Here is a 72,089-nt window from a genome sequence, read left to right as displayed (position 1 = left end):
TGATCAGGTGATGCTCGGAAATCAACAAACAAGGCGTATCTTTCTGTGAAGAACTGCCCAATTGTCACCTTTGAATCGTGGCTACCGAATAAGTTTACAATCTGCTCGAGGTGATCTTTCGGGAGCATCGCGTGCGTGTAGAGCTCATTAGGCTGACCCTCGACAGTGATCGAGATTTTTTCGATCTTTGGGTTATAGAAGACCTCGTTAGCACCCGAGTAAGCCTTCACTTTCCCCGGATCTACGAACAATAATAAGACGCCTTTTAAACTTTTTGCTGGAGTATCAATTTGTAAATTGTAGCTGGTATCAGCCTTTTTTATCGTGACAACCTTGCTACGGAGAACCCTAGCGCGCTAGCGCCAGATCGCCTGGCGGCTCTGCAAGAGCATCTGGAGCAAGATCAGGGTCAATCCGGCTCAGCACGAGACACCACGACAAGGCAGAGGGAAGAGCTACTAAAATCAAAAGTCGACGATCTTTACGAACACCTTGGTGAGGAGCTGGGGCAGCCAATTGCGAGATATTACAACGAGTTTGAGGCACGGGGAAACCAGCTTCTTTTCGATGGCATAGAGATCACGAAAAGGCATGGTGAATTAAGGAGCGTTGCCGAGATACGGAGGAGGTTAGGTACAAATCGCTTGCGAACCATGGGGTTTACCGACTATACTACACCAAACAAAGGTAGTAAAGCGATGGCTCAGAAACTCCTTAACGAGATTGTTCATGTTGATCGCCTAGCGGCTCAGCAGGAGCAAGAGAAGGCCGATGATATCGAAATGATGCCGCTGCTCGAGAACATCCTTGATGAAACGGAGAGCCTGATCGATCGCCTACCGGCTCAGCAAGAGCAAGAGACTCCTTTTGGCGCCAGCTTCACAGAGCGTGAAAGAAGAGGGCTCAACCTCGAGCTTCAAACGCTAAAGGGTAACCTGAAGCACCTGAAAAACAAGATGATCTTCTACGACAGCGAGATCGCTAAAGCAGAAGCCAAGGTGAAAAGGCTTGAGACGAAGAAGGCTACACCTGGGGCATCCGAGGAGCAGCTAGCTATCTGGAACGAGGATATCGCGAGGGCCAGTGAAGAGCTAGAACGACTCCAAGATCAAAAGGAGGCAGTACGAGAAGCACACGGTTTACTATCATCTGACACTCAGAGCCAACTGAAAGCAATTAAGGAGACGCTGATGAAAATCACAGAAGACGATAAATCTCTAGCTGAAAAGCTTAGAATCTTGTTCAAGGAGCAGGGGGTTACTATAGCTAGCATCGTGGCGGCTGTTGGTCTACTGATTTCCACCATCGTACTCGCAGTTACAGGTGGTGGAGGAGCGGGTGCTGCAGCTGGAGGAAGTGCCGCAGGGAAGGGTTTCATACAAAAACAGCTGGAAAGGCTTGGAAAATTTTTGAAATACCTGGCAGGTAAGGCAGGTGCGGCGCTACCAGGGATTATTGGCACGGTTGTCTCGTTCTTTTTTAGAGTAGCAGCAAAAGTTGTCGAATATGTAGCCAAGCATCTATACATGGTGATCGCTGCCGCTGCTGCTCTTGTTGTGGCCTACGCTGGAAAGAGGGGCAAGAAGTCGTAGATGATCTAGTATGTTGACAAAAAAAAACATATTAGATCGCCATGCGGCTCAGCATGAGCACCTTTATTTAAGCCATAGATATGCTAAGATGAGACCTACTCCCGCAGTAACCAAGGTGGCCTTGGTGTCCTCGTGAGGGTTTCCATCTCCTAGACCTGACTGAGGTATCTTTTCAGACCCCGGTTTTTCTAGACCTGACTGAGGTATCTTTTCAGACCCCGGTTTTAAGCCACCCCCCTTCGATAGCCCAGGTGGTGACCTGACTCGTTTTAAACCCCGAGGCTGTGTGGTAATGGGTTTGTTGTTTAGGTCTAGCCTTATGCCAATCATCGCACTCGCCGGCGCGATCAAGATGTTGTTGTTATACCCCACAATTTTACCAATACGCAGGTTCATATCGGATGGTAGCATGTACACGTGGTGCATCACGGCAAAATTCACTGGGGTCCTGGCATATTGAAGCACCTTTTGAAACTCGGTGATATCGTGGCCTACGTTCTCCTTACGTTGTACCATGGCTTCGAATTTCTGTAGTAGTATCTGTCTCGCTGTAAAATTGTCAGCATCCGAACCTATAAGGGATGCCTTGGCATCAGCTTGGGATCCTAGTAGTAAAATCACGTAAACACGAATACTCTCGCTAAGCTTCGACAGACCTTCCGATGTCAGGCCTTGGCTCGTAGGCATGATAAACTTGGCCCAATCACCATCTACTTGCGGCCACCATCTACCATTTGTGAGCGAGGACATGAGAGCTTTAAACTTGTATTGGGCATTGGGGTCGGCACCATATTCACGACAAATCTGGGCATATCCAGATGTAGAGTAGGGGTTCTCGTATTGGGAAAAGCCGTCATCGTATGGCATGGGTACCTTCATTCTCGCTAGGATACGCCGCATGTGGTAATAGACGTGGAATTTAAAGATACTGTTGATGAGAGGCACGGAGCCATTCAAGTGTTTGGCGGATATACCCAAGGCGGTGCTAGCGCAATGACAAGCGAAATTAACTTGTATATTCCAGTAGCCAAGGGCTTGACCGGTCCAATTTACACTTACGGGGTCGTTCAACAGGTTAGTGGGGACTTTTATGGGGTATTTCGTGAACATCGAGAAGGTTACGGGAATGTGCGATTCTGTAGAAACGTAGAGGTCTTGATGTTCTAGATTAATTACACCGAGAGGCCATTCGCCTCTATTGGACTTGTATTTTGCCTTGTGGTTATAGCTATAAATGTTCATGTTTCTTTAAAGAAACATGAGACAGCTGTATGTCACGGATATAGAGAAGCCTACGATTTTTGAAGATTACCTAGGGCAGGACACGAGAATTGCCCTGAAATCAATAAGTATCAGGCCCGTATGGCTGAACCTTTACAGCGACAATGATTTTGTCATTCGTAGGACAGGGCCTGATCAGTCAGAAACTAGAATTGAAATTATGAACGGTCTATACAGGATAGAGGATTTGGCAACCATCGTCAACAGTCAGGCAGGGGACAAGATTAAGCTGTTTCTCCTGAAAAATGGACTCTGTAGGCTTAGGGTTAGTGACGGGTATACTGTGGTAATCAATAGACAACTGCAGGAGCTTATGGGGCTACCCTACGACCCTGCAAAAAAGTATTTTACCAAAGGCGACTATGACAGCTACTACAAAACTGACGTGTACCAAAGATTAAGACTCGTTTGCCCCCAGCTGGATGAAGACGATTGCCTACTCGATGGGAAGAAATCAAAAATTCTTCCTTTGCTTCCCACCAAAGAGTTAAACGCATGGGGAGACATGCTTACATGGAGTTTTGACACTCCAATCTACCTTCCTTTGAAAGGCTCAACAGACAGACTGGAGTTCATGCTGACGGACGAGTATCATCATGAAAAAAAATGTTTCGTTCGTCGGAATTACGATGCACTTACTCATAGAATAAATGGCTGATAAGCTTTACCCAACTTTGCCGCCAAGTGCGCCTTAGTATGAGCCTGATCGCCTGGCGTCTCCGCAGGAGCAAGAAAGTCAGGTCTACAGGCTCAAGAAGATCGAAGAAATCGAGCAGTACCTGCGTGCTGAGATCAAGGAGAGAAAAAAACTATACAAAAAGTTTAAGCTTTGGGGGATGGGGCTTCGCTATGCTGATCATGGCATGATTGCTGTTACAGTCATCACCTCCGCAGCAGGTATTACCGGTCTTGAAGCTGCGGCTCTTGCAGTGGGCATAGGCCAAGTAGGTTTGAAGAATGCTTCCAAACGGATACAGTATAAGGTGCACAAACATGAGTGCATCAAACTCCTAGCTGAATCAAAACTAGACACTGTATACGATAAGATTTCCAGAGCGATCCAAGATGGTATAATTTCAGACGATGAGTTTACATGGATCATGCAGGAAAAACAGCGCTATATGGTGCTCAAGGAGCAGATTCGACAACGAACGAAAAAAGCTGTGAAATCCATCAACGATAATGAACGCGCAGAGTTGCTAGCACAAGGCAGGCAAGAAGCTAAAGATGAAATTTTTAAAAAACTGCAATCTGTGCAGTATGCCAGCGCTACTTAGAGTCCCCACCCGCCTACAGAGTCTAATATGTTGGTCAACATGCTAGACAATTTCGATCACTTCTCCCGTATCTGGATCTATGAGCAAGTCGCCATCATGTACGACACGTCGCTGAGCGAGATCCCTCAAATATTGAGGTAGATTTTTCTGCCATGCAATTTTAACACAAGGCTCGCAGTACGGTCCGCCCGTTTGTGTCGACGCATCCTTATACTTGACTTTGTATATGGCTTCAACAAGGTCTATTCGCTTCAACGTAGAGTACCCTTTGAGACCTAAGGCTTTAGCTTCTTGTCGCAGTTTGTCCATTTGTTTATGTGAACTGCGCCAGGCTTTCGTTATTTTTGTGACTGTCTCTAGTCACAAAAGATTACTTTTTTTGTCTTTTTAGTCCTCCACTTCCACAAGGTCGTAATCATAGTAAAATTGACCAGGATTCTTCGTAGATTGTTTCTTTCCCAGTGATTTGATGAACATCTGACCTGTTCGACCTATCAAAGCTTCTCTCAGTAAACTCGTTGCCCATGCTCGAAATCGTTCACCATCGCAATCGATCAATGTGATGACAGTTGCATCACCTTTTTTGGTCTTGATCTCTTCAACATACTCAATTTTGAATATGATTCCAGTGGGAACATCACGCCACTTCATAATGCTCTCGTGTTCTGATTTCAAGGCATCAAATTGTTCTGCAGATAGGAAAGGCATCTCTTTATTATAGATTTTTTAAACCTCAACCAGGATCAAAATACTGGACATTACCATAATTTAGAGATCTCGCGCTTTTCTTCCTCATCTACACACCAATTCCAAAATCGATCCGGATGCCACGCCACTGCTAGTACCTCATTCCATATTTTTACATAAAAATTGCGCTTGTGATGATGTCGCAGCAATTCATCATGAATGACATCAAAACCACGCAGCAATACAACAATCTCGATGTGACCATTGAAAGCTGCAAGTTTCATGGCCCAATTAAAGTTCGTCGCACCCCACTCTTTGCACAGCTTAACAATCTCGATGTGACCATTGAAAGCTGCAAGTTTCATGGCCCAATTAAAGTTCGTCGCACCCCACTCTTTGCACAGCTTAACAATCTCGATGTGACCATTGAAAGCTGCAAGTCCCATGGCCCCATTAAAGTTCGTCGCACCCCACTCTTTGCACAGCTTAACAATCTCGATGTGACCATTTTCAGCTGCATTTCGTAGAGCCCAATTAAAGTCTGTCGCACCCCACTCTTTGCACAGTTTAACAATCTCTATCTGACCATTTTCAGCTGTAATTTCTAGAGCCCCATTAAACTCTGTCGCACCCCATTCTTTGCACAGTTTAACAATCTCGATGTGACCATTTTCAGCTGCATTAAGAATGGCCCCATTAAAGTCTGTCGCACCCCACTCTTTGCACAGTTTAACAATCTCTATCTGACCATTGAGAGCTGCATTTCGTAGAGCCCAATTAAAGTCTGTCGCACCCCACTCTTTGAACATCTTAACCATCTCGATGTGACCATTTTCAGCTGCATTTCGTAGAGCCCAATTAAAGTCTGTCGCACCCCACTCTTTGCACAGCTTAACAATCTCGATGTGACCATTGAGAGCTGCAAGTGCCATCAGCAAATCAAATTCTGTCTCACCCCACTCTTTGCACAGCTTAACAATCTCTATGTGACCGTTTTCAGCTGCACGTTTCATGGGCCTATCAAAGTCTGTCGCACCCCATTCTTTGCACAGTTTAACAATCTCGATGTGACCATTTTCAGCTGCAATTTTCATGGCCCCATTAAAGTCTATCACACCCCACTCTCTGAACATCTTAACAATCTCAATGTGACCATTTTCAGCTGGAAGTTCCATGATTGCATTCTTGAACCAACTCATTTCTCTTTTTTATAAGTACATTCAGACTTCAACTAACAACGGTCGCAACTTGAGTAGGGAATTTCCCTTTCTATTCAAACAGATTTGCGCGTTTGTTGATGTCAGCAGTTTTGTCGAGTGCCGTCATGATGTCACGTGACTTTGTTTACTCACTTGAGGCATGATGAAATTTGTGACGTCACAGCTTTTTTAGGGGGTCTAAAAGCAACGTTTTTTAATAGGGGTTTGACCGTTGAAAAACCTAAACCGTACTCATGCGGGTGTACTATACTAGCTAAGGGTGATGCATTAGAAAGGGGTAACTATAGAGGTTTGAAGTTGGTTGATCAAGTAATGAAAGTTATTGAAAGAGTGATTGATAAGTTACTTAGAGAAAAAATTGATATAGATAAGATGCAATTTGGTTTTGTTCCAGGGCGTGGCACCACAGATGCAATATTTTTACTCAGACAGCTTCAGGAAAAGTATTTAGGAAAGAGAAAGAATCTCTATTTTGCCTTTGTAGATTTAGAGAAAGCTTTTGATAGAGTGCCACGTAAAGTTATTTGGTGGGCTATGAGAAAATTAGGTGTGGATGAGTGGCTAGTTACGATGGTTTAGTCTATGTGCAGCAATGCTAGAAGTCGTGTCAGGATTAACGATTCACTTAGTGATGAATTTAGTGTAAATATTGGTGTACATCAGGGTTCTGTACTTAGTCCTTTGTTGTTTATTCTAGTCTTAGAAGCGCTGTCGATGGAGTTCAGAACAGGTTGTCCAAGGGAGTTATTGTATGCAGATGATTTGGTTCTCATAGCAGAGTCGATGGAAGAATTAGTTGAAAAGTTTGAGAAGTGGAAGAAAGGACTAGAAAAGAAAGGGCTGAAGGTAAACACAGCAAAGTCTAAAGTCATGATAAGTAGCATTGCAGCCAAGTGTGACCTTGTAGTTGGAAAGTGGCCTTGTGGAGTTTTTTAAGCAACGTTTTTTAATAGGGGTTTGACCGTTGAAAAACCTAAACCGTACTCATGCGGGTGTACTATACTAGCTAAGGGTGATGCATTAGAAAGGGGTAACTATAGAGGTTTGAAGTTGGTTGATCAAGTAATGAAAGTTATTGAAAGAGTGATTGATAAGTTACTTAGAGAAAAAATTGATATAGATAAGATGCAATTTGGTTTTGTTCCAGGGCGTGGCACCACAGATGCAATATTTTTACTCAGACAGCTTCAGGAAAAGTATTTAGGAAAGAGAAAGAATCTCTATTTTGCCTTTGTAGATTTAGAGAAAGCTTTTGATAGAGTGCCACGTAAAGTTATTTGGTGGGCTATGAGAAAATTAGGTGTGGATGAGTGGCTAGTTACGATGGTTCAGTCTATGTGCAGCAATGCTAGAAGTCGTGTCAGGATTAACGATTCACTTAGTGATGAATTTAGTGTAAATATTGGTGTACATCAGGGTTCTGTACTTAGTCCTTTGTTGTTTATTCTAGTCTTAGAAGCGCTGTCGATGGAGTTCAGAACAGGTTGTCCAAGGGAGTTATTGTATGCAGATGATTTGGTTCTCATAGCAGAGTCGATGGAAGAATTAGTTGAAAAGTTTGAGAAGTGGAAGAAAGGACTAGAAAAGAAAGGGCTGAAGGTAAACACAGCAAAGTCTAAAGTCATGATAAGTAGCATTGCAGCCAAGTGTGACCTTGTAGTTGGAAAGTGGCCTTGTGGAGTTTGCAGGAAAGGGGTTGGTAGTAACTCAATTTTTTGTCAGACTTGCAAGCATTGGGTACATAAGGAGTGCAGTAGTATTAGTGGAAGGTTAAGAGCTGACATACAGTTTGTATGCAAGCGTTGCAAAGGTGAGATTATAGAGAATGAAGTATTTCCAGCTTTAATGATGTACAACAGTGGCTCGTTAGAGATAGTTAAGAACTTCTGTTACTTAGGTGATATGTTGGGCAGTGAAGGGGGTGTTGGAAGAAGTGTTACTTGCAGGATAGGTTCTGCTTGGAAAAGGTTTAGAGAGTTACTTCCTTTATTGACTAGCAGAGTCCTGTCAATTGAGGTAAAAGGTAGGTTGTATGAGGCCTGTGTAAGAAGTGTTATGTTGTACGGTAGTGAGACATGGGCAGTGAAGCAGGAAGATCTTGACCGTTTAGAAAGGAATGATATGAGAATGGTTAGGTGGATGTGTAATGCCAGTCTGAGAGACAGAAAGAGTTCAGATGAGCTAAGAAGCAGGCTAAGTCTCCGTAGAATTAAAGATGTTATCCAGATAAGAAGATTGAATTGGCTGGGGCACTTGGAAAGAATGGAGGAGGATAATTGGGTAAGAAAGTGTAGAGACTTGATAGTTCCTGGGGAAAAGCCCAGAGGCAGACCAAGAAGGACTTGGCAGGAGGTTATAAGGACAGACTTGATAGAGAGGAAGTTGAGTTTAGATCTAACACAGTCTAGATCAGATTGGAAGAGGGTCATTAATATACCCCGTCCAACCCATGCTAGCATGGAAAACGGACGTTAAGCCGAGAATGATGATGATGATGTTTCAACGTTAACGTATGTGAACGTCTTAAATATTATAAAATGCTTATTTTTTCTAAAAAGTTTAATAAAAAAACACAAAACAATAAAAATAATTAAAAAAAAGGAAGACGTCTAAAATAAAAGATGTCTTTCTAAAGATGCATTTAAAAAGTTGCATTAAAGATGCATTTTAGTCGCTTCTACATCTGTAAAAGGTCTAAAAGATGTTTTTGGAAAGACGTTTAAAAAATGTCTAAAAGAGATCTTTTGAAATGCATCTTTGAAAAGACCTCTTTTAGACGCTTAAAAAAGATGCATAATAGACGGACAAATCAGCGCTAAAAAGACGTCTTTTAGAAATGCGGAAGATGTCTAAAAGACGTCTTTTAGAGCTCTTTGTGCCGGCTGGGATAGCATCCCAGTCAAATATCTAACACCAGTTGGCGATTTTGTCACATCACCACTTGTACATATAATCCATGATAAAATCTTACACAATTGCATATTATAGACCAATTTCTGCGTTACTGTAAAAGGTATACGAACGTGTCATATTGAACAGCCTTGTGACTATATAGATAAACAGTCTTTAGTAAATGGAACACAACCAGGTTACAGTGAGAGAAACTTGACAAAATGGCAAAGCTATGAATAAAGGTAACCCTGGCTGTTTTAATTGACTACTTGAAAGCATTTGATATTTTGAATCTTTACTTCTCAAATTATATCAAATGAATTTCACAAAAAAAAAACTTATTGATAATTCATGACTATCTTTCTGAAAGAAAACAGTTTGTTCAAGATATGATATAACATTAAACTCGTAACCTATGTATTTTGGAGTCCAATTCTTTATTGTGTTTTTAGCCTTCTTCAGCCACTACCAGCGTTCTCTAATCACCATGTGCCATTGTCTCTTCTTAGTCTAAAATTTTATAATATTTTTTTAATGTGTATTATATATTTATCATAATTTTATTTGGAACTATTTTTTAACCTGTGATCTCCGTCGATAGGCAGATCACCTTAACTAACCGCTTATAGGTATAATAGTTTACAACTCAAATTATAAAATCTCTACACGGGTCGAAACTAATAAAAACGAATTGGCTTAGCACCATTTAGAATTATGGAAGGTTCACTCATCACACTGTCTAAGTTAGCTATATACCACCACAAAAAACACATTTCTCATACCAGAGATGCACGCAACTGTATCTTTACCATCATGTGGAACTGCTTATCGACGGGCTACCACGTGATGATAAAGATATAGTAGCGTACATCTCTGGTATGAAAATGTGTTGTTTGGTGAACTTATCCTAATTTCTAAAGGGGCACTGAGCTAATTGATTTGTATTATAAATCAAATCTTGTCTAAATTGGAAAATTTGAACGATAAACGGGCACGTGATGATTGCTTACCAAATTTTTGAGCAGTCCCCTTTTGATACCTTCTTAACTTACACATCGGTCTCATATTTCGTAAATATGTCAATACCCTATGCAGGAGAGCCCAGCACTTGGAAGAAACGCCAGATAATTGGAAATTTTTCGTGGCATCTGAAACAGGTTACTGTCCACTTGTATGGGCATTTTCAAGTAGGTCTTTATTATTTAAGAGTGTGAATTTTAAGTTTTGAGAATATAAATTTACGTTTTGGTAAGATACGCAAGTTCAAATGAGACCTTTATCATTGATATCTAAATTAGAAATCGGTTTTTTGATTTGATTTGTTCTTCTCTCTTTTCTTGATTTTTTTACAAATAACCACAACATATTTTGAGGTTGATATTACCTCCGATAAAGTGAGCATACATTTTATTTGAAAAATGTGAACAGGACTTTATGTACAAATTTGAGGTAGTTAGCATATTTTGCACCGTAAGTTTTGAAATCTGTCTGTGAAATCTATGCAAAAGTATAGGGAAAATGCAAACTTTAACAAAACGAGAAATTGATTAAAGTACTTTTTACGGCTGTGGATAATAATAATAATAATGTTTCATGTTTCGTTGGTTAATGTTATAGAGATATCGCTTTTAATATCATAAGAGCAATTAACTCTGCCACTTCAAGTAATAGCGACTCAAAACATCATCGAGACTGGGTGTTTTTGTTCGGTAGCATAAAGTCACTTCACACGCGGGCCTTTATTATGTTAATAATTCTTTCAAATATTCTTTTAAAAAGTAGCGATTTGTCGGATTTTATAAAGCCAACCTTGACATTCAACACAAGACAAATGACTTCTTACAGACAACTTATACTGTAGTATGAAATTCCATTACGCTTAAGATTGGGAAAAGCACAAACCCAATAGGAAAATTAGTCTGCCAAAACAATAGCAACTATTACTGACTAGCGACGAGTTTAGACATACTCAAGATGACCCGTTTTTCAGCAGCGGTGCATGATCGAATAACATGTTGGGTACTTCTTTTAAAACAAAGCTACTTGTTTGATGATATATAGCCAACCATCCAGCACAAGACAAATGACTACTTTAAGGGAAGAAACGTTCACAGTATAAAACATTCGCAGTAATTTAGCCTTGTTTTCCGCGAACGTTTCTTCCGTCAAAACACGCTATAAAGTTGATCAAAGCGCGAAAGTTTATTTCCGCGAAATATTTAAATTTTTAAAAACGTTAAAGTTGACTAGACAATTTTTGTTCTCTTTTGTTATGTCAGTGTTTTTTTTTACTTTGCCAAATGTTCAGGTTCAACATTTTGAAAATCAGCTTTTTTTGGAAAAAAATTAAAACAAATTGGATTTACCGAATAAAATTTTGGGAGGTGCCGTCTTTTAAGACCCTCGAAATTTTCCCGTAATTTTGAGGAGTCCGTTCGGAATGAATATTCCAAAAACATTAGTTCTTTAATTTAGCTAATAACTAAAGAACGTGTTTGCTAAAATTGTTTAAAACCACTCAGAAATCATCTTAGATACCTGAATTCTCGAAAACCAAGTCGAAAAGCACTTTTGGAAGATTTATTCCAGCGGAAACTTTCGATGTATTTGAAAATTATTTTTCTACTAATAATTATTAGAAGATTTACGGTAGCATAGACTGAATTAGTAGCTTATACTATTCTGAGAACATATATTACACCAATTAAAATCTATCATATCGGAGGAAAAAGCATTTAAAGAATAGAAATTCCATAAAATGGAAGTCAGAAATTTGCGAGAATTACTTCAAATTTGGTCTCAAAAAAAAGTCCTAAAACTGAACATTTGGCAAAGTAAAAAAAACACACTGACTTATACACGTCAATAATATACGTAAAAGCGTCATTCTTAAACTGCGATGTCATCATTATTTTCTGTTTTTTGATCGTTTTTTTAACCTAAATATATATACGAAACCCTCATATAAGCAAAAGTTTATGCCAAAAAAAATTTCTAAAAAAACCTAAACGCAAACCTGAAATTTTGCGGTGATTTTGGTACTGCGAAACTTTTTTTGCACGAAAGTATTATATCCTACAACCCCAGACATAAATTAGTGGAAAGAAGGACGAAATTTCGAAGTTCGTAATTACAAGCAATTGAGAAAGCCGTTTCTATGTAAATAACAGGTACTCTAAATTTGTAAAGAGTCCTTGTCTAACTCTTAAACGGTGCTAATTTTTGCTGCCGTCGGCACGCCCTAATTTCCCGATATTTTGGGCCTTTCTGGACGTGGAATGAGTTATGTCATAAGACAGACATTGCGAAAAGTGCAACTAGCGCATTTTCGACGTTCGTTACTTGGCTCCACACCCCTGTCAAAGTAAAACGTTTACAACCTTCCAGCTGCATAGTACTGGTGAAGTAATGCTGTTTAGCCATTTCGAGAAACAGCCAAAAAACGGCCATTTCCACAAATATTTTGCCTAGGGTTGTAGCTTGATATCCTCTAAGATTACGGATAGCATATAGTAAATTGAAATATTTTCGAGTGTGTTAATTTTCGTGCAAAAAGTTTTGAGCGTAATTTCTGCACTAACGAACGTTTTTATATATGCCATACATTAATTTAATCAGCGTTCCAAGATTTGCAGAATACATATCGCCTTTAAGTTTTCTTTGTTTTTTATACCTTGTTGAATTGGTCAATGATGATTTACTTTGTTTCCTGCTGCCGGCAGTCGGCTTGGTTGTGACACCAAGCCATACACTTTATTACACGGGGATCTTTAGGCTTCTTTGATCCTTTGAAAAAATGATGTTGTATATCCTTAAATTTGCGCAAGTGTCCAGATGCTAAAAATAGGATCATAAAAACTCATTTCTAATATCACTGAAACTTCAAAAAACATCAAACAGTGCAGTTCGAACACCAACTTAGCCTTAAAAATTGCTACGCCTCAATTTTGCATTGGAATAATTTTAATCTGTAAAGTACAAAGTTATACTGTGGTTAAAATAAACAAATTTAATGGAAAATAACTTTTTAAACAAATTTAGTGACTTTAACTGTTTTGTCAAATATTTACGGTTGCCAATTTTTTCTTATGTCAATGTACCAAAATTACTATAGATATCACAAAATTGTAAAAGTGGACCTTGCCTAAATTTATTCTTGCATTTAACCAAAATTAAGAACACAGTAATACAGTGTAACATGCTATTATATATATTATCCCTTATTATATATCTCTTCCTAGCTTGTTACGTAATATTTATATGCAATAAATTCTAACGAAAAGTCAAAGCCAGTGATTATGTCATTGAAGTGTGTATTTTATTTTCAATCGATTTCATCTGTGCTCTTTTTTACATAACTAGTTAGCTATAATTTGCAAATAAATCCTTTATTAAATGCTCTTCCACGTTAATCCATGTCAAACTTGCAGATCCATATATAGCTAGCTAGCTAGCTTACTGTAAAAAATTTTCTTAAGTCTTTCTATAGCTAGCTGTAAATTTTATTTCTTCTTGCCAAAGTGCACTGATAATGATAGAATAGTGTTCCTTTTTAACCATTACTTTCTTCCTCACAACACAAAATGTATGGTATATGTAGCTAGCTTGCAACAGGAAGCTAACCACTAAAACCAACATCAACAATATGTCTTCTCTTGCCTCTCTATAAAAGTCAGTAATTTAAGTTTTCTTCGATTCCAATATCTTACCCATGTCAATATACCACAAAGAGGGTTAGCAACACCATTTAAATGCGTTATTAAAAAGCAAAACGTCAGTTAACGTAAAAAATTAGTTGAAGAAACATCAGGCAGGATTTTGCATCTCTGCCTCTTTCCGCAGCACTAACCAGAATAGTTGTGAAAAACCGACTATGGAAGTTATTTGGGATATCGAGACAAATGAAAACAAGCCAAAAATTTGTCCCTACAAAGCCCTTCGCTAGCGCCCAGACCTGCGCGGTATGAAACTCCGTAATGCCGATATTTCCTACACCATAAGGCGACAACGAACTTTATATCCCCTGGCGCAGAACATAAACGATATATTAAACATCTTATTTGCTGAATGTATCACTTCTAACCAGTCTTTATTGTTTAATCGGTAACAACAGTTTTAGATAAGGGATCGGGCAGCAATTTAACATTAAAGAAAATATACATCTCCCTAACTTGCAATTTTTCGCGGGGACTCTTTGCCCGGGAACTGCGTCCGTAACGTAACTTTTGGTTCATGAGAGGTGCAGAAGTCCACCAGATCAAGAACAAAACAAGAAGCCCTGGGGGCTCTAAGAATTTCCGCGCGCTACCAAAATATTTGATGAAAACCTGCTAATTCGTTGTGTTATTGTGCTAAACATTTGAAGGGGTTTGGGGCATGAACCTCTGAAGATAAAGCCCATCAGTGACATTATATCTTAGAACAAACGCAAACAAAACGAAACGTGTCATAATAAACTCACATTTTAAAAGAAATTGCTAACAAAAAATACAGCCTATTATTCATGGTTGAAAGTCTTGCGATTAAAACGTTTATGGTCTTAAACGGCATTAGTTGACAAAAATCAAAATTTTGATGTGACCATCATTTTCAGCATACTTTTTTTATTAACTGTGTCAATTTTTGTCGAAAATAAAGCAGTTTTAATTTTTGGATAAATTTTGGCCTGAAATGACATTTAGGTGACAAAAACCAAACTTTTGTACCATCATCATTTTCAGCATACTTTATTTGTTAACTGTGCCAGATTTAGCCGAAAATGAAGTGGTTTTAATTTTTGGACCAATTTTGGCCTAAAATAGCATTTAGGTGACAAAAATCAAAATTTTGATGTCACCATTATGTTCAGCATACTTTTTTTGTTAACTTTGCCAATTTTTGTTGAAAATGAAGTAGTTTTAATTTTTGGACCAATTTTGGCCTAAAATGACATTTAAGGTGGCAAAAATCAAAATTATTATGTCACCATTATGTTCAGCATACTTTTTTTGTTAACTGTGTCAAATTTTGTCGAAAACAAATACCAATTTTGGCCTGAAGCGTCAACAGTAGTTAAGGAGCTTGTTGGGTACGAAGTTTACATCCGTGACGGACCAACGTGAAATCCCAGGGTCGATTTTTTCTCAAAAAATGCTCCGAAAGAAAAAACGACGGTTTTAAAGAATTTCCTACGCCTTCGGGCGCGGAAATTCAATGAGTCGTAAGTCTTTATAAGCTAAAAGTTTGTGATTAATTATTACATTTCCGACGTACTTTATAGTTCACTTCGACAACTGCAATCGATGCGGTATAGAGAAAATTTGCCAAAGGCATTAAAAGTGCAGGGTAGGCAAAAAGAAAAAAAAGATATGCAGAGGTAGCTTTAGCTAGGTAGCTAGCTAGCTAGCTATGGCGGGTTGAGATTGAGTCAGAAAATAGGCAGAGGATGCCAAAAAGACAATGGATGACTTTTATTTCTTGCTGAACGAGAGAACTGTAATGAATACCAGTGTAGAGAAAAGTTGGCAAAAGATAACAGACTGAGGAAATAGATGGCAGCAGAGGCTGTAGCGTTGTATATATATATACAGTAGACTCCCGGTTATTCGAACCTGCACTTATTCGAATAATTCGGTTATTCGAAGTGAGATGGCGTTCCCCTTGGATCTGCTTACCCAACTCAGGCAAAAACACTCTCGGTTATTCGAACTTCAGTTATTCGAATAATTCGGTTATTCGAAGTGATTTTTATTCCCCTTGGGGCCAATTATAGGCTAAGTAACCCTCAGTTATTCGAATTTTTCTTATTGGGAGATCGTCGAGTGAGAACATTGATTTTCTGCGATTAAAACACTTTTTTTCTTCAAAAAATCAGGTTTCAATATTTATGGCTATTTACACTCTTCAAGCAATTTCTTCAAAAGTTCAATATTCTCCTTCGGTCCAGAGAATTGAAGCAAACAGGGGATCCTCAATCCCTTCTCATCTCCAAAGTTAGTTCTTTTCCCTGTCACTTTTACTTTGCAAGTACACAACATCTTGCAAATCATCAACATCTCTCTACTTCAGAAAGTAAAATATCGTTTTGGCAAATTTTCCTGTTTTTCCTTTAGGCAAATGACCAACAATATCTCCTTTTTTGCAGACCGCCACTGCATATTTGTCTATGTCGTTTGTTGGTTCCATTTTAGCTTCTAGGACTTCACCAATAACAGCGTTCCATTTCTTTTGATACTCATGATATCCCATAACGGTTGAGTTACTCTCATAATACTTGATAAGAATGATTTCTATCGGCTGTGTTTCGTTGATTATCATTGAAACAAGATCCATTGTAATTTTCACTTCTTCGTCCTAATTGTGGTGTGACTGCTTTGTTGTTGTGTTGTTTCGTTTCGTTTTATAACATTCGAACGTTTTAAAAGGATCATTCAAAATTTGAACGTTTCCTTTGATTTTCAAACGTTTCATCTAATTTTCGAACGTTTCGAAAGCTCGATTAAAAAACAAGTGGGTGGATGTAAACAAACTTTTTAAAGGCTCTTCAAATCCACATTAAAGATGGCAACCGCTCAGACAACGTCAAGGAAGAAAACTGTTCTGACGATCAAAGAAAAATATCTTGCTTTGAAAAAGCTTGAAAAAGAAAGAACAACTAAAAAGTCTATTGCTAAAAAGTATGATGTCCCACCTAACACACTTTCATACTGGGTTAAGAATAAAAGTGACATTTTTACCAAGTATGAATCAGGCCAGTATGGAGTTGAAAGACAAAAGCTTTCTTCCGGAAAATACGATAACATTGATAAAGCAGTTTACAAGTGGTTCGTTAACGCTCGTGAAAGAACTGTGCCGATTAGTAGTCAAATCATTCGAGAAAAAGCATTGGATTTTGCAAAGCAATTCAACGAACCTGATTTTAAAGCTTCAGAAGGCTGGCTAGACAGATGGAAGTACAGACAAAACATCATTTACAGAATTATTTCTGGAGAGGAAAAGTCTTGTACACCAGGGATGACAGCAAGCTGGGAAGAAACACACCTGCCAACCATTTTGTCACGCTATGATTTACAAGACATTTTCAATGCTGATGAATTCGGCTTGTTCTACCAGATGCTTCCAACAAATACCTATCATGCCAAAGGTGAAAGATGTGCTGGTGGAAAGTTCAGCAAAGTTCGTTTAACAGGACTTGCAGCAGGAAATGCCCTAGGTGAAAATTTGCCCATGTTCGTTATCGGAAAATCGGTTACACCGCGCTGTTTCAAAGGAGTCAGAAGTCTTCCCTGTCAGTACAAAGCTCAAAAGAAGGCCTGGATGGATTCTGAAATCTTTACCGATTATGTGAAAAAACTCGATGTTAAATTTGAAACTGCGGGTCGAAAGATTGTCTTGATAATTGACAATTGCCCAGCTCATCCAGAAGTCACTGGTCTTAAAGCAGTAGAATTAGTTTTTCTACCACCAAATACAACGTCTAAGACCCAGCCCATGGATCAAGGTGTAATCCGAGCATTAAAGGCATATTACCGGTCAAATCTTGTGAAACGTCAAATAAAGTTCATTGACGGCGGTAAAGAGGTCCCTAAAATTAACATTCTTGAAGGGATGCAAATCTTGGTCAAATCATGGGACGCTGTTTCAAAAGACACCATTAAAAACTGCTTTAAGAAGGCAGGCATCTCAAAAGAAGCACAGATCACGAGTCTCAATGATGCTGATGACCCATTTAAATCTCTTTCTGACAGCATAAGCGAGTTGAAAAAAAGAGAAGTTGACGGCGACATCTTTAACGCAGATGATTTTGTGGATATTGATTTTGAGGTATGCACGAGTAAATCAATTGAATTGACTGATGAGGAAATCGTGGAAATCGTACTTAATGAGGACAAAGATCAAAACGCGCCGAATCTTGAAGATGACGATGATGATGAAATTGAGGCACATGACATCCCCCCGAAGAAGCCAAAGCAGTCAGAGTTGGAAGAGGCCTTAGAATTGTTGGAAAGATGGTCTTTGTTTGACGAGAATGGTCTTGAAATCAGAAAGCAGTTAAACATGATAACACGTACATGTCAAAAACACTACATCGATAGTAAAAAACAATGTAGCATTAAAGATTTTTTTAAGAGTTGAACTCCTTGTATTTACTAAATACATTTTCTTTATAACTTTCATATTTTAAAACCTGTTAACAATTTGTTCAAATTTATTCTTTCTTCAAAAAGTAAAAATTCTTTGTGTTTACACGCTCAACTGAACCACAATGCCTCAATTACTTAAGAAAAGTCCATCCCATTAAGGTTAAGTTGAAAATCTGGCGGGAAAACGAATTTTTCAGTTATTCGAACTCCCGGTTATTCGAAGTAAATTCTTATCCCCCTTGAGGCTTCGAATAACCGGGAGTCTACTGTATATATATATATATATATATATATATATATATATATATATATATATATATATATATATATATATATATATATATATATATATATATATATATATATATATATATATATATATATATATATATATATATATATATATATATTATATATACATATATATATATATATATATATATATATATATATATATATATATATATATATATATACATATATATATATATATATACATATATATATATATATATACATATATATATATATATATACATATATATATATATATATACATATATATATATATATATATATATATATATATATATATATATATATATATATATATATATATATATATATATATATATATAGCTAGCTATATAGAAAATATAGCTAGGGTGTTCTCAATTAAGGTTAGTTTAGGGGTGGTAATTTTATTCTACAGACCAGAATAGCATAGAAATGAGGCATAGTTGTTATTAGAATTTTAGTGTATATAAATATTAAATGCTATCTACAGTCAAACATTTGTAGTTGTAAAATGTTGGTTTTATGAATATTGGGAACCATCCTATAGAACTCACACCGTGTAATATTGTCCATCTTTGTACAAAATGATAACTTTGCACAGTGGCTAAGAACTGGAAGTGTGACAAGGTGCCTGGTCTGCAAATTATTGTATTTTTTCTTATGGCCAAGCTAGTGTTCTAAAACAAAAGTTAAAGGTTTTGTAATTAACTTGGTGTGAAGTTTGATATGTTTTAATGTGAGAGCCTTTTTATTAGCAGTAAAGTCAATCTTGCATGGCTTTTGTAGCTTAATGGAAGCTCAACACAGATTTTCAGCGTAATTTTTAAATTTCATGGGAAATTTTTTTTCTTTTAGCCAAAGCTGTATATTATTGTAAGTGCTCCACTTGATTGTGCACCTAAAACTTTGAGGCCAAATAACTTGGAAACAAGGTGGTGATGTCAATGATTTTTCACCGCGTGGGTACCTAGGGACACCTAGGACCAATTTGGGTCATTTTACAAAACTTGGGTCCCCAAATCTGTTTCAGAATGGACGGATTGATGACGTCATCAAAAAACCTTTAAACCCTAATATCTCTGCAACCGTTTCTCAAAAGTACATGATCCTATACATTTTCTTGATCAGTGTTTCAAGATTTATACGATGAAGGCAACATGAATACCAAATTCCTAAAAAAGAAATTTGGGGTTTTGATGGGCCATTGCTGACGTCAGCAAAATTTTTAAACCCTTATTGTCTATTATTTTTGAACATTCCTTTTTTGCATAAAAAGTGAAGCTCTGACGTAATAAATTTAAAGCACCTCCTAGCATAGGCATACTAAGCTTCGGTACTAGACTGTTTTTTGTGGAGACTTAAGATTTATTACATTTTTATGTTTCACTGTGCTGTCTATCATTATTATTATTAGTTATACAAATGGCATCTTATGCAATATTGCACTGTCTTGATCACTAAAAAAGGGGATTTTATTTTTTCAACTTACTAAGGAAAAAAAAGCAACGGACAGCATGGATCAAGTTGATAAACCAAACAGTCTTCTGTAAGCATGCTTGGTGTCTGAAAATTATTTCACACCAGTTTTGATTTTGGTGACAGTTTAAAAGACAGGTCAATGGTGGGAGCGAGGTTGATGAATAAAGTGAGAAAACCTTTTTCACATATTATTCAACTTGTATCTCTTGAAAATCTGGTTGATACATAGCAGTCATCCTCGTGTCCCCAGGGTCTTTTGGCCCCTGAACCGTTATTACAGAACTGCATATTAATCAAAAAAGCAGATGTCTATTTTTATACAGGAAAAAAGTAAAAAATTTTATAACAAAAGCTTAGAATTATGCTAAAAATCTCTATTTAATTGCTGTAGTTCCCAATAAAAACACAACCTTGGAGTAGAAAATTTATTTCAATTTTGTAAGAATATACTGAGGATAATTTGGCGGAATCGGGTGAGGATGCTAGGCTGAAGAGAAGATATTGTCTCAAGCTCACGTGCGTGTTCCCAATAAATTCGCTCTTCTCCACTACATCCGGAGCTCTTCTCCTAGTAGTGTTCGCTCTTCTCCACTACATCCGGAGCTCTTCTCCTAGTAGTGTTTTCTGGCTTAACTAATCTCTCAATCACATCCGGAGCTCCTCTCCTGTGATTCCATTTCCTCTATCATACCTCACAAGAACCTACTCTTTATGAGCTCTAGCTTCTTTTGCATTTCACACCTGCTATTAACCTCTTGGTGCACCACCTCTGACTGTCAGCGCCGCATGCCCCTGCTGTTATTTCCCCAGTCATCTGTCCTGCTCGCGTGGTGCACCGTCGTTCATCTCCTCGCACCTGTACTGAATTCACCATACTCTTCCAGGGGTACACGCACATCTCTACACTTTGTGGCTGCCCAGGGCAGCCCAGCACCCCCAAATTCCCCAAATGAAAATTCATTATCCATGAGGCAATATTTTTAACAAGAACTACGACGAGATAATTCAACACGCCATAACAGGCTTAACAAATAGACATGAAAAAGAAAACTACATGCAAGTGCCTATAAATTAGCCTTTTACAATTCGGGTAATAAAACCCCATTGATAAAACGAACAATGGGCCAGCCTTAGCCCCCCGAAATAACAGGTAATTTCTTAAAGCTTTTACTGAGCAAAATTTGTGTTCAATCATAGCAAAACGAATTGTGACACCTTTCCTAAATGAAGCTGTTTTGGATGCCTTGATGTTAAATGTAAATAGCAGTTCTGAAAATAGAAGCCTGACCTTATTTATTAATCACTCTAGGGCAAATGTATAATGGCTAATATGGAAGATTTCTTCATAAAAAATATCAGAAACTTTTTTCATGTGGATTACTTTTACATTAACAAAATTAAAAATTTGAAGATAAACTTTTTGGATTTTGTCATTCATTAGTTTTCAAATTTCTCCCTGGAAATTTTTAAGGTTTAAAACCCATGTCCCACAGTAACTTTTTCATCCTTATCCTAATGTTGATACATAATCTATGCAAGAGCTTTTGTAGTAAAATTAAAACACATAAAAACGAAAAGCGGCAATAAAACGAATAGCGGCGATAGAAATGCTTTTTTAGATCGTATTTTAAAAGTTTAAAATCGAAAAGAGGCGATAGAAATGTTTTTTTAGATCGCATTTTAAAAGTTTATAAACGAAAAGCGGCATTTAATAGTTGTGAACCATGCTTCTCAAATGTTTCTTAGATTAAACGCGCTGGAATTTTTTTTTTTAAGTAATTGAATCAACAATACATTCTCGCGCAATGTTTTATAAAACTTCGCGAAAGATCCCCACCATATAATCACGTCACACTACTACTTAAGGGAATAGCTTATCAATACATTTACACAATGCATCTCGCTATTAAAAAAAAAAATACAGTGGAATCCCTCTAAAGCGGACACCATTGGTGCAAAAAAAAGTGTCCGCTTTAGAGGGATGTCCGCTTTATAGGAAGTTGACCAAAAAATTAGTTTTAGACCTAATTTTGACCAAAAAAGCTTTTTTTGTAGTACTGGCGGGTATCATGGGGTGACTTGCAACAGTAGGGTAGACGGCAACATCAATAGATTTAGCTTATCGAGCAAAGAACCCAAGTTGGCTGTGTAAAGTAAGTTTAGCAGCTCAAATTTGTCGGTGTTGCAACCAACCTTTAAGTGTTGCTAAGGTTATAAACTAAGAAACCAAGTTATATTACGAAGATATATTTCATTTATCTTATAGGTCTTTCAATACACGTTTTTCTCCCTATTTGAAATAATCTTTGATTGAGGATTGTTTTCTATTTTGAAGCTGAAGTTCCTCAATCTTTTTCGTAATGGTTGACAACATTTCTTGGCATGTATCATCAAAAATAGTAGATCGCTTAATTTTATCAAGCATAGTGATTAGCTCGGTGAAACCAAGCATTTCTTCTTCAACCACGTCTTCACTCTCATCATCATCCTCGGAAATCTCTTCGACCTGACATGCCATCTCTGGATTTTCAATTGCGTTAATGCTAGCTTCTCGGATTTTATGTCGCCAATTTATTTCTAATTCGTTAATTCTTGGCTCCGAAGCTGGAACATCGGCGTCAAAATCGATGTATTCTGCAGCAGACATATCTTCAGTTAATTCCTTCACCAGAGCTTCAAATTCCAAGTCATCTTCTTGATCTTCCATCAATTCACTTTCTCCTTGAACTACGCCACATTTCTCGAAACAATTTTTGATGGTCAAGTTGGTTACTTCTTTCCACGCATCTTGAACCCATTGAATAGCCATAAGTATGTCTACGCTCTTGATAATTTCAGTTGCAGATTTATTCTCCTGGATCCTTGCAAGCACGTATTTGACCAGTCTTTTTCTGTACTTCACCTTGAAGTTTTGGATGATCCCCGCATCGAGTGGTTGAAGCCTTGAAGTTGTATTCTTCGGTAAGAAAATGATTTTGATTTGTGAAAACTGGCCTATCATTGACTCCGGATGACAGGTGGCGTTGTCCAGAAAAAGAATAACTTTTCTGTCCTCAAATAAAAGTTTTCTGTTAAAACGTGCCAGTACAGTTTCCATTACTTGAGATGTCATCCAAGATTTAGGATTTGAAAAGTAGTGAACGTTAGCTGGACGCGATGGATCTTTCAATTTTTTAAAACAACGCGGGACTTTACTCTTCCAGATAACAACAGGCTGGTCGATCTTTTCCCCAGCTGCATTTACAAAAAAAGCGACAGTTAATCTAAGCTTTGACTTTTTCCCACCTTTTGCTTGTTTTCCTTTTTCCACTAACCCTTTGGCCCGTAGAGCTTTAAAAAAACAGCCAGACTCGTCCATGTTCCAAATATTTTCTAGTGAATAACCTTCAACCAATTCTTTGATCCTCTCCATCCAGGAAGTAACCGTTTCTGTAGAAACGTCACCAGCTTCACCAACAATACGACGTTCTTTGACGGAATATGTTGTTTTCCAACGATCCAACCAACCGTCAGAGGCGGAGAAATTATCAAAATCGCTGTTCTGAAGTTTTTCCTTAATTTCCAACGCCTCCTCTTTAAGCATTACACCATTAGGGTAGATGTTAGAAGCGCAACATCTTTTGTACCATTCGAATAAGATCTCATTTATCTTGTGATACTTGCCATGGCGGTTACGTTTTTTTGTTTTCTCACGAAAAATTTCATGTTGTTCACGAATTTTCTTTTCGTCTCTTAAAATATTTGCTGCGGCTGTCTTTCCAATCTTGTAAATGTCTGCTAGTTTTCTACATCCAAGTTCTGGATTTTTTTTGGCGAAATCCAAAAACTTGATCTTATCATCTAATGATAAAGTTTTCTTCGCTAGTTTACCAGCAAGCTGCTGCTTCGACATTGCCATGTTGAATGTGCATTAGAAATTCAAAATTCGAAATTCTTTCCAGTTTAAAATTTTACGCTGCAATGTCTTCACGATTCGAATGCTATTTTAAAGTTAAAGAAGCTGAAGAGAACACAGATATGTCGAACGTTCAACTAAATGAGATGCTTCTCAAAAACATTGACCAACAGATTGAGATTATCCTTATAAAACAGAAAGAATATCGCTTCGACTCGTTTATCCGTGGATACCATGCTTACATGGACATATGGAGCCCAAAAGTCGGAGAAGAGAATTTTTGTTTAAAAGCGGAAGAAGATAACGAACATGACAAGTTTGCTGTAGCTGTTACAGATGACGATAAAATAGTTGGGCACGTCCCTAAAAACCTTAGCAAACTATTCAACAAATTCATGTCGCTTCCTAACTGTACCATCGGATGTAAAGTGACTGGGAAGCGAGTGATTCGTGGTGCTGGCTACGGACTAGAAATTCCTGCCCAGTACCAATTAATTGGTGTTGAAAAGGCAGTTGAGTGGGCCGAGAAAAATATAAGGAAAGTGTTGGACTCGGTAAATAACAAAACTCAAAGATGTACTAAGTAAAATGTTTTAAATTTTAAGAAAAAGTGACATTTCATCTCGTTATTTTTCCATTGTCCGCTTTATAGGGAGTGTTTATAAGGGAAACTGTCATTTGGTGCAAAGATTTTTGTCCGCTTTATAGAGTGTCCGCTTTATAATCGTCCGCTTTATAGAGATTTTTTTATGAGAGTTTGACCTAAATTCTGCCGGTGCAAAAATTTTTGTCCGCTTTAGAGGGCTGTCCGCTTTATAGGGTGTCCGCTTTAGGGGGATTCCACTGTATAATTGCTCCGATATTTCTTCGCGAGCACATTGTTTTTTAACACGCAAATATAATCTCGCAAAACGCTCAAGGGATTTAATTATAACAAAAGACATACGACTGCCGTCCTCCACGCAAAGGTGTGATATTAGGGTGTACGCGGTAGATTACATTCAGACTGTACTGTACTGAATCACTCTACAATGACACGTATTTAAATGCCTAATATAAAGGAAATACATAAAATCGGAAGCCTAACCGTATTTATACGCCCAACCATTCTAAATTAAGGGCACTGACAATAAAAGCATTTCCAGATTTCCAAATTGCACAAAAGATATAGCCTGATCGAACAATTTTGGGTATCATTCAAAATACGGCTATGTGAAATGTTTATAAATTGATCCTAAAGACTGGACACATATTGCAAAAAAAAAAAAAATTAGAAAACCAACTTAAAGTGAGGTAGGATCGCCTAAGTAGAAATTGCCAATGAGAAGATCATGTGGATCTAAACTAGTAATCGGTTGAAAGCAACACACAACTCCACTATTGGCGTTTAAAAAGGCTCCCTGCGCCCAGGACTCAGGAGTGTTTCACGAGGCTCAACTCTCTGGTTTCACGGTAGTTTAACTACATTTTGCCGCTTTTTGCCGATTGTTGCGCGATTCCTTGTTTTCTGCGCCGTGGCGCCGTAGATTAGTGGCGCCGTAGATTAGTGGTTATAGCTTTCGTACTCTGTGCGAGAGACCGGGGTTCGATTCCTCTTGACGGCGATTCAACATGGGCGAGTGAATGTTACCATAGCCCCGGGTTAACCCAAGCCATGTGAGGGAAATTGGGGAGATGGCACACTGTGTGGGCCGTTGGATGTTGCCGGGAGTTGTCTAGTAGAGCGTGGGCCCTACTAATTGGGTCTGCGTAGCTCAAAATGAGCATTAAATACTCTAGGACTCTCCATCTAAGCCATGGCCCCTCCTGGAAATAATAGACAGGGTATATCCCTCGATATTTGTGAGGCTAGCCATGTAAAATATGCACATCTATCTATCTATCTATCTGCCGTAAAATAATCGACCCCGGCGGCAGCCGAAGTGTGGACCTTTGACCCTCTTAAACAAACAAATAATTTTGACGCCAAGAAGAATCGCGCCAAAGTGTGACTTTTGGACTCTTGTTAAAACAAAGAATATGTGGCGTCAAGAAGAATCCCGCGGAAGTCGTGGAAATTTACAGTAAAGAAAGATTGAAATTAATTTACTCTACCTATTGTTATTGCCTCCCGGCAGCCGGTCGGTTGGATAGGGTGGGATTCAACATGTCTAAAGGCTAAGAAAGTTTTGTATTGACTTGCAGCAAGTAAATGGAAGGCCGGAATGAAATTGAGCAATGTTGCTAAAAAGAAACATGACTGCAAAACATTCTCTGTGACGCCTGGGATTGCAGAAGAAAGCAGTTTGGCAAAATAAACAGACTTTTGAGTTAACAAAATTATAGCATTAACTTTATAATGACAACGTTTTCAGGTACATCTGTTTACTTTTAATTCCATTGATTCTTGAGCTTTCTATTGCTGTGCTAGCAAGTTTGAGCATGAAACTGTTTATAGTTTCACTTTCAACAACTCTAAAAAGGCCTGTCTCAAACTCAAAGTTCTTGTGTTGTCTTGGGGTATATACCCACAAGTAACAAGACATTTGATAGCAATACAATAAATCGAATAGCTGCATTAACAACTTGTATGTTTGCTTCGTAGATTCAAAGCTTCTGGCAATAAACACTTTTTAAACGATTTCTTAAAATGCCACAAGGCCACAGACGAGAACACTAGTCGTGACTAGCTTTGGGAGAATGACTTCGACAAGACTTGATGATGATTGGTTTAAAAGCTCTAATCTTATATCGAGATAATTCCTGGGAACGATGTTAATTATAAAAATTAGGAAAAAGGCATGGTTTTAATTAATGGGTGAAATGACGAAAGTCTTTCACATTTCACTAAAGAAGTTATGCTGACAGGCATGGAAAATGTTTGTGGTTCTACCAACATAACGAAATGACTTAGCATATATACATATACAGCGCTATCCTGATTGACACAAAATGTGTAAATGTAGTTAACGATATCTGTTTTTAAATGATTTGTTTTGTTAAAAATTTCAAGTAGTTAGTGTTTACCGCATAACAGCTAGGTATTTCCAAGTTTGATTCAACATTTTAGAGTCTTAGCCAATAAGGGCTACATATTTTTGACTGAATGCTGTGCTAAATCAGTGGTCATTCAATTGTTGTGGTAGGTTGTGTTGTTTTTAATTAGCTATTGCTGCGTAAAAACCACTTTACTTGTGCAAAATCATGATATAATTTTGCTATTTTTATTTTATTTATCTGTTGTTGTTTATGGTGTACTATGATCTAATAATACAAATAAAGCCTATTTACAATGCAGTTTGTGTTGTTGTTGTTGCTTATTTCTCTATCTTTCTCCTTTTTGATGTGATTAAATGTTTCAAATAGAATAAATATCAAAAGTTTTATTAGTAATAGATACGGTTTTGCATGTCTTTTACAGAATATAGTTTCTCCAAATTTATAGCCTGAATATTGCCCCAAAAACAATTATATTCACCAATAACTTGCGAAAACAAGCCTGCAAATATTTTTCTGGATGTGGAAAAAAGAAGTTTTTCTGGCTAGCTAAGTATAGTCTATTATAAGATTAAAAAGGGAAAACACGAGGCCAAATTTTCACGCAGATACAATTTACTATATACAGGTTGAAGCAGGATCGTATCATGATCGTCTATCGCGGTGAATGAACATAAACAACACTATACATAACATAACGAGTTATCATAATGGCAACCTGGCTACAAAGCCATAATGGCTCTAGGGTGGTTAAAAAGTGACAGTTTCTGGGCTCCCAACATGATATAATATATAAAATGAAACAAACCGACCTGACTACATGCAATATCTGTCCTGAAGAAATATCTGAAGGTTTCTCCTGATACCAGAGGTACATGATCCAAAATTTGCTAGAGTCATTGGTTGTCATTGGATGCGCTGCCATTAGCTATAGTAATTGAAGCCAAAAGATGGAGTTGATGATATTAGTAGGTTGCAGTGATAGATGCTTCTTGAAAACGTGGAGCTAGCTTAAAATTATTTCAGTTAAGGAAGTTATTGCTACTACTGGTGAGAAGCTAAATCAGAGTGACTCCCTCCTATTTATAGGGCCCCTGGATTGTTGATTGGCTATCTTAGAACCTCCTAATATGGACATACTATACCCAATCCTTTAGTCCCCAACTCTAAAGTATCAACAACAAGAAAGTTGCTTCAAGTTATGACACATAGCTTTGATTTGCTTAATTGGGATAAAGATGCCTTGGGTGAGGAGCAAGACAACCTTGTCTACCCTTAATGATGCATCTGCATAGCAACTGTCAAGTATTGGGAACTGCAATTAACATGAGCTAAACTGTGTTTAGCGCCATGTAGTGATGGGTTAAATAACCATATATTTCTTTATAAATTCAAGTGTTGCTTTATTGTGCTGCAAATATATACCCGGGGTCTTCATAAACCAGACACATGCTGAAGCAATACGGTATCATGCTCAAAGCTCTTCATAAAGACAATTTTTATAACTTTAAAGGATGATTTCTATCTTGTAAGTTTAAATTAATAATAACATATTGAATGCGAAAATTAATTGATTTTTTCATAGCTAAGGAGTATTTCTTTTCTAAATGGCTTTTTATCATATTTTTAATTTTTTCAATAACTGACAGCTTTTCAAAATTTTACTATTTTCTGTCATAGAACGATCATTACAAAAAGTTGAAAAACCTACAGATATTGCAGGAAGATTCTGCACATTATCTAAAGATCCTGAAACTGTCACTGCACAAAAGATTAATGATGCCATTGGTAAGTCATTTACAAAATTCAGAAATTAGCACATGATTCTAATAAAAAGTAGTTGCCAACATTCTGCAGATATAAAATTTTGCATGGAAATTCTTGATTGTTTTTGTTTAAAGATTAAAAAACATCAACTTAGGAGAGTTTTTCCTTTGTGGTTGATTATACTTCCAAAAAGTACTCAATCATGAATTTAGTTCTTCAGAGTATTTTAAAAAAATGCTGAAACAGAGAGTGGCATAAAGTTTGGTGTGAGCCACATGCTATTTCAGCTTCAAAGTAATTAAGCCCAAAAATTGTTGGTTATGGTATACCTCGACAATGCAGCTTTAAAAGTGCATATGAAGCAATACTTAACACACATATAGTGTCACAAAACACATGTTAATTTTTGTATCACCATTTGAACACAAGTGTTGATGCTGTATAATTGATGATCTTGTGGATTATCTTTATACAAATTTGGCTTTATAACAATATAATAAAGTTGCTTTTAACCATGTTCTCTCCTCATAAATTGACTAAACGATCATTTAAAACAATTGATTCTTAGTATAACCATGAACTCATGTCAAAAAGAATATTTACAGTAATGTGTGAGTTCATTGAGAAAATTTCTTTTTCTAGAGTTGTAGTTTTTAAACCAAAATTACTCTTTATTAAAATACTGTAAATGTTAATGGTATTGTGATAATGATCCAATCAAATGAAACAGAAATTTGAATAGCATTTGTTATATATGTATAAACTTAATAAGGCATCATATACACTCTGACCTTAGGGTGACAGATGATTCAACCAAATAAAGGAGAATTTTGAATAGCATTTGTCGTTATATGTATAGTCTTAAGGTGTCATATACACTCTGGCCTTAAGGTGACAGTTAATCCAATCATGTGAAACAAAACTTTGAATAGCATTGGTGATTATGTAGGCACAAATTTAACAAGGCATCATATACAATCTGACCTTATGGTGACAGATGATCCAACCAAATGCAACAGAAATTTGAAGAATTTTTGGCTACATGTATTAAAGTGTCATATACACATTGACCTTATGGTGACAGATAATCAAACTGCATGAAATAGAAATTTAAATAGTATTTCTGGCATAAATAAAGGGTGACAGGTGATTCAACCATATGACAGAATGTTAAATATCATTTGCGGTTATATGTATAACCTTAAGACTCTGACCTTAGGGTGACAGGGGGATTCAACCATATAAAACAGAATGTTGAATATCATTTGTGGTTGTATGTATGAACTTATGGCGTCATATACAGGCTTATCAATAAGAAAATAGCACCAGAGCTATAGGGTACAAGGTTACAATATTTTATACTGGACGATCAATCTGAAAAAATAGAATAAGATTATAAACGCATATTTTATCACAAAGACATTTTTATTTGTTATTTAATCTTTTTCATATATTTTGGTTCTTTTTTACTGTAAATAATAAAAACTCAACAGAAAATTTTTTTTGGTATTGGGGGAGCAATTAATGGCTCAGCTAGTTTCTCATTTCTCAGAGTTGAGCAAGCCTTTGCTCTCCCCTTATTGATAGGCCTGCATATACATTATGACCTTCGGGTGACATGATCCAACTTTTTTTTCTCACAAAATTATTTTGTCTTTTATCAGAGACTTTTTTAGTTTGACTTACTTCCTCAAAAATTATTTTTTAATTTCGCCTTACTTCATCAAACATTTTCTATTAAGTTTGCATTGTTTTATTAGAACATTAATTTTTTTCATTTACCTTTTCTCAGAACATTTTGGCTTTTCTCCTCAGAAAATTATTTTTTAATTGTTGAGGCCCTATGAAAAAGGGGAGAGCAGTGGCTCTTCCACACACAAAGACATACCAATAACTAAGATTATAAGAAACTAGCTGAGCCATTAATTGCTCCCCCAGTTCCACAAAATGTTTGTCTAGCCGAGAAATATCTATTCATCTCACATGGAGATCAATGTTATCTTTCTTATTATTTGAAGTAAAAATTAACCAAACTATATAAAACAGATGAGATGCAATAGATAAAAAACATTTTGTAAACACTTCCATTTGTTCAGGTTGCTTGCTCATTCTAAATTATTGTAATCTGGGGCGAGGCTTGATTGTTTGATGTTAAGTTTGACTTTTTTGGCAAAAAATATTTATTCTTTGCCTTGTTTCCTCAGAGAGTAAGTGCTTTTTTCAATTATCATTCACAGTATATCAAGGAATACTAAAATCAGCTCATCTGGCTTCAGGAATCTAACAACTGTATATCAAGGAATACTAAAATCTGCTCATCTGGCTTCAGGAATCTAACTATTTGAGTTGTTTTTTAATAAGTGTAAATCAGAATTTAAAAGAGAAAATGGATTTGAAATTGTTGATCCAAAAGTTGTTATTAATTCTTGATATGTCCAAGACTATAAGTTTGTCTTCTTTTCTCAAAAAAATATTTTTTAAGTTTCCCTTGATGTGTGAATAACTGACAAAGTGTACACTCATATTGAACAACATTCCTATTTAAGTTTCATTATTTCATAATTTTGTTGCATTAGAAAAAGTTTGATTGCACAGTAAAATACTATGAACTTCGGTGAATGTAATATATCTATTTTTTTATAGATTTGATACAATTTGTCCTTGATGTAAGCAGTGAAGTTGCGAATATTTAGCAATTTTACTTACTAAGTACATAAAGTCGAAAAATATGAGATTTACTGAATAACCTGTATACTAAATGTGGTTATATCTAATCAGTATGAATAATACTTGATTTTTTTAAACTATAATTTTGGCTACTTTGTCTATGAACTACAATTATATGAATTTGCATAATTAAAAATTTCTATTAGTAAAAAATCTTCTTATACAAGAAAAAAATCTTAACCAATACATCAGAAAACGATACCATAAAATGACAGAATCTTCAGATTCTCCCTTTACAATAAAACAAAATAAATTATTTATTTTATTTTGCATAAATAATAAGAATAAGCATTACAATTACTATTTGTCATTTTCTTCAATAAAAGTACTGAATATTCAATTAACACCCAACCAACTGAATTGCAAGTCTAAACAACATGTGGTTAAGGCTTCACATACTCTCTGGCAGTAGGGTGACAGATAATCCAACTAAGTGAAATAGATATTTGAATAGCAATTGTGGCTATTTAATAACCTTAAATCCTAGTTCCCATTGCAGCGATGATATCTCATTGTGATGTTATATTGCCCTATGGTTTATTGCCCAACAAAAAAAAACAGTAAACAAAAACAAAAGAAGATGTTTTTTGGTATGAGAGCAATATTGAATATAATTTCTGAAACTTGTGACGCCTTCAGGCAAATTTTGTATCCTATTTATGTGATTCATCTCTCATCAAGTGAAGAATGGAGCTATCGATGGAAAGCACATAAAATCGCCAAAAGTACAGGCATTCTACCACAATTACAAAGGTTTTTTAGATTGGTACTTTTAGCAATATGTGATGCCGGGTATTGTTTCACGGTAATACATGTTGGTCAGTATGGTAGTAATAATGACTGGGTCCTGTCAAAAAGCAAAATCAATGAAAGGTTTGATACCAATTCTATACCACTTCCTTAACTTTGCTGTATTACAAGTAGGCCTTCCTCTTGTTATGTAGATCAAATCACTTGTTCAAGAAACAAATCACTTTAAATTTTCAATTCATGATGTGTGGCCTTTGTTAAGTCATTTATCTTTTCCGACATAATGAAAAGATATACAAATAGGGCAAGGGACCAAGGTGATGAATATCAAAACTTTTTGATATTCTTCGCCCATTATTTTTGCGTTTATCGTCGACGATAAAGTATGGACGATAATGATCATCTCTGCAGTGGGAACCAAGCTTAAGGCACCATATACACATTGACCATATCAGGAGTTATCGGATGCCATTTCCTTGCGATTTCTTAAAAATTTAACCCTATTCGGTCAGGGGTTTTTCGAACATACTATGACCCCTTGGATTCCGCCCCCTCAATAACTTTTCATAGGATTGATCAAGTTGAATCAAACTTGCCACACTTATAGTACGTCATAAAAGGAACAAAATGGCGGCAATAAATTTTTGCTTGCGTCAGCACATTTTCTGTGACGTCATCAGAAGCTTGAAAATTGTTAAAATGCCACAATCTGCTTAAATTATAGTTACTTTTGTTCCAGAGCGAATTTTTACATTCTGTTTGAAGTTTCTGAAAGCTAAATAAAAATTTTTAACATATCTTCCGGTTTTTACATGGACCGAGTAAAAAAGTGCCAAAAACTGCCCGAAAATCCGTTTTTTTCCGATTTTCGGGTAAAATCCGACAAAATCGGGAAATCGGATTAGTCACGTGTCAAAATTATTCAAAATGATTCTTCTTGATGAAACAAAGTTGTGTTGCAAGTTTCAAGTTCTAAGGATAATCCTAACAGGAGTTATTATATTTTCCCCATTATAAGGATTTCATAGAGATTTTAGGGGTAGTTTCGAGTAATGGCCATTACCAAAGCCTCTGAAAGGTATGGGACCTAACAATTTAGCATGCAGGTGTCTAATAGATAAATGTTGAAACTCAGTAAGTATCAAAGCCATATAAGAAAGCAATCAGGAGTTATTAAAAAAAAACGTCAGGGGGGGGCGGAATCCATTTTTATACATTTTCAAATACATTTTTGGTTTTTACACAAGCAAAAAGCTTGTTTGGCATGTAATGAATGGGAATGTGTGGATGCGTAAACGTACGATCTCACAGGTCATCTGGAATTGTACATATTCTTACAAACACAAGTATCGATTTCGACTGTTATTGTGATTATTCTCTATAAAGCAGTGATACCATGTACCGTTGTCTATAAGACTATTTCACTTTTTCACATACACACATAACTTGAGTTTTATTTCACGTTAATAAACAAATCTCTTCAATTTCAGGTTATGGTGTCTTTGCCAAAGTAGATTTCTGTAAAGGAGACTTTATTGTTGATTATAGAGGTAGTTAATTTTTTCATCTCTTTAAAACTGTGAATTTAACATACAGAACATCAATTTAATTTTATTCATAATAACTTAGGTGATAGGATATCAAAATTTGAAGCAGAAAAGAAGATGAAGCTGTATACACGACAAGGATTGGGCAGCTTTATTTATCATGGTGTCAAGGATATTTATGGCAAATCCTTTTGGTGAGTGATTTAACTAAAGAATGTACTATTTTAACATTTAACATGCTTTCAATTTATGGGATTGTATGATGTGATTTAAAGGGGGCACTCCAGTGAAAAAAAATACTTGAAAAAAATGCTATTTAGATAAGACAATACCAAAATATGTCAAAATAAACCTTTTACAATCGTAAAAATCTTTATTTATACCTTAATCACATCTGTAAACATCTTCGTTTTCAAATAAATTTGCTAGATTGCGTAAAGTCGAAATGATTAGGTCCGAATAAATGAGCATGCATCACATCGTGCAGAAAGTCTGTGAGCTCAGAAGCACGCCTTTTAAAAGTTTGTTGACTTACTGTTTACATTGTTCGTTGATAAGATGTCTTGTAATAATGACGAAGATTATAGCTTAGAAAACGTAGAATTGGATAATTCATGTAAAAGACTTAACAAAGCTACTGCCATACGACTTTCGATCCTCTTGTGTCTCACAAGGGAGAAATTTATAATGATGTAGAAAGTGATGAGGTGTCTTTTACTGAATCAAAGCCATGTTCCAGCCATTTTTCTTTTTAAGGAAATAAAAAATATATTTAATCGCTTTTTTGCGTTCTATTCGTAAAAAATTTTTATCATTTGCTTCAGTAAAAAGCATCTCTTACTCTACAAGCTAAATTACTTTTATTTCCCCATTTTATGAATATCTTTCCTCCACACACGCTTTTGTGCACACAAATGCAAACAAATTTTATGTAACTTTGAAATTTTCTCTGTGATGGAGGACCATTGAAATGCGTGATCGAAAAGATGGAATAATGTTTGTGTTGTAATAAGTTGGCAAAACTGCGGTATTAACATTGTATAAATAAAAATCATTCTTATGATTATGGTAGGTCATAAGTGCGTAGAAACTACTGATTTATAAGTGGTTGTTTTGACAAAGCTGTTTTAAAAACTGCATTATCAGCATTATATGCAGCCTATTGAGAGAAGTGCCAATAAAATGATGTTAAGAAAATGGGCACATTTACCTGCTGAAAATATTCAGGGGGTCCTTCCATCAAAAAAGATTTTTTTTGAAAACAAAATATAGAAACTTATGAGCACTATGAAAGATACATGTCTAGCTAGAAACCTTTTTTTGTCAGTGTTTGTATTGGAAATTGGTAATGTTATTTTATTTGATATAAAAAGTACAATACATTATTTGGTTGTGTTGTGGATATTAGTACAAATAATGAATTGAGAAGAAATAAGAAACTTTGACCGTGTTGCTAAAATTGCATTTTTTTTTATTTTTTAATATGAAGTTTATTTCCTGGAGATTTCTTTTAAAAAAACTATATGTGAAGTGCGACGAACAAATATAAAAACTTTGATCGCTTGGGATATCACCTGCACAACATTTATTTAGCCATTTTTGAGTTCTTTCTTTTCAACAGACAGGATTTTGTAAAAACTGACTTCTTTACACGTCTCTGATCTATTGGTACATCTAAACGCGGACAAAACTATAAACATTTTTAAAGATTTAAACGTAAATTACATACAAAAAGCCAATTAAGTGTAACCTATAGGTCTTAACATGAACATTTTCTGAGTTCGCTTCAACTTTCTGCATGATGTGATGTCATTATTTATGATCGGGTCCAGTCCTAAATGAAATTGCGCCTGTCTGTTTTTTTATGAGAAAAAAATCGAATATGCGAAGGCTAGTGCAGCAATTTTAAATAAGGAAAAGAAGTGAAGTAAATTTTGTGTGATTTCTTATGTTTTTATGAGTACGTATGGAGTCCCCCCTTAATGCAAGAAATGTTTACAATGAAACATGATAGGTGTACAATAGCACTATCATCCCCTGTACTTGTCGAAGACAGACAGAACTTTAGTGTTAGATAATAATTAAAAAATACATTTTATCAATTTTTACTGACTTTTTGTGTATATCATGTAGTAGTTGATTTAACTACCCTCTGGAAAAGACGATTAGTTTCCTTATTTTTTTCTACCAAAGGCATGTCTAGTATATGCAATGCAATGTGATGTGTGGGCACTTGTTTACTGACTTGTACAATAAATATTCTTTAATGAAATGTTTTATTATTTTCTGGTTGTGTGGATAGAACAAGGCTATCAGATTTATTTTATATATTACTGGTCAAAAAAGTGGCCTAAAGATAGGAATACTGAATCTATTGAAATCGGCTGGCCAGATATTAATAGGTCATTTCTTGGTGGAATGCAATGACGAAGGTTCAAAAAAAGTAATTGAATTTTTAAAAGTGCTCAAACTATTTGAAAATGACATTTTCGGCGATGCTTACTATGACATCACATATAGGAGGAACAGGAATCTACGCAAGCCCATAAATTTACCCAAAGATATGGAGTCTATGTTGATTACATATCAAACAGGAAAAGGAGCTGACCATCTTGTGCCTGTAATTTTTCCTTCAGAAACCATCCCAGCAATGAAGTACTTAACAGACGATAAGATACGACAAGATGCTGGTGTGCATAAGGATAGCCCGTATATATTTGCGAGTACACAGAATAGTCGTAGTCATGCAAGTGGTTGGCACTGTATCAACGAGATTCTGAAGCGGTTATCTTTAAAAGGAGCTATAAATGCTACAAAGAACAGGCATCGTGTTGCGTCGCTTCTTGCAAAGTTGCAGTTATCAGAAAAGGAAAAGGACTTGATATTTAAACATTTTGGTCATTCAAAACATATGAATGAAGAGGTATACCAAGCTCCCCCTGGGTCTCAACAGCTTAAAACAACTGCACCACGTCTGCAAGAGATAACATCTGGATTGATGAAAAACCATCCAAAATTGAATTTTCCTGATGAGTCACGTGGTGTTCCTTCGACCATGAAACCGTAATTAAGTCCTTTAACCATGAAACCTCAATCATTGGATGCTGAACCTAGTTTGCTAAAAGTTGGGAAGGTTGCTGTTACTGAGAAAAGTGTTTTGGCTGCTAGAAAGTATCCAAAAAGGAAAAGAGGCAAAGGTATTTCTCAAATGTATCTCCTTCATTGATATCACACCATGCTTAAAACATATTTCATTTAAGTTAAACCAAACATCATAACATATAGTGAAAATTTAAGTCATTTACGAATAAGTAAAGAGAAAACAACTGCAGCAACGTAGTGCAGTAAAGTAAAGTTTGGAAATAATTTATCCTTTAATGTGCTATGTTATAAAATGTATGTGATACAGTGATGCTTGCCATATTTTTTCGCTGTGTTGTGTGTTATAAGCATGAAAATCGTTCATGCAATTTTTAATTTTCAGCATTGTAATTCTAATTTCATTTTGTGAAACAACACAAGATTATTTTGCACAATAATTTAAAAATTGTTGAGGTGTGAAAAAATCGCAAATGCTATTCATTTTTTTAGTGAGATACGGTGATCCTGAATTCAGGGATGAAACCTTGACTGGTATGTTCTAATATTTCAAAATAGCCTTAAGAAACAAAAACTATACTGATCTTGCAGGTGCCCCCTTCCCTAACAAAATTTGAGATACATTTTCAGTTCAAGGTGAAGATAAAGAAATCAACTAATGCAGTCTTCCCGAAAGCTCGATTTGAACCGTGATATTCTTTTTGACCACTCTACCTAATACATGATTACTTCAGTTTTATATACAATTTGGAGTATGTTGATATATAGTGTTTTTATCTACCTTTTCAGAGTTTCAGAAGTATGAGGAAAACTTGAGTGATGACAACGATGAAACATACAAGCCTGATAAAAAAGGTCAGATTTTTATTCAGACGATTTTTATTCAGACGATTTTTACGGTGAAAAATGTTTGGAAAGATGACCGTCCCACCTAAGTCCATTACCATAGTTTTAGCATTTTGATAGGTTCCATCGGATATCACACTTGTTAAGCCAAATCTCCACTGGACGATAAGTTTTTGTGACGAAAAGTAGAAACCAATTCAACTTTTCGTCATGACGAAAAGCGCGACCAATTAAATTCTAGTATTTATGACGATCGTCGTAAAAATCGTCCAGTGGAAATATACGGCAATGCGGACTAACATATTTTGGTTTAAAGATAAATACTATTTCAGATGTTTGTTTCAATTAAGATCTTCCCAGCTTACTCTAACCGCCGTTTATTTGCCGATAAGGAAGAATCGAGGTTGACGGGCATGCATGTGGAATCTATAAAAGTATAAAGTGTTGAATTATATTCTGTATAGATAAACCAACTTCAGAATCAGATGAGGACACATCAAATCAACTGACTATTAAGGCACAAACAACATCAAATCAACCGCCTATTAAGTCACAGAAAGGTAAGTCCTTTCTGAAATTATATTTTTTACTGCATTAAAAATTAAATTTCTATCTTTTTTCATTCAAAAAATTGACATTTCAGATCGTATAAATGTCGAGTTACACAATGCGAAAGGCGGCCGTATTCTATTGTTCCTTTTCCCATCTGATTAAACTTTAAGCGTAGTTTAAACTATTCGAGTTGCAGGGAAAGGCATTAAAATAGAAATCCGGCGTTTTTTGTTTTCTCCGGCCGTGTAAAATAAGGGTAAAATTTAGTTTCAGGTCGGACTTACGTTCTGTGGGCCGAAGAAAGTAAAGCGGCTTTCGAAACAGAATTTGCAAAGTATTTAAAGCAAGATCGAGGCTATCCAGGTAACAAAATTAATCAGTTTTACCATAAACTTTGAAATATCTTTATGCTAACGATATCCATCCGTTTTATAGCCCGGGAGGTGATGGAAAGGTTTGCGGAACGATTTGAACTATCGCATAGCAATGTCAGAACAAGGATTGTGAATACCCGTCGAGTGAGGAGTCTAAAACAGAAGAAATTGATGAAAGAGCTAGGAATTAAAGCAGCAGATTTAATGACAGATTTATATTCTTAGATGGACGACTGTACAAACGTACAACTTTAGTACTTCATCAATAAGATTTTTGTAAACGTAAAATTTTCTTTGTGTTCCCTGTGTGTGCAAGAGATCAGCTAGCAAGCAAATCATACTTTTTTTGCGATTGTATTGAAATGGTGTTTTGGTTATGGACTAACCTACAGGGGTAAAAATATATAATTTGTCGTTTATTATCCTGATCACGTTTTTTAGATATTAGATATTTTTTACATAAGAACTTAAGTTTGGGAAAACTTATTCATATGTTGATTTTTGTTCTATGGATAATTTTTATACGCTCCATGAAAATGAGGTTGGCAGTAAAAACTTGCGAGACTTTCCAGATGTGAGGATACTTTAAATTAGTTATTAGTTTGAATATTGATAAAATCTGCAAAATAAAGAATGGCATTCTTTGAATAATCAAGTCTAAAGTTGTTTTTATGTCTTTGTATATATCAAGCCTTGAATCGGTCTTTTTTAGTTCTGTTTTCTAAGTTTATCTCCGTTCTACTTTCTTTTTGACGTTTATTTATGAGTTTATTTCCCGAGCTCTTCTATCGGAATATGGCAGTCGTAACAAATTCCTGCGATTGGTTGTAGCAGCGTCTAAAGCGTATTCTTTTTGTCGGTTTAGTTATTACACATCCTTATATTTAGTGTTTTAGATTATGATGTGAGGGTGAATAATAATTGAGAACACGATAAAAGCCACTTTTTATTAACCCCAAAATTTTAGATTTATACGACAGACGAGACAAGGCAAAAGGGGGATCAATTCATTAGCTCTCCTAATTTAACGGACGGACTAAGAAGTCAACCTGGTCTGCTTTTGGCCTTAAATTGAATCCTTTTTTTTTTCATTTTAAGTACAATTATTGTTTGGTGAAGTGTTTCCTCGTAAGAAAAAAAAGGTGTTTATTCCCTATTGCGGTACAATTTTTTCGCAACCTAATAGTTAACATGTGGGTAATTCAAGGGAACCGTGTGGAGTACCAAAATCGCCCTTTTGCTTTTATAAGACTGGATTTGAGATTAAGAAATGGGTCTGTTGTTAAGAACAGTAGAGGAATAAGAATAATGACCACCCTAGTTCAAAATTCGGTATCCTTTTAATACTAAAAAATTACGTCACAAAAATTTTGAGGTCGCGAAGCAAAAACAACAGTGCGCACTAGAAGCGATCTATTGTTCTTAGTGAGCGCTTTCCTTGCTTCGGACGCTGTTTTAACAAGTGAAGTTCGATCTCTTTTATCAGTCGAAAGAATTTTTGCTATCACGACGCAACCTCCATATTTCGGACAACTCTCTATAGCGGACAGTCTCATGACTCATAAATTCTCATAAAAAGAACCTTAATATAACGGAAACCTCTCCATATCGGACGCTATTTAAAGGTGCTAATTTAAATTACCCCCTCTCTGATTCTCTGACAAGTTCGGCCTAATTATCGGCGTTTATAATTTGATACTTTCCGATTTCCGACAGGGATGCGGCCGATTATTAAGACGTTCGGCCGAATATCTAAAAAGTTGGTCGCACATCTTCTTACAAGACAAAATGCACAGTCAGAGGGTACTTAAAATCAATTCTGCTTATGAATTGAGGAAAGTGCCTGCTTTATATTCATTCCACTAGGAATTACTCGTCGATGAAGTTTCCTGGGGTCTATTAAGTGCGAGGGTGCCGTAAGACAAAGGCCTATCAACTCGCTGTACCTGTGTTATTCCTGTTGAGCTCGAGTTGAGTGTCTTATTTTTTGTCTGAATCACAGTTCCTTTTCACTATTTGTTCTTTCGTGCAATGTTTTTACTCCCTTTACTCCACATTTATTTAATGCGAGATTGATGCTGAAAAGATGTCTTCTCTCTACTTCTCGTGTTTGTTGTGTCTTGTTGTAGCTGACTACATCATCAACACGTCCTGTAGTCAAAGATCTTATTCTCTTTGTATCAACTTTTTTCTAACATTCTCAATAACCTTATATTTTGGTTTTCATGTATTTTTTTTCTATAGACGTCATACAATTATTCTGTATCGACAAGAAGTAAACAACACAATTTATTTTCTTCCTGGATACAGTTACAGCTCTGTAATAAAAAAGCAAGAAGGAAATAACTTTTCATTGCAATCATTTTTTTTACCGCTCTGATCAAAATAATTTCTAAACGAGAAAGCTTGTTTTAGTGAATATCAACTCAAAATGGTTGGTAAAATTTTATTACCAATAACGACATTCCTTCAAATTCAGAGCATGCATCAGCAGCATTTATTTCAGGACTTTTCACTACCGTTAAACGGTAGTAAAAACTCAATCTTGAAATTGAGTTTTAAACTCAATCTATAAAATGAAAAATATTGGAGGTAAAAAAATCCTTATTTGATTCAAATTTCAAAGTTAAAAGTCTGCTAAAACAGAAAATAAAACATTCAGATACGAAAAAAGTTGAATGATGGATATAAGCAAAATAAAAACATCAACACAGAACAGTTACAGAAAAATATTGCTACTGTTAATACTATCTTTATTTATATTTATTTAAAATGGTGGCTGCGAATTCCGTTTGTGGCTGCCGTGATCTACAATACAAATTTCTGGAAAGGCTGTTATAGCCAATCTAGGAATACAAAATCTGAAAACTTCCTCCGAGAGACGCTAAATTCAATCTTACAGTAAAAACGTTAGTACCTTTAAATCCTGGAATAATCCCTGATAAGATCAAATCAAGCCTAAAAGGTGAGTTTTTGAAAGAATAGATCTAGGTAATAGCACGGCATACGGCCTAAGGTTTTTTAGTTTATAATTTAACTATTAAATGAGTGTGTAATGATGTACAAAATATTATATATAATCTTACCTTACGGCGACACTATGTGTCACCTTATGGTTGATTTAGTAATATATTTTCTTAAGGCGACACTATATATACGATGAAATACTCTAAGGCGACAGTCTTTTATGTATATCTGAGGAACGTTATTATTTAAAGTCCGTAGTAATCTAAATGTGTGCTTTGTGAAGTAAAGAACATGTACAGTTTTGATGTTTCGAATAAACAGTCACAGTTTAGCTAATAATCGCTATGTCGCCCTTAGGAAGACTTTTATGCACTGTCGCCTTATAGTTGATATTCAGTATATTCAGTATACATATATATATATATATATATATATATATATATATATATATATATATATATATATATATATATATATATATATATATATATATATATATATATATATATATATATATATATATATATATATATAACGCTAAATCAGCTTTAAGTGGAACTTGTTCAATAATCGACTTAAAGTGGATGTCCACTTAACGTCGAATTTTCAGGTTTCTCCTTGCTAATAATAGTCCGCACCTGCATGTGGATATACCACAGGAGACCCTCTTACTGATCAGCCTTGAGGGACATCTTTATATTGGATTTGAAAAATTCAAATCCACTTAAAGTTTTTAAATGGTTTTGGGTCCACTTTAAGAAAAGTTTGATGTTAAATCGTTTTAAAATGGATCTAGTCTGGGTCCACTATAAGTATTTTTACGATTTTTTTTATTTTTATCACTCATGCAGTATGTTGTATCTATATTATAATCTATATTATAATGCCCGTATACGTCTGTCTCTGTCTGTCACGCAAAATGGTAGCTTAGCTGCGACGGGCAAACCCGTGGATTTTCCACGGGCTAACGACTAGTTTCTAATTAATAAAAAACAAGTATTTTGTTCGTTCTACACGTCATTATTATTTTAATCAAGGTATTACATTATCTTGGAGTAAATTGTAGGTCTCAGGGCATAAACAGTACTTGCAATTTTTGGCCCAAATCGCGAAAGTTAGGCCAAGCGGAAAATTTTGAAAAGGCTTAATCGCGAAAGTTTAATTCCGCGAAATATGTTAACTGCGAATTTTTTTCTCTTTAATTTCTTTTGACATAGTTTAGTGAAAGACAAAAACCAAAATAGGACAAATGTTGTTAACGCCACGATCACTTGCGAAAGTTGATGCTCGCATAAAAGTAATTAAAATGACAAATCGCGAAAGTTATTTCCCGCGACAAATTTAAAAAGGGGTCATTTTTTTCCTTCCTTCAGTTTTTTTCCTAGGTTTCGCGACTTTTTCGGATCGCGAAAGTTTCTTCCTTTATGATAAGGACGATAATCTCAACGAAAACCTAAGAATACCTTTGTGAAGAAAATTATATTCTTCAATTTGCACAATACAAAATATATCTGTCATACTTTCGTTCCTTGTGCACTATTTATAAGACGAATTTATAAAGAGCGAAAAATATACCGTGTTGGTATCCAACAAAAAATGTACTTAAACATTACAAAACGAAAAATGTAATCAGTCAATAAGACACCAGAAATTGTCCAAACATAAGGCGGCGTTTACATGAGACACGTACGAAATTCTAGATCAAGGTGGAATTAGTGTCTGTTTGCATGCTCAACCGTAGTAAGAAAAATTGGAATAACACTACGCATGCGTATTGGTTAAAAATTCGAATAAGCAACCACAAGCCAGGGTATTTTTTTCTCACCACGGTTTCATGTAAACGTTGCCTAAGAAAATCAACTGTCGATTTTATATCGCCTTCTTTCGCGGGGAATGCCTTGTTTTGAAAGAGGACATCTTCATATCCTTCATCCTTTTTTTAACCTCGCGATCCAACTTGACTCTTTCATTGTTGATTTTCGTCCTCAAGGTGTAAACGGAAATCCCCAACCTTGTCGCGGTTGCTTTCATATCAGAGGCAGCTAAATAAAATAAATAAATTAAGAGTAAGAGTATCGTCAATATCAGGGATCAGGGATCCTTTATTCACGTTTATCAATTGCGGTATCGGTTGTTTGAAAAAAGACCGCTATGGGATTAACAGTGAAAACAGGTCAAAGTGACAATTTTGATTAAGAAAAGCTCAAAAATATTGCTTTCGCGAGAACTCAATTTTACGAATGACAAAAATGGAGATAGCTAGAATTAAATTTCGCGAATAGTTGCCTAGGAAAACGAAGCATATGGCGAATTTGCCGAAAATTCTAATATAAATTCTTATTATGAAATGGAATAAAAAGAAGAAAATAAAATTTACTAACAGGGCCATCCTTTGTTCTTATCTCGAATGTAAGTCCCCATTTCATCCAGAAGAAATTTTATATCTTCATTTGTCCATTGATGGTATTTTTTACCTGTTATAAGAATATAAATATAATTAACATTTGTTCAAGAACCATTTCTATCTGCATGTTAAACAATTCCCAGCGGCCTGACTGACTTTAAGTGTATTGAAAGTTCATCGCTGGCAACTACATTTTGCCAGTGACGGACTACATAAGAACGTTCCACCAAGCCAGAAAAATCAAAAATAAATTTGCAACATAATTATTTCCGTCCGCGCGATTAGTAGGAGGGAGATACTTATTTACAACTGCCTGAAGGACGATCGTTTTAAGAGAAAAGATATCTTCGATTTTGGTAACACTACACATCTCTCAGAAACAAAAGAAAACATTCGTGTGAGGGAGGACTGCCTTAACGTATTTTCAATTACTTTACAGCAAACACACACTTAGCAAATGATGATCCGCTTCTAACCTGAAATCTCCGCATTTCCGCATGATTCGTCATCACATCCACCTGAAGAACTCTCATCTGAAGAACTCTCATCGTTTGTATAGTAGGCCGTTAGTTTGATGTTTTTGGAAGTACCTTGAATAAATTAATTGGAATAATCCGAATTTATTAGTTATTGTATCATTGCCACGGGCGTGGCGAGATACAGATTATAATGAAAAACTTTTGTGAACAAACATAGCAAGATAGCACCTTTCATCACATCTTCTCCGCTCGAATAGTCACAAAGACCCGCATAACTTTGTTTTTTTTTCCTCTTACGTAGTCTGAATTTAGTATTGCCTCGCCCTGAGCAAATAAATCGTCATGTTATTAAGTAAAGCGTACTTGGCTGATTCTTTTAATTCACATTTTTCTACTCGAAGAATTATGTTTCTCACCTGGAATAGCGGCGGTACCTTTACACGATTCATTGTCATTTTTGTGTGCATAATTACCATCAGTAACCGTCGTTTCAACGGATGAGGTTATTTTGACGTTCTTGGAATTATCTTTAATAGAAGAATGGTTAAAACTCTACACTTTTTTATAAGAACAATTTTATAAGAAAATTGTTGAAAAATAAGAACAAAATAAGAACAATGGCAAGGCTCAAATTTTTCTAGTTTTCTCTTTTCTCTGAAAAACACAACAAACATGGAGAAACAAGTTATAAATTTTCACAGAACCAATTGTTGCGATTTTACGAAAATTAGATTTTAGGTTAAAAACTGAACTTCTAAAGAATGAAAGTGGTCAAAAGAACAGAATAAGAACAATTTTAGGGTGAACGAGTAAAAAAATAAGAACACTTCAGGCTGAAGCCAAATTTCCTGGTTCTTATAAAAAAAGTGTATAAAAAAGGGTCAATGGGTAATATCGGAACAAGTTCCAGTAAAACACACAATATAACCAAAGAACGCGTTTGACAGCACCACACCTGTGAAGATGACATCTTTAGCTACTTCACTTCCAGATCGACTCTCACAACTTTGTGCTTTTCTTCCTCTACGTAGGCGAGGGATATTCATGCTGACAATTGTAGGTCCTAGGCAAACAAATCAAGACACTGTTCCCATTAACATGAAGTTTCAAACAAACGTTTTTCATTCCATTTACTGTAAACCATCACAATCATAACGATTTACTAATGATAATTAAGATAATAAAAAAAAGGTTAATACGCGTGAACTGATGCGAATTTCCTGAGATCTTTTTTTGAAAGAAATAAAATGTAATGTTTGATGCGCTAAACAGACGCTTTCCCAAAAAGGAATAGCTTTGTTCACGTCGAATTTTCATTAAATCAACTCGCCAATAGTCTAGCTATGAACGCAAAGCCTGTGTTCTGATTGGTTCACAATTGTCCACAGCGGACAATGATGGTTTAAACAGTTTCACATTTTTTCCGCTAAGAGGACAAGTTTTAATGGAAATTTGCTCTCACCTGAGTGGACCATTGCTGCCTTTTCCGTAACCGACAAACTGGCAACTGGTAGATCCGTCTTTTTATCTTTTGTTTTCTCTCTAACATCAAGGGACCCTGTTAATATTAGGAAGAGGATTCTTTAAGGGTGTGTGTGTTTTAGTTTGCTACAAATATATGAATGAAACAGTATAACAGAAAAACGTTAACAAAACGCATACTACTTTGTTACCTAAAAAATTTGTGGCGTGAAAATTTCGCGAAAAATAGATCTTCAGAACAATCGCGAAACTTAAATGCATAAAAAATTAATTTTTTTTACAAAAATATGGCCTGTTGCCTGAAGTTTGCTTCGCAATCACGAGGTCCGAGCCTTGTCGTTAATTTTCCTTCAATAGCAGCACATTTACGAAACTTGGACCTTGGAAGCGGAAAAACGTTTCTTTTTCTTACTTACTGCAAAATTAAAATGCTGCGAAATACACATATTTGCTTGAACCACGAAATTTAAATGCCGCGAACTTTGCATGCAATAAAGTACAAATATTTCACTGTTTCTAATATATGCTATATTCAATAGCACAGATCTTTTATACAGTGCAAGCTACAATCAGATAAAAATCACATTTTTATCTCCAGCAGTTTTTCTTAATCGGAACCTTATACAAATTATGCAAAATCTTATTTAAACAAACCTAAAAATCAAAAAAAACTTGTTCTTGCCTCCAGATACATAAATAGTCAGTAGGTATTGGCGTTAGCAGAGCAGGAACAAACGTTAGGGTAACGTAATAAAGGCCAAAAGTATCACATACCTGTGTCAATATTTAGTAAATGCTTCCCCGTTGAACTTAACTGTTGATGTGCAGCGGGTGCTTGGTATACGTTTTCGTTCATATCACGACTATGTCCAAAATGTTTATACACTAATTCCCTTTCTGCATCTGTCAAATCGATAGCGGCCATGAGAGTGCTGAGTCTATGCCTATTAGTTGTACCTGTTATTCTCGATTTGTCTTTGATAGGGAGATATTCGCAAACGTTTGTAAGGCTGTGCCAACCTGAAAAGTGTCTTTCCGAATTTTGGGTACTTGGAAATAAGTAAGGATTGGTTTCAGAAATACCAACATTTCGTCTAATCTCTTTGTCAGCTAGCGTTCTCATGGCGAAGAAAATGTCCTTTGGGATGAGCACTGGCACAAGATGATTCACTCCCTTGCCAGTTTGATAGGTTATTTTTAAATCTCCATCATTATCAACGACATCAAATCTTTGCCTATCAAGCCACGTCCCCTCCTCTGCTTCTTGCCATTCACGCAATAAAAGACGGGCAGGTTCACCTCCACGTCTCCCGTTAAATAACGTGAGTCGCGTGCAAGTACAATCTCGAAGTTTTATAAATGTGTGGCTATCCCAGATTATAAAGGGATCCTCTTCAAACCGCTTAACCGTGCTGACAATATGCTCTCTGATGATCTTTATGTCTTGTTCGATTGGGAGTTGTGCTGGTTTTTTGCTTTTTACATTACGCCGAAGATTCAAGTCGTACGTCGCGTCTGCAAAAACTTCATCTTTCCGCAAAGCAAGCAAAACCAAGAAATCAGAAAACTGTTTGGCAACGTCATCTTTATCCTGTGCTAAGAAGTGTCCCACACATTTCTTAGCACTACCAGATATAAGATAGTACAACGCCGCTTTCAATCCTGCCTTTTGCTGTTCAGCATTAGAATCCGTGTACAGCTCTATTGCGTCTTTTAACGCATCGAAATTTGTTCTGATGAACATATCTGATGCATTGCCATGAAAAGCATTTACATTTTTTGATTGGAAATGCGTGTACAGATGAGACAACCGTCGCATATCAGTTCGGACCGTATTCTGAATTTCATGCTTTTTGTCTTGTCGCCTTTTAACTTTTTCATATAATCTTGACCCAATCATTAAAATGATTTCATCGGATTTAGCTGTTATCCCGATTGGATCGTTTCTCATACGACTCAGGATATCTTCTTTGAATTGTGCTTTTAATTTTTCAAATTCCTGTCCAAGTAAAGGCAATGGAACACCAACTTTGGAGGAACAAGAATCGTTACCACAGTCTTTCATATGTCTTGTTATGAAAGATTTAGCATAGAAACCGTTGCAGAGGGAACACATAACAAGATCCTTACATTTTCGTACTTTTTTCTCCCTTTGAAACTTTGGAGACCTAGCGTTTATCTCTTTCATATTTTCCTGATGGATACCCATCTTCTTAAAGTTACGAAAACATTTAACCTTTTCTTTTTTCGGCATTAGCAAAGCATTCTTGACAACATCATCATCTTTATGAGATTTCGTGATATGCCTCGTAAGCCGGCTAAACACTTTGCCACAAATAAAACAGGTTCTATTGGGATGATGATTGGCTTTCTAAAAGGAATTGGAACAGTTTTATGGAAATTATTCGAGAGAGACATTTCAAATAAAGTTAAAGCGTTGGTTCCACGATTATCTTCTTTATTACGAAATTCGGAAAACATTCTGAATAAACAAAAAGATATTTTCACCTTTCTATTTCAAAAGTAAGTTGAAATTACTCTAAATTTTTCAAATGAACTTTTTTCGTGAATCAGCTAGTATATTTCCAACGTTTTCGGGTTTTTATTTTTTAGCATTGATTTAAACTACAAATTAGATTGATCTAGGCTGACTTTGCTAATAACTTTGCGTGGCTAAAAAATACAACGATTTAAAAATACCTTTTTCTGATTTTTTATGGATTTTTGTTTTGATCTATCATTGCGTGGCGTGCTTTGATTTGGTATGCTATCCGGTAATGCAATGGCTTCAAACACCTCAGAGATATCTGAATTGTAAACGCTCTGGTCACTCTCCAGCAGTAAACCCGAATCATCCGTAATTGATTTCTGAAATAAAGTTCAGAGAGAGACAAATATAGTGTTTTTTTTCGCGGAATTCAACTTTCGTTTTTAAAAAAGTTACATATTTCGCGAATGGGCACATCAAAATCATTGTGCGAACATCAAAAGCAAAATAAGAATGACTCTAACTTACTTTAAGGGTAGAAACTTTCGCGGGAATAAACTTTCGCGGTTGTCCAGGTTTGCGTGTTTTAAGGAAGAAACTTTCGCGAAAATCTGGAGTCATTTTTTACTGTGCCTGTACCGACTTTTTTCAGTGTCATTTATTTATTTAAAAAAATAATCTCTCGAGAAAGAGTCATTCTGAAATACTCGTCTCTAGAGTCAAAATGACACTGTGTCGAAATAGGCATCGTGCTTTCGAGTCAATTTGACTCTACTAAACTTGTCGATATTTGCTAAACTTGTCGATATTTCTTAATTATATTGAACCTTCATTTTAATTTCTTATTTAGGATGTAATATATTGTGTTTTACTTTAATAAACGAAAGAGCTTTGCTGTGTTTATCTGAACAAAAACACTTTTTTATTATATTTTTTTTCTGTTATGGGCGAGTTTTCTTTCTAAAATCAACGTCTAAAAAAATTGGATCAGAGAAATTTAAGGCTAGATTTTAAAATTTTATTAAGATTATGAGGATTTTACGTTCATTTATTTATAAAAAAATTTCCTTATCTGAAAAAACGCGTAATTTCCAATTTTCTCATACCTCGTGAATTGATTCAATATCACTGTCTGAAAAGTTCAAATCCCTTACAGATATTTGATTATCACTAGCCTCAATTTCGAAATTGATTTCATTATCTTCCCCAAAGTGTTTCACCATTCCCTAGTGCACAAAAGTTATTATTAGTCTAAAAAAATACAACTACAATTGTAAATTAATTAGGTGATCTAGACAATTCTGATTATCATACAATTTTAATTTTAACAGAATGAGAGAAAAATAAAAGGTAATTAAATCTGTTAGTTTACAGCTTCAATACAGTCGATTTTTTGTTTGTTTCTAGACGAAATGAGTCAAAATATTACCTAATCTAAATTATTTATGAATGAGCAGCCAATTTTCAAGTGTATTCAAAGTATTACACCATTCCTCTCGCATGTGGAAACATATTTAAACTGAAAGAATTGGCTGACTTTTTAGCTGTATAAATATATATATAAATATTTTGTATACCAAGATATTCATTTTGTCATTATTGTTTTGCTCAACCACGACATTCACGAGATTCTGCACAACCTCCAAAACTTGATTTTCTATTTCACATATCTGGAAAAGAACAAAGCAAATTACAAAACAATGCTGACACTCTCAGTTCTTTGGTTAAAATGACATTTAAAAAAGATATGCAACTTATAGCTGTATGGCTAAGCTATATATAAATATATATATATATATATTATATCATAAACACGCCTTAACTCATCATGATATTTCTGTTTATAATGAAGAAACGGTTAAGAATCCTATTAAGCAACACATATTTTATTTTTACTAGCATCACTGCTATTTTATTGCACTGCAAACGTAAAAACTTACCGTAAGTACACATCCTAACAATTAAGAAGACAAGAAGGCATTTTTACACAATTACAACATAATACTTTTTATTTTGTATACCAAGATATTCACCTTGTCAAAATTGTCTTGCTCAACCACGACATTCACGAGATTCTGCAACACCTCTTCAACTTGATTTTCTATTTTACATACCTGGAAAAGAACAAAGCAAATTACAAAACAATGCTGACACTCTCATTTCATTGGTTAAAAAATGATATTTGAAAAAGATGATGATTTGGCTATCATTTAAAATAAATTGTGTTCGAGATATTTCAGATTATATAATTTTATGAGATAAAATTTTGCTTTTTGAACTTTACATTTCTTTTATCAATGTTTTGTCACAAATTGGTCACTATTTATTGAATTGCATAGATATTTCTACTAATAAAATAAACTAGCAGGGGAAACCAGTGTTGTCTGTATTTTGAAGAAAGTGTAACTATTTCTGCAAAAAGGTTCCGCCAGAAGACACAATGTCACGGGACATGGTGCAGACAGCATGTACATTATTGTTTTCCAAGGCATATCAAGATCACTAAAAGATTAAAATGACCCATCAAGATTTTTGAGAATAACGTGATTATTATTTAAACAACGTTTTATTTTTATATTATTCTTAGACCATTTCTGGCGCAAGCAATATAGTGGGAAACAAGGTTTATCAAAGAATACCAACAAAATGAAATTGGACACAAAGTATTTGAACAGAAAAAAAACATTGAATTGGAATATTTATTTTACTGACATACCTGTTTTTGGGACAGCATGCTCATGTTCCAAGGAGTTTTTAATTCTTTCTAAAACATGAACTAGAAGTCTTTATATTTAGGAACTGGCTGATCTTTACACCTCAGTCTTAAGAACAATGTAAATTGTAGATATAGCCACTGCTAATATAAAAAACGAATTTGTCAATGAGAAGCAGAAATAAAAAATTGAAATAGAAATATTCTTCTCAATGAGTCAATCATCACACTTTCCTGTGTTTAAAATTGTGCTTTTTTTAATCTTATGTGCATAAAATAAAGCTTGATATGATAGAGTTTATTGTGTCATGGACCGAAATGCTTACGTTTGGCGTTGTTTCGAGAGATACTTTTCTCGTTATTGGGCCCAATTGACTGACTCGAATACGAATTGTAAAAAACTTAAAGCAAGTTTAAACATTGAATATAACAGAAAAATAGGAACAACCATTACATTTAATAACACCAATCCCCCCTTCCCTGTATTTCACTCTTGTAATGCTTACATTCAAACTGAGGGCTGGTCCTTACTTATTATCTGTACAGTAGGATTAAACTTTTTAGAAGATTGGACTTGAAAAGTTTTTTGTTTTATATGGACATACCTTTCCTCTCCACCATAATTTTGAAACTCCATAGTTATAACGAATTTCTGTCCCTTTTGAAATATTTCTTTTAGCATGTAAACAAAGGTGAGGCGTTCCATCTATTTCTACAACTTTCATTGCACAGTTTGCAGCTACTGATGAATCATTTACAAACTTTCCAAGAAAACTGCTGTGTGTAGCATCAATGCTAGAAATTGAAGATAGTTAAAACTTGAGCATATGCCTTAGCAAGCATCAATGACTGAAAAAAATACCACAATTTGCTGAAATTACTAGGAATGGTTTGAACTTCGAGATATAAGGCTTTTTATAACACTCAGTAGCACAAAATATGCTTTACCATAAAGCTTTACTTCCATTTTTGAAAAAGTAAAGGTAACTCCCACTGTTCTGAATGTCGTATTCTTTTTCCCTTTTGTAGCCTTCCACTTCTGTAATCAACTCACCTATATGAATGGCATAAGGTAATTAACAGATAAATTCTCAAATCTCAAAGCATAATTTTGTCCATCATACCTTTGTATTCCACTACAAAATCACCTTTACAAATGTCTTCCTTGGTGAACACACCATATCCTATAATTTAAATGAGAACTAATAATAAGTAAAAAATAATTAAATGAAAAATCCTGTTGCAAAGTCAAATTTTCAGCAAAATGACGTACCAATAATATCTGACATATACAACTTTAATAAGGATGGTTTGTCCTTGTTTAGGTTACTCCAATAACAAGCATCTTTTAACAGGCTTTCAGGTCTGTTCGATGCAGAACGTGCAGAACGTCTTTGCTCCATAGGCATGTAATTTATAATTTTATTCTAAATAAAAAAATATACAATACATAAAAATTAGTTAGCCACAATTTTTTTTATAAAGACCATGAAAGGTAGTAAATTCTGATTACAAATGGATCTGTTTATAAAGTAAAAATCAAAGATTTGTCAAATATGTTTATAAAAACCTTTCAAAAACCACTTTCTACCACATCACTAAAATGCCTGAATAATTTTTGGTTTAAATGTTGTCTTCGAGTTGATGGTGGTGATCCTAGTCCTTTGTAAAATTATTCAACACCTAATAAGTTGAGTATTTTGTGTTTGTGGCACTTTGTAAAAATTTTTCTTCTCTTTCTGTTTATAAAATCCTACATATGTGACTCAATAAAATTCTTTCCACACCATTTGAAATCAGGAAATATTAACCTACAAGTTTACTTATGACCCAAAATTTTATCTAAACCGTAATGCACATAACATGGAATTGCTCTTTATAGCTCATACATAAAACAGAGCCAATAGACCCTTATTTCCTATCCAAAATTCAACAGAATAAAAAAAATATCTAACTATTTGTGAAAAGCTAATAGTACATTATTCCTTCATAATAAAGCTTCATATAGTTCATAAGAATGAAACAAATCTTGCAAATCTTGCTACAAGTCAATATGCATATCAACAATGAAACAATATTTTTATATATTGGCAAGCACTAACATCTTGAAATTATCAACCCATGGTCTTATATTAGTGTACCATAAATATATCTTTATCTAGTAATTTAGAGTTTTAATGTAATTTTATGCAACAAGAACGATTTTCCAATAGCTAACCAGGTAGTGGTAGTCTTTTATTACAATGATATAAACACTACGAAAATTAGTATGTAATCAGCAAAATCAAAACCTTCAACTGAAAGCCTTTCATGCATAGATTATACATTTTTCTTTTAGAAACACGAGTTTAAGAAACATGAGGCTCAAAATGTCAAAAACTTAAGAAAGATTTAAGAAACAATGCCAGCACGATGGTAGGAAACAGAACAAAACAAGAAAGATTTCATTTTAAAAACTGTTATATTAATAAAATAATAGGAGAATATCTCTCCTTATAAAATAATAGGAAAATAACTCTTTCTTACCTGTTTCTTAACTTAATTACTTAGAAAAAGAAACATTTTAGGCTTAATTGGATGTTTTTTAAGACATATTGAGACTGCCTTGCAAAAACAGTGTGTTAAAAAAACACACAAAAAAACGTGCAATTCCAAAACTTTCTATGGACGATTTTTCTATATTTTCCGGAACAAAATAGCATATGTGTAAGACAGAAAAATAAAATACAAGATTATGAAGGAAATGTATATATAAAAAAAGATATATAAAAGATCTTTGAATGTTAAAAGTATATTTTAATACTACAAAACAACAAGTTAATCCAATGAATAGCCTCATTTTTAATTGTGTTGGGTGGTTCTTGCTAGATTTCTAAAGATAAAAAAAATCCAATTATTTCTTCAAGCTTAAGACAGAGCAAAACTATAGGACACAGTATGCATGAGACGAAAGTGCAGATGAAACAGCGAGAAAAAAATCTGTAGTTTACCGCAGTTAAAATATAAGTAGAATTGTTAGAGACTGGATGAATAGGTGCCCATTGCATTCTACATTCCCTTGTTTCATCACTAATTAGCAAAGACAAAACTTGGAATAAATCGCAAATTAGATAATACATTCTCAGTGGGAAAAGCACCAGTTTCAGAAAATTATAAAAGAAATATGCTATATAAAAAATTATTACATACAAATAAAGTTTAAAATAACCCATTAAGATTTTTGAGAATAACGTGACTATTCTTAAACTAAGATTGCATTTTTGACAAACGAGGTGATATATTTCAATCAACGTTTTATTTTTATCATATTATTCTTAGACCATTTCTGGTGCAAACATTATAGTGGGAAACAAGGTTTATCAAAGAATACCAACAAAATGAAATTGGACACAAAGTATTTGAACAGAAAAAAAACATTGAATTGGAATATTTATTTTACTGACATACCTATTTTTGGGACAGCATTTGGGAAAGCTTGATATGATAGAGTTTATCATGTCATGGACGTTTGGCGACGTTTCGAGAGACACTTCTCTCATCATCGCACCAGATGGACTGACAACTCAAATACAAAATAAACCCTTTGTGAAAAACTTAAAGCAAGTTTAACCATTGAATATAACAGCAAAATAGGAACAACCATTACATTTAATAACACCAATTTCGCCAAGAGATGTAGTGTTTTTTAAACAGCAACATTTATCTAGAGCTGGTATATCTTAGAAAAATGTTGGCAATACCTTTGTGGTAGAAATGACCCCAAGCTCTTCCTGTTCCAATAATTTGATTACCTAAAAATTAAAAAATTAAAAAAGAAAAGAATTACACCCATACCAACATAAACAAGATGCAGACGCTGCATAAACTATCTCGCTGTTAAAAATGCACCACTATGAAAAATCGACAATGGTTGGCACCCAATTCACAATTTCTACTAACAGAAAATACAACTTTTACATTCACAGTGGAAAATCATGCTAAGAAAAAGATTAGTTTATTTATTTTTTTTGTATTACGGAGATTTTTTGAGGAAAATATTAATTAAAATAATTCAAACCAGCAAATGGGGCCCAAGACTAATTTTTTTTAAAAAAAATTTTCTGAGGAAACAATTCCTGTTAACAGGAAATGCAACCTACCATTTACAGTGGAAAGTCATTTTATATAGAAATGTATACGTTGATTTGTGTTTTTGGATTCTGCTTTTATTGGACATCAGAATATTTTTTTGGAGGAAAATACTAGTTAAAACAATTTAAAGCAGCTAAATGGGGCCCACGACTGATTTTTTTTTAAAAATAACTTTCTGGGGAAACAATTTCTGCTAACAGAAAAAAAGCCTATCATGCACTGTGGAAAGTCACACTATTAACAAGTGATCGATCTGTACTTGTGGGACATGTAGAAGTTACTGTAAAAAAGATTGAATTGAAAGCATGTTCTGCTCAACAGGAAAGTTCGTAAATGCCATCCAGATAAGTAAAATTAAATACATTATTTTGCAAACCAATCTCTTAATTTATTGCTGAGTGTTCTTGAATGGTTTTTTTTAATTCTTTTTTCAATTCAAGGTATTTTGCACTTAAACCTTTACGTGATGACAATTGTTGATATTTCACTATTCCAAAATTCAATTATTCAAGATCTTCTCAAAAGAGTATATAAAAATAATAACACGCAAATAAGTATAACTATATCCATATGTAGAACTAATACTTTTAAAAAGCATCCATCCACACTAATATCAAATGCATCGTTTTTTTTTTCCTATTGAGGCTGAAAAAGTGTAACAAATAAACATATCTATGGTTGATTATTTGTAGCAAAATTCAAGAACTTAAAAATCATTCATATTCAAAGCAGGAAAAACATAAAAAAAAAGAAAAAACATTCATATTGAAGCAAATTTTGGCATTTGATAAGTAATATCAAATTCCATTCAAAAAAAAATAAGAAAGTGAAAACAGACGAATCAACATGTGACCCAGAAGCACTGGAGCATGAGGCTAGAGGTATGGTGGTGGGTCTGGTCTACCGAATATTCATAACATTCAAAAATAGCAAACATGATACAAGAAAAATAGATGAATGCGTGGAGTGTATGGACTGGAAGAATACTTTAACGAGCTATCCACTTACAAATGATATACAAAGCCAGTCTGTTCATAGTGAAGAGATTGAACTTATCCAGGATAGAATATATCTCGCGATAGAAAATTTAAATTTGCTGACCCTATCGTTTAATGAGTCTGGATCCTAAGTAATTAATGCAAAAAGTAAGGCAGAAATAATTTATTGCGATGAAAGTCACGTCATAATCATAAATGTGATGAATTAAGACCTAAGTCAGGTTTTCCATTAGTCATGTTTTGATTTTCCACCATGTTGATTGCAGTGTGCTTTACGTGCATAAAAACACAGCCCAGACTAATTTCTAGACAATTAGCTGAAGACATAAAGCCTGTATAGCCCATAGATCACCTTGAGTGAACTTTCGATCCCATGAATGATTTACGCACCCTTAAATAATTCTTGTAACCTTGAATGATTTTCGCAGCCTTAATGATTTTTGCAACCTTTAAGGATGATTTACGCACGCTAGAATAATTTTTGCAACCTTAAATGACTTCCACAACCTTGAATGATTTTCGTAACCTTGAAATTATACGTAAAGGTTCTATGTCTACAATTTTCCTTGAATATGAGTGATTTTTCCTTGAATATACGATTTTTTCTTGAATATGAGTGAATTTTCCTTGATTTTTTCTTGAATAGGAATGTTTTTAACTCTCTTGAATTTTGCTACATGCAGCCACAACTGAAAATCACATTAAAAAAAGAACACTCCTCTATGCATGTTTTAGCCAGTATATTCAAACAGAAGCTAAGAAAATACCAAGATAATCTTAGTCTCATTTGTGAGTTAATTTACAAAAATTGAGGCTCAGGCAAAAGTACTTTTTTATTAAAAAAGTGTTTGAGATAATTTACACAGAGACGCAAGGTGTAACAAAAGAACCAGCACCTATCACTCATAATAAATAAGCAAAGAGAAGACGTTCTAACATATATTCACAAATGTTTTTTTACCTTCAACATTTTAAATATTTTTCGAAAGATGTATAATCTGTTACTTTGAAGCTTATGATTTCTTACACAATATTACAAATAAATTTTGCAAATATCTTAAAGGGAAACAACGCAAAAAAATAAAAACCTCTTAAACAACAGTTATTTACCCACCGATTAAAATAAATAAATCATACAACTCAAATCTTTTTCTAATAAGTCTTTTTTAGCCATTAAAGTACTGTTTTTTCAGTCGTTAGACGGATCTCTTTAAAAATAAAAAAATGAAACCCAGGAAGATATTATGTCACTAGCGGGCAAAACATTTCTTATCGTAGTTCCATCATAGCATTCAAAATGTTTAACTTTCTTGTTGTCTTTCTTGTCTTTCTTCTAAATAACTTCGACATAGTTAGTCGTCGAGCTATTGGTTACTAAAACACATCCAATAAAAAAATATCCAACTCTTTGCAAGCAATGGCTCCACAATGTTCGACAAGAAAAATAACTTCCCAAGTACAACAGTTGATTAATCACAACAACTAGCAGTTATAATTATTTATTTTTATATTATTTTTGTTTTCAAAACAATTTTATTAAACAGACAGTTTAAATTTTGGGTAGACTAGATCATATTTAGTGTATGTACAACAATTTATTTTTTCTCTGAAAATGTTTTTTATGTTTGATTGACACTTTTAATATGGTCCAATCATGTACATTGCTTTTGTTTCCTTATGTACCCAAAATGGAAATGAACAGCCCATTTGTAAATATTTCTTTCGTTTTTGTTATAACTTTTTTTTATAAATATGCCAAAGTTTCAAAAAAAAAATTTAACAAGTTCTGCTCTCCTCCGCCTTTTATAAATGGTATATAATAACAGGTCTTATTCAATGGAAAACAAAAGCAGAGATTTTACGAGCTTCTACAACAAAGATTTCGTTTAAAAGAAAACTATAACTGACAAAGGGATGTGCAATGTTTTTTTAACAAAATTTTATATTCTTGAGCTGGCCTGCTAGCATCCTCTAACATGTCTAATTTAATTCACATATGATATTTTGTATTTGTGCCTAATATATGACTTGAGTTTGTGTAAATATGGCAAGTTTTAATCGTCTATTATATTGGATAAAGATGGTTCGTTTGAAGACACTCTGCAACACTCCGTGCTTCAACAAGTTTGTTTTGCCCGTAAAAATATCACAAATTTAGTCAAACCCAGACTCCTTCATTTTCAGCCACCATGTGGAAACGCTCAAGTACAGCAACTCATGAAGACCAAAAACAGTTGTTTAAAAATAAATATTTGTATTCATTTGTATTATTTTAAATTTAAGGTCAAAAGGAAGGTGATATCAAATTTTCATTTTTTGTGTTGTTTCCCTTTAAGTTAAAATTATGGCTACAGTGTAGTGGCTGTGAACGGCTAGGACAAAAGCTTTATTCACAATAATTTCCAGCATACTTGTGATTTAATGAAAGCTACCAGATGAAATTAAATTGCATTGAAATTGCATTGAAGACTGTTAAGTTTTGTGATATGTGGAATTAGAGACACTTTTTCACATTTACTTATATCGTTGGTCTCGCAAAAGACTGTGTAAATAAATTAGTGCACTTATTTCAGTGAAATTACACCATTTACACGATGTTCGAAACAGAGTTTCGGGAAAGCCTTAGTGAAAGTGTTCTTATAAATAAAAATAATTAAGCAAACTTAAAGAGATTTATAAGTAAAACAGTTCGTTGTTGTATATATATATTATGCCACCCGTAACACCAAGGAAGAACTTCAGGGTTTGAACCCGCCTGTGGGAAAAAAATCTTTGAATGACAAATGACAAATTAGTTTCAAGTGTTTAAAGATAGTTTAGGAATAAAGTTTAAAACTCCGTTGCAATCACTTATTTGGGACATAGTTAGATAGTCAGTTAGCAGGTTGACTGTGCCGTTGCAATCACTTATTTTGGACATAGTTAGACAGTCAGTTAGCAGGTTGAAACCAATACCAACGATCCATAGTATATTTATTGAAAATAAGAAATCTTAGATTATAACGCAAAATAAGGTAATTAGGAAAATATAAAACAACAAACATTTTTTCCTAATTTTCTTTGTTAAAAAATTAAAAAAGATTTTAAATCTTGATGCAAATGTTTTTTCAATAGCCATGTGTTATAGAATTGTGACACCTTTAGCATTATTCTGTATCATGCAGAGCATGTAAACACAAAGAGATTTTATTTTATTTGTTTCAAATTAAAGCATGAGAATGTTTAAAACATATTTTTCTTAATGTTACCGTACATTTTAAGGTGCAAAATGAGCACATTATTATTCTCAAGATATTTACCTTTCCAATGGTGTTTGTTTTTTTGACAAAAATGTATGATTCTGATGTTACCGTGTGATAAACGTTATTTTTATAAACGAGGGAGTAGGAAAAACGCAGACACCTTTTTCATGCCCATGTAGAGTTGATTATTTTTTTTTTACAATATAAAAGTAACATGCTTGTATACCTTCTACCCTCAAGTATCAGAGACTTTGCAAACGTATTTGATAATTATTTAAGCCTTTCCATTTTTTTAATGAATAAGAATAGCGTGGCTAGACAGGAAATTTAATGAGCTTTCAGAACATATACTTTTATAGATTTAAACTGAATAATTTAGGAAATATAAACATTATCCTCAACATGGGTAAAAGGGTTTGGCATATCTTTAAATTGGTAGCTACACATCAAAGTTTGTTAGTTTGTTACAGCCTTTCTAATTCAATTTATTACGTCGGTAAAAAACAGCTGACATGAAATGCCATTTTCCTGCTTCACGTCGGCAAACTTGTGCTACACATTGGTAATATATACATGAACGGCATTTATATTAAGAGAAAATGAGAGCAAAACTTTTGTAAGTTCAAGTTATATCCAACTTTAAGATAAACCATGTCCGCAAAAATTTGCCAACGCGAATCAACACTTTTTGTTAACATGTCAGCATTCGCTTCAGCTATTGCAGAGTGCCGACGAGAATTAGAAAGGCTGTGTTAGGACATAAAAATCAAAATATACCTAGCTTCATTTATATATTAGGTAATCCAGACTAAAACAAAAATTTAGCTATATTTACCTCTGACAACCATAACTGTCTCTCATCTTGACAAACACTCCATGGTTTTGTAACCATATCAAAACAAGAAGACTGATCAAAGTCAGCATAAGGGCACTATTAAATGCAGCTATATCAGGCCATTTTTTTCAATAGGTAGCAGCTAGCTAGGTACAACAAACCATCACATCACTGAGAACTGGGCGGGACATCTGACACCAAGCAAAGCAGATTGTAGGTGTGACAGCACTTTATATGTTGAGATACCACAAGAGTTTTTACTGAAGGCTTTTCTCACTTCACCTTATACACAATTCTGGTGCTGTATGCCAATGTCATTCCTTTTAGATTATTTCCTGTTGATGTTGTGATAATGGTTTGTTAGATCAAAATCAGCAGCTTTTACCATCATTTCTTCCATGTGACTAATAAATTTGACGGTTAAAAATCTTGATGAGCTAGCTAGCTATACAATGTTTATCGAATGCAAATATTGTAATCCAATTGCGCCTTGGCGAATATAGTTCAATTGTTTTTTTAACACATATATAATGCTTGTTAGCATAGCAGATCTCCTATATAGCTAAGTTGTGTACAATATCGCCATAGATCTCAAGTATGACAAAGTTCAAACAAAAAGCCATTTGTTCTTGGACAGACAAATCTCACCACATTTTTGTGTTTGAGTGTGCTTAATTTGGTTGCTAATTTATTATCTTTATTATATATTATTAACATGTTGTTTTAGCGTTTGTGCTAACGGTTGGCGCGAAAGATTTACTCAGCTTACCATTTTTGTTTACATGCGCCGCTTAGGAAGCTGGATTAAAATTGCAGACCTGAACCCAAACCATTAATTTATGGCGGCCTTTAACTTTAAATCATGCCTAGGAGGAAAAAAGCGCGATTTAATCAAGAAATCTTAATCTATCGTATTATTTATAGGAATAAAACAAAGTAACATAGGCTGTTAAACATCTTTTTTTTGTTTCAATTGCAGGTAGTAAGTGGTAAGACATGCATTATTTAGAGACCGATTTCTTAGTTTAACATGAAAAATCCTTCACATTGTTTTTGTGCATAGAGGCAATGATTAAGTATTTATTTTGTTTTTAGTGGCTGATGCTTAATACTTGCTGTCTAACTATATTCTGAGATAAAATACGGCAGTTGGAAGAGTTTTAACATGCTTTTAGATGGCTTAACGAACAGAAAACAGAAAAAAGAACTTATATTGTGTTTCACTTTCATGAAATTTTTGTTTCAACAATCGAAGACAACTGACACAGGCATGATTTTCTGCGCCCGGTAGTGTAATGATATATCGAATTTATGACTTATTTAATAATTTGAAGAACTAGATGACTGTATTTCCAAAGCTGAGAAATACCCAGCATCCTACTTCACTTCATAATTCGATCACGAAAAATTATCAAGTAGAAGGTAGAGAGAAGGTGTAGAAAGAACACAAATTATTTTGTTCATTTCCTTTAATGATTTTTTATCATTTTTGTAACACCCTCTTGTGTTTTACACGTCGATTATTAAATTTCATTTCATTAATTTCGTTATATAATTCGCTTTCGTATCGAATTTATCGTTTTTTAGACTTCTCTTCAATTTTTTTTGTACTATATTTTAGCTTCGATAATTTTCTTTTTCATGTCTATTGATGATATTGATGAGTACACACGGGATTCCACGGAGGAAATAAAGTGTGCGCATGCGCTGGCTCTCGGGCAATTTATCCACTTGCGTGGACAATTCATGATGGCTGTTATTATGTTAATAATAATCATGATAGAGATCTATGTCAGATTACATTACATTATAGTACGCAGGCCTTGGACCATTCACATAATCAAAATTAATTTGTTCGATCGCATGCTTTCTTCTTGCATGGCAGCCAGGGTGTTTTTTGACTATGTGAAATTGGGTGCTAAAAAATCGATTTCTCCTTCTGTACACGGCCTGCAGCTTTATGTTGATTATAATTCCTGGAAAAATGATTTAAAATTCATACTGTACGGAGGATTGAAAACCTTTAAAAAAAATTTTTCTTTTAATGTTCTTTTTGGTAAGTTTTTGTGGTAGTCTGCATTTGCAATCGCTTGTTCGTAGTGATATGTGGATCGGTAAAATGTTTGTTTATTGAAACAAAGTAATAAAAGCCGTTCTTCTTGAACTGATTCCCTCATTAACGTTACGGTGAGGCTGATACATTCACCTTTGTTGAACATAAAAACATACTTAAAAGTGATAATTTCATTGTGTCTTAGAAAATTTCACAATATGTTAGCGAGTGTGTGCATTTTTTTAAACATTATTTCATAACTCTGTGACATCACGTAGCCCGTGTTACTTTAGGCCTATTGATACAATATAACTCTTTAAAAAAGGAAAACTTAGTAACCATAAATAATTATTATAAACTTCTTCTCTAAAGTCTAAAGTGTGTGTGAACTGGCCACATAATCAACGAAGTTAGTATAACACAAACTCTAATCACATAGAAAGTAAGTTGTCATATCAGAAGTATTGTCATAGTTTCTACTACCTTCTTCCTAGATTAAGAAGCTATAGATTATAATTTTTTTCAACTTTATACTAACATCATATGGGCTAGTAAAAGCAAAACCAAACTTAAAATTTATATACACTGTGTTTTAAGGGCAAAGAAGAGTCCATTTTAAGTATGTATAATTCCACTATAAGTCAATTTTTTTTTAATTATTATGATTTGTCAATATTTTGAATTATCAAGTTTTCTAAAGGCTAAGTGGAGTCCTTTTTAAGCATGTATAATTCCACCTTAAGTTGCTATTTTTTATTATTATGATTTGCCACTATTTTCCATTGTGTGTAATCTAAGGGCGCAGTAGAATCCATTTTAACCATGTATAATTACACTATAAGACAATATATTTTTAACTATTATGAGTTGTTAGTATTTTGAATTATTATGCGTTCTAAATGCAAAGTATAGTCCACTTTAAGTATATATAATTCCACTTTAAGCTACTATTTTTTATCATCATGATTTGACACTACTTTTCATTGTGTGTAATGGAAGAGCGCAGTAGAATCCATTTTAACCATGTATAATTCCACTATAAGCCAGAACAATTTTTAATTATTATGAGTTGTCAATATTATAGAATAATATTTGTTCTAAAGGCGAAGTAGAGTCCACTTTAAGTATGTATAATTCCACTTTAAGTTACTACTTTTATCATTATAATTTGCCAATATTTTGCATTGTGTGTAATCTAATGGCCAGTAGAATTTACTTTAAGTATGTATAATTCCACTATAAGTCAATTTTTTTAATTATTATGAATTGTCAATATTTTGAATAAACAAGTTTTCTACAGGCGAAGTAGAGTTCACTTTAAGTATATATAATTCCACTTTAAGTTACTATTTTTATCATTATGATTTGCCATTATTTTTCATTGTGTGTAATATAAGAGCGCAGTAGAATCCATTTTAACCATGTATAATTCCATTATAAGCCAAAACAATTTTTAATTATTATGAGTTGTTATTATTTTAGAATAATATTTGTTCTAAAGGCGAATTAGAGTCCACTTTAAGTATGTATAATTCCACTATAAGTCAATATTTTTTTAATTATTATGAATTGTCAATATTTTGAATTATCAAGTTTTCTACAGGCGAAGTAGAGTCCACTTTAAGTATATATAATTCCACTTTAAGTTACTATTGTTATCATTATGATTTGCCATTATTTTGCATTGTGTGTAATATAAGAGCGCAGTAGAATCCATTTTAACCATGTATAATTCCATTATAAGCCAAAACAATTTTTAATTATTATGAGTTGTTATTATTTTAGAATAATATTTGTTCTAAAGGCGAAGTCTAGTCCACTTTAAGTATGTATAATTCCACTATAAGTCAATTTTTTTTTAATTATTATGAATTGTCAATATTTTGAATTAACAAGTTTTCTACAGGCGAAGTAGAGTTCACTTTAAGTAAATATAATTCCACTTTAAGTTACTATTTTCATCATTATGATTTGCCATTATTTTTCATTTTGTGTAATATAAGAGCGCAGTAGAATCCATTTTAACCATGTATAATTCCATTATAAGCCAAAACAATTTTTAATTATTATGAGTTGTTATTATTTTAGAATAATATTTGTTCTAAAGGCGAATTAGAGTTCACTTTAAGTATGTATAATTCCGCTATAAGTCAATATTTTTTTAATTATTATGAATTGTCAATATTTTGAATTATCAAGTTTTCTACAGGCGAAGTAGAGTCCACTTTAAGTATATCTAATTCCACTTTAAGTTACTATTTTTATCATTATGATTTGCCATTATTTTGCATTGTGTGTAATATAAGAGCGCAGTAGAATCCATTTTAACCATGTATAATTCCATTATAAGCCAAAACAATTTTTAATTATTACGGGTTGTCAATATTTTAGAATAATATTTGTTCTAAAGGCGAAGTAGAGTTCACTTTAAGTAAATATAATTCCACTTTAAGTTACTATTTTCATCATTATGATTTGCCATTATTTTTCATTTTGTGTAATATAAGAGCGCAGTAGAATCCATTTTAACCATGTATAATTCCATTATAAGCCAAAACAATTTTTAATTATTATGAGTTGTTATTATTTTAGAATAATATTTGTTCTAAAGGCGAATTACAGTTCACTTTAAGTATGTATAATTCCACTATAAGTCAATATTTTTTTAATTATTATGAATTGTCAATATTTTGAATTATCAAGTTTTCTACAGGCAAAGTAGAGTCCACTATAAGTATATCTAATTCCACTTTAAGTTACTATTTTTATCATTATGATTTGCCATTATTTTGCATTGTGTGTAATATAAGAGCGCAGTAGAATCCATTTTAACCATGTATAATTCCATTATAAGCCAAAACAATTTTTAATTATTATGAGTTGTTATTATTTTAGAATAATATTTGTTCTAAAGGCGAATTACAGTTCACTTTAAGTATGTATAATTCCACTATAAGTCAATATTTTTTTAATTATTATGAATTGTCAATATTTTGAATTATCAAGTTTTCTACAGGCAAAGTAGAGTCCACTATAAGTATATCTAATTCCACTTTAAGTTACTATTTTTATCATTATGATTTGCCATTATTTTGCATTGTGTGTAATATAAGAGCGCAGTAGAATCCATTTTAACCATGTATAATTCCATTATAAGCCAAAACAATTTTTAATTATTACGGGTTGTCAATATTTTAGAATAATACTTGTTCTAAAGGCGAAGTAGAGTCCACTTTAAGTATATATAATTCCACTTTAAGTTACTATTTATATCATTATGATTTGCCAATATTTTGCATTGTGTGTAATCTAATGGCCAGTAGAATTTACTTTAAGTATGTATAATTCCACTATAAGTCAATTTTTTTTTAATTATTATGATTTGTCAATATTCTGAATTATCAAGTTTTCTACAGGCGAAGTAGAGTCCACTTTAAGTATATATAATTCCACTTTAAGTTACTATTTTTATCATTATAATTTGCCAATATTTTGCATTGTGTGTAATCTAAGGGCCAGTAGAATTTACTTTAAGTATGTATGATTCCATTATAAGTCACCATTTTTTTCAATAAAATATCATTCTGTGATTTAATTGAAGATATACATGTTTCTGACGCGGTTAGAAAAATTGATAGTTAATCTGCCATTTTAAAGCCATTCCATTTTAGCTCAAGCGTGGAAAAATCTCTTTTTGATCTTTTTGGTTGTAAATACTTTGTATTTTTTCTATATTTCTAGCTATATGCTAATAGATATACCATCACATTTTTTAGCCATGTAAATCTTAGAAAAATCGTTTTTATTACTTTTGGCTCTAACTGACGTATATAGCGGGCCAGCTTACGATAGCCATAGACAGCCAGGTAGCCATTATTGTTAATTCTTCTTGTGTTTTCTTTACCAACCTGAAGCTAGCCACAATAAGAAAGTAGTAAGGGGGCATAGTTTTTGTAATAATAATCTTGCAAATTTTAGCTACGATACTCCGCTAATGTGGCTGTTTAGCCGGTTTTAATGTGGCTGTTTAGCCGGTTGTATCGGTTTGAAAATGAATATCTTGCATGCGCAGTCGCTTCTTGTTCTTTTTTTGGTTTTGATTAAAGCAGAACACGCTATGGAACAAGGTACATAGTTGATCGATATCGAAGGAAAGTGCGAACGTATAATTAGCCCTATAATAAGCGGCTAACTTTGATGTATGCGTTTACTGTATTCACATGCGTTATTTTTCCTCTTGATTTGCGTTGAAGATCTGGGAAATATATATATATACAACACCACATCACAATGAAACTAGTCTTCAGAAAAATTGCTCAGATTTGTAGAACTTTTCTACAGACCATGTCAAAAAGGGCATTCTATTGGATGTTAAGCAGTATGTCTAATTAAGCGCCTGGGGCAATTATTTCAAAACTAGTCTTCAGCCTATGAAAAAAACAAGGGCTGTCCATCGCAGATATTTCCAGATTTTCGTCCATGATATAAATCTCCTTGCCATCCCATTTTCGGCGTCCTCAGCACATAATGGCAATTCGGCTATCAGCTTGAGCAAAATACGCATATTATTATTGAACTTGCTGTTCATGACTACATGCGCAAGCTTATTCTCGCAAAATGTATGCGAAATGTAAATAAAACAAGATGTAGCTGATAGCTGTACAGATATGAAGCTATGGAATCAATGTTATAACGAAGCTGGGTTTATTGCTTGTCGATCTGCCACTAAGTTATCGCTTTTATTAAGAGACGAAGACTAGCAACCAATTTCTCATACTCTGTGGTTCCCATATGTACATAAAGGCAATTTCTAATCATGAACGTATCGCAAGCCAATAAAAAACTCAAGTCTCGCTTGCATTTGCACCAGGCAAGACTAATTACTAAAAATCGTTTTTTATTACTTTTCACAAACGCAAGACTGAAATATAATGAGCTATATACATCATTTATTTAGTAAATAAAAGTTGCGCCAGCAAAACCATGTTTTAATCCAACAAACTCCCTATACAACAGCCAGTTTATGTCAATAAAGTATAAAAGTATTCATTGAAGCAACAAAGGTTAGCATTTCAGGCAAGTTGACCACTTAGTGCAGTTTAACCATGTCGTACAACCAGTGTGGAGTGCTTAGCACGGATGTGCTGTTGCACATCCAATGAAACTCAAGTCATACAACATATGTTTCCCTATAAAGGTTACTAAAAAATGTTAAGCAATGACGGGTCAAGCGGTCAATACAATAAACCACATTGACCATAATGATACAGGACGGGTGTTACGCATCCAATGGAAAATGCTATTTTCAAAAAACAACACCCATGTAACTTCAAGGAAATAAAATGATAAACAGGCCACAGTCTGTTGTTCATTATCTGATATGTATCATTCCATGTTACTTATGTATAGTTGGGAGTGAAAATTAATTAAAATGTGCAATGTTACTAAGCTGATACTATTTGCTTTAGCTGTACCTACATAAAAATAAACTGTAGTACCATTGGAACTTGCACAACTTTTCTCACTTTGTTTACCTTGTGTTAAACATACAACTGCACGACCTGTTCACTTTGTTCTTACTTAGCAAATATCATCCAAATAAATAAATGTTTGTTAAAACCTATTTGCTTGCCTTCCATGCCTCGCGGTTTTTTCCGCGAATTTGTCTTGGTCAAACCAATCGACAATTGAAAAACCACATTAGGGCACATCTGCGAGTTTTCTGCTTTATTGAAAATCGCATTAGCATGTAATGAAGGAATATGAGGGGAGTAATACAAAGGATGGGAGTAATACAGTTGGAAGAATACCACGTTGACTTTCAATTCCATCGTCACTCCAGGTGTTGTTTACTCTATTTAGGATGGGGGTCAATAATGCCATACCCTGGGGTTTTTGTTCGGTAACTTCTAATTGCCTAACCGAATTCACTTTAAACTTGCCGTTCCGGAGTTGTGGAGGACATGTGACCAACTACACCCTTAATCGTAAGGCGGTAGAAGTGAAAAACCTACAATTTCCTTTTTCTTGATTTCAATGGACACAATTCTGATTATTTCACCACTAAATGATCCTTATATATTATTCCTTTAAATTTACCCCTTTTTCATGCCATTTTTACGCCCAAGCACACAATGTTACGTCTTGAGGGCGTAAAATACGTCAAGAGAGTTTTTTTCATTTTTGCTCTTATAATATACAACGCTTTTTGGCTCGGTTTTTGTACCGATAGGCCGCCGGTGTACATTTATTTTGTATAAAACATTTCTTTTTGTATAAAAAAATTAAATCATTCGTTATATCGTCGACATGAGATTTGATAGTTCCATCTCCATGGTTGTAACGTTCTTTCTTCAGGGAATACGAAAACCTCTAAGGCATAACATTATTGGCCGTAACAGGAAGTTTTTGTTCTAAAAAATTGACTGCTTGTGATACAGGTATGTCTCTTCTCTCTGCGATCATTTCCGATAAACGTTTGTAAAACATCTTACACTCTCGCCCCATCCCACCATTTGTTGAGAAAACCAATGGGGTGAACGACCTGTTATCAACAACAAGCACACGTTCATTGTACTGGCGTTTCTTTTCATCCTTGTTGCGGTTAAAGCATTTATTGAGTTCCAAATCGACGAGCTTCATGACTTCTATTGGTGCTTCGTAGTTGAATTTTGCCCTATCTTCGCGTTTTTCGATGTTATTGCAGCTCTAAGGGTAATATTTTGACGTTTGCGAGCGTGTACGCATACATATTTTGACAAAGATTGATATTTTAATTCCATTTAGATGTAAAACAACTGTAATAAACTTAAATGGAAATGTGTTTATTTTGGCGCCCCATTATAGCTAGAAGAAGCCTGGAAAGAACTTAAAAGTGTTAAAATCTGATTATTCACTGTCTATAAAATTAATTTGACACAATTCCGACATTCATTGCCTTTCTAAAATGGGCGCATTGCCACAATCAGTATATCACAATTTTTCGCTAACGTCAGCAATTAACCACGTGACCAAACATGAAATTGAGGCTGCCATTTTTGTTAGTTCGTGACGAGTGTTATATCTACCAGGTAACGTTTAAAACAAGGCAATAGTTCAAAAAATTACACGGGTAGGGCATTTTGGTCCCCAAAAAAATAAACCTTTCACCGGGTCCTTTAGACCCAACCTGAATATAAGGTTAATATATTCAGTTAAAATCTAAAACGAGATTCGAAACCGCGTGCTTTACTAACGTAATTAAGCCTGCGTCATAATTTTTCTTAATTATGATATAAAAATATTTTCGTGGAAAAAAGTGACTAAAAATGGACATATACATTTCTGTAAAAAATGGACTTATAGTGGATCCCAGATTGCCTACCAATTAATGTCGTTCTGGGAGAACTTCGTGGCCATAAAAACAATATGAGCCATTATTGGATTACCGTAATTAGCAATTTGGTAACATGCAAAAAAAAATTCTGCTTTCCATACATATATATATATATATATTCAAGACTTTTTAATCCCAAGGCAAGGTAATTTTGAGTAATTACTGGAAAATTGTTTTAACATATGCACAACCATGTAACTTAAGAGCTATGAAAATATGTTCAAGATATACGGCCCAGTTCTCCTACATTTCGGAGATATATATCCGTGGTAGTTTAAGTCAAATTTTACACAAAAGCCCAATATACATTCCAACTTACAAAAAAGTGAAAAGCGTTCCATATACACCAATAAAACATACCAGATCTTGCGTGGAAGTTGGAAAAGCAGAGTGGGTTCTCACAACGAAAGCATTTTCTGCAAAAACAATTTTTTCCAGAGAAAATGTATATAAAATCTTAAAGTGGATCTCAAAAAATCCACTTTAAGCGGAAGTCCATTTTAAGTCGCCTTTTGCACGACGAAAAGTCCACTTAAAGTCGATTTAACGAAATATATATATATATATATATATATATATATATATATATATATATATATATATATATATATATATATATATATATATATATATATATATATATATATATATATATATATATATATATATATATATATATATATATATATATATATATATATATATATATATATATATATATTTATATTTATTAATAATTCTACGGCAAAATAAAATTTCCACGGCAAATTTAAAACTTTTTTTAGAGGTTTCGGCTTTACGTTCCAAATGGCTCCCTATAATGGCATCCCCAAAATGGTAGCGTTTTTCGATGTGCGTTTTGTTTACTTTTTATGACCACACTTTTTGACTCAGACTTACCACTTTGATGGGATATGTTCTGCTGGTGCGCAAATACCTCATAAATTTGAATCTGTTTAGATGATTTAGTATCCTAGTTAACTAAGCTTTCTTCTTCGAGTTGATAAAATGAGTTTCTCTCAAACAAAAGCTTAGACGCGAACGAATGACTCAGCGTAAACCACGCATTTAAATATAACAATGTGACTAATCGTTTCGGAGGCCATTTTAATTTATCTGTGAGTTGTTTACTAAGCTTCAATAGTTTACTAATGTTTGTTAGGGTGAGTGAAACCACTCGCTGGAATATTCGGATGAAAAGGGCTTTCCCCGACATGGAGCACGTGAGCAAAGAACAATAGAATTAGCCAATAAAAAAGCGCGGCCAGATTTTGGCCGCAGAAAAATCGTTTGAGACCCAGCGTAATTTTTCCCACCTTAACTACTCCGATTTCCCGGTGGCAAGAAAAATTACGCTGGGTCTCCTGGCTAATGATTTAGTGGACAATGAAACTGTTTCGAGAGAAAACAGTAATAGTCCTTCTGATGATTATTTTTAGATTTAAAAGATATTTCTTGCAATGAAATCACAAGAGGGACTCTACCACCACAGTTAATTCCAAACAAAGTGAGTAATAATAAACTTCTTTATGGAAGGATATATATAGCTACCTATTGCTAATATATATATAGTGTTTGTCTGCCCAGTCTGATAAAAAAAAAAAATAAGAAAAGACAATATTGTGCTAGCTATGATGGAGTGTGCTAGCTATACATATCATTATGTTGACATATATTTCTCTGTTCTACATAGGCCATCTACAATCATTCTCTAACTATCGAAGGAAAAAGCCAAACAGTGGACTGGTTACACTAAAAAAGAAGTAACTTGGGATAAAAAAAACAAAGAGCATTCTGAAAGAAAGGTTAACATCATGATTGGTTAATGGAATGAAGAGAAGAGACAGTATCCGCTGCAGTTGCTTTAAATGATAGCAGAATTGAGGATGCAAAAAAAGAAGCTGGAGAAGAAGAGTTTGAAGAATCAGATTTAACCTCTCCTAATATGTTGTTTTGGCTAACTGGACAAAAACTTAAACCTATTCACCATACAAAATTGAAAATCGTAGTATATTTTGACCATGACTGTTTCTTGAAATATGTTGGTCATACAATTAGTTTTCCTGTTGTCCACTCATGCAGTTGGTCAATAACTTTTCCAGTCGCTCACATGAAAAGTCCTGAAAGTTTTCGTAGAACTCTGTTTCTGTAAAGGATAGTCATTTGAAAGAACATGATATTTAGATATATACCTTATTTTTGTTAACATTTTTTTAACACTATAAAGAGACATACAAAAGTAAAGATTTCTAAAGTTATTTATATTTATACTTCTGTTGATATTTTTTCTTTTTAGTTGGTTTATATCTTTTGTTAGAATTTTATGTTATCAGCAAAATCTGGTATATACCATATAAGTCTAGTTTTGCTCAAGTAAGACCACCAGCATTCTATTCTATGATTTCTTGGTGATGGAACATACCTATGGGCATCAGGGTTGTCTCGAAAAAACTGCATTGCAGCAACAATTGCATTTTCGGAGCCTAAATCTGTTACCAATTCAATAGGGCAACCTCCAACATTTTTCACACAATTTAAGTAC

General features: G+C 34.3%; 5 protein-coding genes across 10 annotated transcripts; 2 read left to right on the top strand and 3 right to left on the bottom strand.

The window, feature by feature from the left end:
- Positions 1 to 4,835: 4,835 nt before the first annotated feature.
- LOC130612268 (ankyrin repeat domain-containing protein 50-like) lies at positions 4,836 to 5,850 on the bottom strand. Its single transcript, XM_057433574.1, has 2 exons — positions 5,442 to 5,850; positions 4,836 to 5,360 (listed from the first exon to the last, which is right to left on the bottom strand). Exons 1-2 carry the CDS (start codon positions 5,848 to 5,850, stop codon positions 4,909 to 4,911), a joined length of 861 nt encoding a protein of 286 aa, XP_057289557.1. The 3' UTR covers positions 4,836 to 4,908.
- Positions 5,851 to 16,210: 10,360 nt separating this feature from the next.
- LOC130612945 (tigger transposable element-derived protein 4-like) lies at positions 16,211 to 21,999 on the top strand. The gene is made up of 4 exons (XM_057434278.1): positions 16,211 to 16,261; positions 16,564 to 18,022; positions 21,045 to 21,096; positions 21,903 to 21,999. Exons 1-4 carry the CDS (start codon positions 16,211 to 16,213, stop codon positions 21,997 to 21,999), a joined length of 1,659 nt encoding a protein of 552 aa, XP_057290261.1.
- A 138-nt stretch (positions 22,000 to 22,137) lies between these two features.
- LOC130612943 (tigger transposable element-derived protein 6-like) lies at positions 22,138 to 23,745 on the bottom strand. Its single transcript, XM_057434277.1, has one exon. The coding sequence runs from the start codon at positions 23,743 to 23,745 to the stop codon at positions 22,138 to 22,140; it is 1,608 nt and encodes a 535-aa protein (XP_057290260.1).
- Positions 23,746 to 25,954: 2,209 nt separating this feature from the next.
- On the top strand, positions 25,955 to 71,797 carry LOC130612733 (uncharacterized). Of its 4 annotated transcripts, none has more exons than XR_008975532.1 (7): positions 25,955 to 26,096; positions 26,327 to 27,589; positions 28,399 to 28,506; positions 33,453 to 33,512; positions 33,592 to 33,703; positions 36,030 to 36,706; positions 37,101 to 37,142. XR_008975532.1 is itself a non-coding variant. In XM_057434085.1 (6 exons), the coding sequence occupies exons 1-6, from the start codon at positions 36,592 to 36,594 to the stop codon at positions 71,301 to 71,303; spliced, it is 450 nt and encodes a 149-aa protein (XP_057290068.1). In that variant the 5' UTR covers positions 36,445 to 36,591; the 3' UTR covers positions 71,304 to 71,797. The 4 variants fall into 4 exon arrangements, 2 of the variants coding, with proteins under 2 accessions (XP_057290068.1, XP_057290067.1); XR_008975531.1 differs by having other exon boundaries at positions 26,327 to 28,246; XM_057434085.1 differs by lacking the exons at positions 25,955 to 26,096; positions 26,327 to 27,589; positions 28,399 to 28,506; positions 33,453 to 33,512; positions 33,592 to 33,703 and adding exons at positions 37,398 to 37,463; positions 37,919 to 38,014; positions 70,987 to 71,054; positions 71,241 to 71,797 and having other exon boundaries at positions 36,445 to 36,706.
- LOC130612732 (uncharacterized) lies at positions 42,808 to 60,981 on the bottom strand. 3 transcript variants are annotated; one of them, XM_057434081.1, is made up of 19 exons: positions 60,120 to 60,981; positions 54,654 to 54,704; positions 52,187 to 52,340; positions 52,038 to 52,097; positions 51,862 to 51,967; positions 51,519 to 51,708; positions 50,917 to 50,964; positions 50,234 to 50,314; positions 49,778 to 49,870; positions 49,307 to 49,426; positions 48,413 to 48,580; positions 46,487 to 48,083; positions 45,693 to 45,788; positions 45,186 to 45,293; positions 44,647 to 44,757; positions 44,459 to 44,554; positions 44,228 to 44,341; positions 43,729 to 43,821; positions 42,808 to 43,389 (listed from the first exon to the last, which is right to left on the bottom strand). In XM_057434081.1, the coding sequence occupies exons 1-19, from the start codon at positions 60,174 to 60,176 to the stop codon at positions 43,217 to 43,219; spliced, it is 3,516 nt and encodes a 1,171-aa protein (XP_057290064.1). In that variant the 5' UTR covers positions 60,177 to 60,981; the 3' UTR covers positions 42,808 to 43,216. The 3 variants fall into 3 exon arrangements, with proteins under 3 accessions (XP_057290064.1, XP_057290065.1, XP_057290066.1); XM_057434082.1 differs by lacking the exon at positions 60,120 to 60,981 and adding an exon at positions 56,053 to 57,763; XM_057434083.1 differs by lacking the exon at positions 60,120 to 60,981 and adding an exon at positions 57,157 to 57,763.
- Positions 71,798 to 72,089: the final 292 nt, after the last annotated feature.

The sequence above is a fragment of the Hydractinia symbiolongicarpus genome, chromosome 10 (genome assembly GCF_029227915.1).
Source record: "Hydractinia symbiolongicarpus strain clone_291-10 chromosome 10, HSymV2.1, whole genome shotgun sequence".
NCBI lineage: Eukaryota > Metazoa > Cnidaria > Hydrozoa > Anthoathecata > Hydractiniidae > Hydractinia > Hydractinia symbiolongicarpus.
Note: the sequence above shows the minus strand (reverse complement) of the source record. Positions and strands in the feature narration are given on the sequence as shown.

Bases quoted from the DNA above. Each gene is read 5' to 3' on its own strand.
- LOC130612268 (XM_057433574.1), bottom strand. From the start codon at position 5,850: ATGAAACGTGCAGCTGAAAACGGTCACATAGAGATTGTTAAGCTGTGC. The intron at 5,361-5,441 runs AAATTACAGCTG...ATTGGGCTCTAC, and splicing joins AGAGTTTAATGGGGCTCTAG to GAAATGCAGCTGAAAATGGT.
- LOC130612733 (XM_057434084.1), top strand. From the start codon at position 36,592: ATGAAACCTCAATCATTGGATGCTGAACCTAGTTTGCTAAAAGTTGGG. The intron at 38,015-38,273 runs GTAAGTCCTTTC...GGTAAAATTTAG, and splicing joins GCCTATTAAGTCACAGAAAG to TTTCAGGTCGGACTTACGTT. The intron at 38,370-38,441 runs GTAACAAAATTA...TCCGTTTTATAG, and splicing joins GCAAGATCGAGGCTATCCAG to CCCGGGAGGTGATGGAAAGG.
- LOC130612943 (XM_057434277.1), bottom strand. From the start codon at position 23,745: ATGGCAATGTCGAAGCAGCAGCTTGCTGGTAAACTAGCGAAGAAAACT.
- LOC130612945 (XM_057434278.1), top strand. From the start codon at position 16,211: ATGATTTCTATCGGCTGTGTTTCGTTGATTATCATTGAAACAAGATCC. The intron at 16,262-16,563 runs GTAATTTTCACT...GCTTTGAAAAAG, and splicing joins TCATTGAAACAAGATCCATT to CTTGAAAAAGAAAGAACAAC. The intron at 18,023-21,044 runs GTAAAAAACAAT...GTTCAATCATAG, and splicing joins TCAAAAACACTACATCGATA to CAAAACGAATTGTGACACCT.
- LOC130612732 (XM_057434081.1), bottom strand. From the start codon at position 60,176: ATGGTTACAAAACCATGGAGTGTTTGTCAAGATGAGAGACAGTTATGG. The intron at 48,581-49,306 runs GTATGAGAAAAT...ACTTTATTTCAG, and splicing joins ATATTGAATCAATTCACGAG to AAATCAATTACGGATGATTC. The intron at 45,294-45,692 runs GTGAGAGCAAAT...TTGTTTGCCTAG, and splicing joins GGCAGCAATGGTCCACTCAG to GACCTACAATTGTCAGCATG.